At 40.3% G+C, this 72,089-nt stretch overlaps 1 protein-coding gene across 2 annotated transcripts; it reads right to left on the reverse strand.

The window, feature by feature from the left end:
• Window positions 1-10,959: 10,959 nt before the first annotated feature.
• On the reverse strand, window positions 10,960-56,261 carry EGFL6 (EGF like domain multiple 6). 2 transcript variants are annotated; one of them, XM_074860935.1, is made up of 12 exons: window positions 56,121-56,261; window positions 49,669-49,781; window positions 47,453-47,545; window positions 44,445-44,564; window positions 40,523-40,642; window positions 37,864-37,998; window positions 35,987-36,109; window positions 27,626-27,952; window positions 15,984-16,064; window positions 14,445-14,531; window positions 12,808-13,073; window positions 10,960-11,606 (listed from the first exon to the last, which is right to left on the reverse strand). In XM_074860935.1, exons 1-12 carry the CDS (start codon window positions 56,186-56,188, stop codon window positions 11,511-11,513), a joined length of 1,629 nt encoding a protein of 542 aa, XP_074717036.1. In that variant the 5' UTR covers window positions 56,189-56,261; the 3' UTR covers window positions 10,960-11,510. The 2 variants fall into 2 exon arrangements, with proteins under 2 accessions (XP_074717036.1, XP_074717037.1); XM_074860936.1 differs by lacking the exons at window positions 47,453-47,545; window positions 49,669-49,781; window positions 56,121-56,261 and adding an exon at window positions 53,797-53,821.
• Between the last annotated feature and the right edge of the window lie 15,828 nt (window positions 56,262-72,089).

Here is a 72,089-nt window from a genome sequence, read left to right on the forward strand (position 1 = left end):
AAAGGAATTCCAGCCACTCCAGCCAGTAAGTCAGCTTCACTTCCAACTTACTTTCCTCTGTGCAAACACAGGTAGCATGGGGAATACACAAGAGGAGTTAGAGACGTGCGCAGGCCTGCAGGGCTGTGATCTTCTTGGCACCACAGACACGTGGTGGGATGGCTCCTATGACTGGAGTGTTGGAATGGAAGGATACAGGCTCTTTAGGAAGGACAGGCAGGGAACACAAGGAGAGGGAGTTGCCCTCTATGTCAATGACCAGCTGGAGTGCATGGAGCTCCAACTGGGGATGGATGAGGAGCTGACCAAGAGCTTATGGGTCAGGATTAAAGGGAGGGCAGGGACAGGTGACCTTATAGTGATGGTCTGCTACAGGCCACCAACCAGGAAGACCAAGCGGATGAGGCCCTCTATAGATGGATAGGAGCAACCTCACATTCACAAGCCCTGGTCCTCATGGGTGACTTCAACTACCCCAATATCTGCTGGAGGGACAACACAGCAGGGCACAAGCAATCTATGAGGTTCTGGAATACATTGATGATAACTTCCCTCTCCAAGTGATAGGTGATCCATCGAGATGTGCTGTGCTGGACCTTGTTCTCACTAACAAGGAGGGCCTGGTGAGGAGTGTGAAGCTCAAGAGCAGCCTTGGCTATGGTGACCATGAAATGGTGGAGTTCAAGATCCTTAGGGTAGTGAGGAGGGTGCACAGCAAGCAAACTACCCTGGACTTCAGGAGAGCAGACTTTGGCCTCTTCAGGGATCTGCTTGGTAGAGTACCATGGGATAAAGCCCTGGAGGCAAGAGAGGCCCAAAAAAGCTGGGTAATATTCAAAGTTCACCTCCTCCAAACTCAGGAGTGATGCATCCCCACAAAGGGGAAGTCAGGTAAGACCACCAGGAGGCCTGCATGGATGAACAAGGAGGTCCTGGACAAACTCAAACACAGAAAGGAAGCCTACAGAGGATGGAAGCAAGGACAGATAGCCTGGGAGGAATACAGAGAAATTGTCTGAGCAGCCAGGGATCAGGTTAGGAAAGCTAAAGCCCTGATAGAATGAAATCTGGCCAGTGACGTCAAGGGCAACAAGAAAAGCTTCTATAGGTACATCGGTGATAAAAGGAAAACTAGGGAAAATGTGGGCCCTCTACAGAAGGAAATGGAAGACCCGGTTACCCAGAATATGGAGAAGGCTGAGGGACTCAATGATTTTTTTGCCTCAGTCTTCACCAGCAAGTGCTCCAGCTTCACTGCCCAAGGCAGGGACTGGGAGAATGAAGAACTCCCCACCATAAGACAAGATCAGGTTTGAGACCATCTGAGGAACCTGAAGGTGCACAAGTCCATGGGACCTGATGGGATGCATCCACAGGTGCTGAGGGAACTGGCAGGTGAAGTGGCTAAGCCACTACCCATCATCGTTGAGAAGTCATGACAGTCTGGTGAAGTTCCCACTGACTGGAAAAGGGGAAACATAACCCCCATTGTTGAAAAGGAAGACCCAGGGAACTACAGGCCAGTCAGTCTCACCTCTGTGCCTGACAAGATCATGAGGTGGATCCTCCTGGAAACTATGCTAGGACACATGGAAAACAGAGAGGTGATTGGTGACAGCCAACATGTCATTTCAAATCATGCCTGACAAATTTGGTGGCCTTCTATGATGGGGTCACAGCGTTGGTGGATAAAGGAAGAGCAACTGATGTCATCTACCTGGACTTGTGCAAAGCATTTGACACTGTCCTGTACAACATCCTTGTCTCTAAATTTGAGAGACATGAATTTGATGGGTGGACCAATCGGTGGATAAGGAATGGGCTCGATGTTCACACTCAAATTGTTGCGGTCAACAGCTCAATGTCCAAGTGGAGAGCAGTGACAAGTGGCGTTCCTCAGGGGTTGGTATTGTGACCATGTAAGGAACTGAAGGAAGTAATGCCTCAAACATTCATCAACACAGAAAACCTCAAGGACAAGCTGTGGCCTTTGGATTAGTCTAAGGAATGTCACCCAAGGAAGCAGGAGTGTATTGAAGGATGCATCCCCCACTCCCTTGCAGTTGCATTGACATACTGCTTAGATAAGCCTCAAAGGGGGAAACTGGACTGAGTGAAACCGAGTGTTTGCCATCAAGCACAAGTACCGCTAATCACTGGCGCTATTAAGGCAGACACCATGCATGCCTTGCTAATGACTTCGCATCTTTGCCATTGAAGAGGTGACAAGAACTGATAAGACTGATCATTTCTGCCCCAGGAGGAGGATGACTGCTCAAGAAGCATGAAGTCAGCAAAATTCTGGGAATTGAGAAAAAAAAAACAACAAAACAAATATGCTCATCAGCTGATAAGATGAACTTAAAAGGCAACCATAACGCTGGAGCCAGGAGTGGTGATCTGGATTTCTTTGACTCTCATTCTCTCCTTTATCTTTCCTTTCCTTTCCTTTCCTTTCCTTTCCTTTCCTTTCCTTTCCTTTCCTTTCCTTTCCTTTCCTTTCCTTTCCTTTCCTTTCCTTTCCTTTCCTTTCCTTTCCTTTCCTTTCCTTTCCTTTCCTTTCCTTTCCTTTCCTTCCCTTCCCTTCCCTTCCCTTCCCTTCCCTTCCCTTCCCTTCCCTTCCCTTCCCTTCCCTTCCCTTCCCTTCCCTTCCCTTCCCTTCCCTTCCCTTCCCTTCCCTTCCCTTCCCTTCCCTTCCCTTCCCTTCCCTTCCCTTCCCTTCCCTTCCCTTCCCTTCCCTTCCCTTCCCTTCCCTTCCCTTCCCTTCCCTTCCCTTCCCTTCCCTTCCCTTCCCTTCCCTTCCCTTCCCTTCCCTTCCCTTCCCTTCCCTTCCCTTCCCTTCCCTTCCCTTCCCTTCCCTTCCCTTCCCTTCCCTTCCCTTCCCTTCCCTTCCCTTCCCTTCCCTTCCCTTCCCTTCCCTTCCCTTCCCTTCCCTTCCCTTCCCTTCCCTTCCCTTCCCTTCCCTTCCCTTCCCTTCCCTTCCCTTCCCTTCTTACAGATTTATAAGAGATCACACTGCTTATTATCCTTTTCCAAGTTCAAATTGTTTTCTACTGCAAGTAAAACATTTTAACCAGTCATTTGGTGTCGTTTTCCTTAATTTAACCCAAGGGGTTCACAGAACTGTTGCGACTCTCTGGGCTTCCTATCCGGGTCATGACAGACCAGTGCTGTTTAACATCTTTGTTGGAGACATGGACAGTGGGATTGAGTGCACCCTCATCAAGTTCACTGACGACACGAAGCTGTGTGGTGCGGCTGACACGCTGGAGGGAAGAGATGGGCCATCCAGATGGACCTTGACAGATTTGAGAGGTGGGCCCATGCAAACCTCATGAAGTTCATCAAGGTCAAGTGCAAGGTGCTGCACGTGGGTCAAGGCAATCCCAAGCGCAAATACAGGCTGGGCGGTGAGTGGATTGAGAGCAGCCCTGCAGAGAGGGACTTGGGAGTGTTGGTTGACGAGAAGCTCAACATGACTTGACAATGTACGCTTGCAGTCCAGAAAGCCAACCATATCCTGGGCTGCATCAAGAGAATTGTGGCCAGCAGGTCGAGGGAGGTGACTCTCCCCCTCTGCTCTGTTCTTGTGAGACCCCACCTGGAGTTATTGCATCCAGCTCTGGGGCCCCCAGTATAAGAAGGACATGGACCTGCTCGATTGGGTCCAGAGGAGGGCCACAAAGATGATCAGAGGGCTGGAGCACCTATTCTAGAAGGACAGGCTGACAGAGTTGGGGTTGTTCAGCCTGGAGAAGAGAAGGCTCCAGAGAGACCTTATAGCGGCCTTCCAGTACCTAAAGGGGGCCTACAGGAAAGCTGGAGAGGTACTTTCTGCAAGGGCCTGTAGTGACAGGACAAGGAGTAATGGCTTTAAACTGAAAGAGGGTAGATTTAGATTAGATATAAGAAAGAAATTCTTGACTGTGTGGGTGGTGAGAACTGTAACATGTTGCCCAGAGAAGCTGTGGCTGCCCCCTCCCTGGAAGTGTTCAAGTGTTGGATGGGGCTTTGAGCAACCTGGTCTGGTAAAGGTGTCCCTGCCCATGGCAGGGGGGTTGGAACTAGATGATCTTTAAGGTGCCTTCCAACCCAAACCATTCTATGATTCTATGATTTTTATTATTGTGTTCCCTGACTAGGAAGAATTAGATCACATTATCATTGAAAATCTAGAAAGACAAGAATGAATAATGACAGCACTGATGGACTAAGGAGGATGACAGCCAGATGACCTAGTGTTCATGAAAGGATGTTCCTGGAGTAGTAGAGGAACAGCAACAAGCAGAGAGACCGGTAATGCAAATAGAAAACTGGTGAAATTGGAGGTGTGGGAAGCTACTAGGAAAATATCCTGCAGTAATATTGAAGACTTCTTTCCAACTGCTTGAATTCCTGTGGGAGCCCTGACTGGCCCATATTTTCATGTCTCAATCTGTCATTGGCAAGATATTTCATGTCTTTGCAATTGTATCTGTCTCCCAAATCCAACAGACACTAGCCAGATGAGGCATCTGTCTCCTGACAGGGGAATGTACATCAAAAAGAAGACTTTCAACTTAGCATGCAATTTGAGTGGAAGTGTACAATTATATCTATTCTAGCATAAAGCCCTCAAAATAATTTCCATCTTGTGTAGGAAGACAGCTGCAATAGCAGGAAAAGCGGAAGTACACAATACTTTCAAAGTGGTTTGTTTATGTAATAATGGAATTGATTGATCGAGATACCAAATCTTACAGTAAGAGGAAACATGAATATGGTCAGGGAGCAGTAAGAACCAGACACAAGAAAATATCCCTCACTGTATACTCGCATTTGAGGTTGGCTTTGAGATTTCTTCATGCTCCAATTAGTGACCCTTTTCCTGAGTTCCCTTTCCTGTTCTTGGGTTGCCTAATGTCAGCTTCCTCCAGTGTTTAGTTATGCAGTGGCCAGTTTGCTTCAGAGGCAGGATACCATAACAAGATTTATGCTCTCTTAAGAGAGGTGTTCAGATCTAGCAAATTTTAAAAGAAATAAAAAAGGGCCCACAGAAAGAGAGGCCTTCCGTATGGCAATCATTTAATTGTCCAGTGCTGTAGTTCTTTATGGAGAGCTTTCTTCAGTTTAAGGTTTCTTCAGTTTGAAGGTTGTCTTGTCAATAAGTCTTGAATTTATACTGGTTTTAGAGTTCCCAGAAAAAAGCCAAAATCTGTCTATGATCTAGACATATGATTCAGCTCACGAAAAGGCTCCCTAACATTCTGCAAGCAAGTAAAGAAAAAAATTACATAATGTAAGCACTATTAAGTGAATTATTATCATGAAATGAAATGGGGACCAAAGAATCACCTCTTCCTCAATCTTTAATGGTATGTGGAAGAGAATCCTACACAAATCTCATCCATAGACTGTTAAAATCCAAGAACTGAGCCATACATTGGGACTCTCACAGATTTCATTTTGTGAGAGTACTTCCCCTCACAGCATCTGAAGTGTGTTCATTCACAGAAAGACGTCTTGGGTGGCTGTTCATTTCAAGGGTTGCTTTCACAGTTTTAGGCTCTGGTCCAGTTTTGAGAGGGAGATGGATCAGGCCCTGGATTTCCTTAGGCTGTCTTTGACTACTGCTGCTTATGTGTGATCAGATAAAACCTTCAGAACCAGGTGGTGGATGAGCTTGGCACTAATGCTGCTCACCTATTGTGGCTGCTTAAGCTGTTTATTTCCATGTGCTCCAGCCACTGTGGGTTAAACTCATTCCAGTTTGTTCTTGGGCACTGGGAGGGAGCGCTCACACAACTGCCACCCACCAGCTAGTCTGTGACAGTGAGGGTAATGCCTTCATGTCTTTGTTCACTGTGAAGCCAAAGCCTCTCTCCTATCCTGTGTCTTGGCACACTGGATGCAGATTGCTGTAGTCATAGTAGTTACATCTTCTGTGCATTTCTGCTAGCGATGAAAATCAAGGATACCTTAGATGAGCTGCCTCCTGTTTGAGGGCCAGTTGGTAGGAGGCAGTCCTGAGATCCCTGTCCATTTTCTGTAATGCTGGAAGGTACTGTATTTAGAGAATGAGGATGATGCACATAAAGTTAACTGGATAGCGTTAATGAGATATTTCCCATGTGTTTCCTTGCTCTTCCTCCTGGCAGGAGTACCGAGTACCAGTACACGTTGGGGGTATCATACCACCAGGAGGACCCGAAACTGAATTACCAGGAGGATTTGTGAAGAAATTCTGCCAGTCAATGGAGTGTTATGAAGCCATCTAAGTAACTTGCCCAGTTAAGTACTGCGCAGAGTACTTAACTTGGGAGAAATTGAGATAAACAGTCATCTCTCTCCATCTCTCCTTTTCTGCTATACATCCACGGCGAACCAGTCTGATGTTGATTAGTCAAATATGAATTTACTGTGAGAGCCGTGGGGTTGTTTACATACACACAGTGTTCTTGAAATAGTAACTAGACATTAAAGTAGAGAGCTCCCAAGCTGTGATGATGACCAATAAGTCGATTGACTCTCCTCCTGAAGGAACCAGCAAGTAATTTAACTGCAAAGTGGTCCTGTGTTCCACCACTGCAAGACATGGTGGACAGCAATGTCAGTACAGGAAATACGGGAAAAATATGTGGGAATTGGGTCTGGACGTGGGGCATTTACATGCTTGATGTGCTTTTTTTGTCTTTTTCAGTGCAAGTGAGCATTTCAAAGGAAAATGCAGTCATTCTCATTTTCCTTAGAGGTAGTAGCTAATTTGGAGCCACTGACTATATAGATATAAAGGAGATTATTCCTAGTCCATTACTTTGCAGTCACCCACAACTAATTTTCCCATCCCATTTTCTTGCACAGTCACTCAGTATCACAAGATTCTTTGTAGTCAGCTTTCAGTTTGACTGTCTTGAACCATGAAGGCAAAATTTGTCACCTTGCTGTTCACACTTTCATTCACATTTTCAATAGCGCAGATAGTTGGGCCATTCTACAGGTGCCCCCTTGCCTCTAGAGAAGGTGACTATTTTAACATTTTGGCAGTCTCAAAGAAGACAAAGAAAATGAGGACTGCCATATGTTTACATCCTGGGCAGGAAGGCAGTGCTGATGAGTAATTCACTGTAAGGGAACATGTGGCTTTCTTGAGTACAGGATCTTCTTTAGCACTTTTTAAATCTGCTGTGAATGTTACTTAGAGGGAGTGCTTGGAGTTGGGCTTCGACAAAGCACTGTGGAGCTATTCAGTGCTCCAACACACCATCCAACTTGTTGGAGAAGCACCATCTTTGTATGGAAGTAGAAGAAAGTATATGAAGAAAAAAGAATAAAATGCTATTTTAAAGCAAGTCTAGGGAAATCCCATTTCCTTTAACTCAGGCCTTATTTCTATTGGTATCAAATATACTAATTGTTTATCATAAATTGTATTATTCTATATAGTATTAAGCTTTGAAATACTATTCTTTCATTTAAAAAAATTAATAAACCACTTAAATGTGGGATTAAAGTTAGCTTTAATCTGAGGACCTAAAAGGGTCACTATTAAAATTATTTCTCAAATTTGTCTAAGAAGAATATTCTTCTCAGGGGTGTATTTGAAATAGAAATTGGTATAATGCATTAAAAAAAATATTAAGAAATGAAGAGATTAGGCTATTTCCTAAAAAAAAAAAAAAAAAGGAAAGAACCTTCTAAAATATTCAGTCATGCTTTCATGCTTTACTGAATCACTGAAAACTAAATATTCCCCAAATAAAAAATTAACAATCAGTGTTCTCTCAACAGTTCTAGAATGTGCCCTTCCTGAAGAACTGGGGTTTGGAAGAGGGAGGATCAGAGAGACTGAATATCTAAATTTGTTGAAATCAAACTTTAAAGTCAGGTATTTTAGAGGTTAATAACTATCAGAATTAGAAATTATTTTCCATCAAAAACCTTTTGCTGTTATGAGGTTTTCTGTAACAGTACATATATGACCAAATAAATTATTATCCACACTTTCTTGTTATTTACCTTTTCATTAATCTATTGTCATGAATTTCAGTACGTCCAGTACATGCAGGTGTACGACTCTCTCTTAAAAATATAGCAATTATGAAGTAAATATGAGTGGCAATCAGTCATTGAAAGCATCTCTCCATTATCTTAATCTTTATCATCCTTAAAAATTGCAGTGGGGAATCCTTTTTTAAAGTATAAAAATAACATCTAATAGCTGGAAAATGTTTTAAGTTCCTTTCAATTACAGGTTACAAGATAATCATCTTGTGGAAACATGCCTCAGCATTTCCATGTATTCACGGCTGACAAAATTAAATGTCTCCTTTAATTCTTTTGGCAGTTGTAGAAAAGTGATTGAAATCTTTTGTTATACAAACTTCAAGATTAAGCCATCACATCTGTTGAGTAGTTTTTGAAGGATGTAGTATAGATTTGGGTAATTAGCTAGAAGCTCTTTTTTTTCCATTAACTTGTAGACAGAGTACTGTCTCCAAAGTTCATTATCAGACTTAAGAGTTGCAAATGATGTTATCAAAGTTCAAGGCACTTGATTATAGCATACTTGTAACATTTTCAAATACTCCCAGTGCAGTTTCCTTGCTATCTAAAATTATCAACCTATAATGAATTTCACATTTCACAGTAATGGAAAACTGTCAGGAACAGTTTGAGGCATTAGTGACTGTGGGCATAATATGCCCTTTAACTGTTTTCATCTGAAGGAGAAACATGTAGCTTTTGCCCCGAGCAGCTGCATCTTTTGAATGAATGTTGCAAACGATACTAGTTAATTTACTGATGCGCTGGTGTGGTTTATATGAATGGCTATACATAACAGATTTATTTTGTTGCTTCTGAAGAAGCTATCTTTGAATTTATTCATAACAAAAAAGATTTCAGTTTTGCTCTTCAGATCTTATTATGCTAGAATTATTTTTATGATTTGCTGTGATGCAAGCTATCTTGTATCTGACAATGCACTGCAAACAAATGAGAAACAACTTCTGCATCTACTACAGAAAACTCTATGGCAGCTATTGCAGTCTGTACTGATCTGTGCAAATGATTTTCTTACTTGTTCCATGAAATGCAAAATCTTTTCTTTTTATCTTGTCTTTTGGATGGAATGCTACTACTAAAGTAATTTTCACAGTCATGATTCATGGTGAGCTACAACAAATAAATATCATTGTATCTGGCTCCATATCAGACCATGTTCATTGTGTTTACTCTGTATTGTCTGTGTCTTGAGCAAATAGTCTTTAGATATTATGCCTTCCACAGGCAGTATTTATCTTTCCACACCAAATAACTGCACATGCAAGAAATGCCTAGCTGCACTTTTTTAGGTGGACTCAGTTTGCTCCACATATATATTTCAAATACATTATTTGCACTGTAATGATCAAGACTGTAACAATTCTTAAGCTTTTTAGGCTTCAAAGGCACTGTGTATGTGTAAATTATTGCTGTTTGAAGCTAGATACAGAATTTGATTTCAATCAAATTGATCTTTCATTTTCTTGGTATTCATAAGGGTAGTTCAACTTCAGAGCGTCAGACAAGGAGCAGTAAGTCCAGAAAAATACTTGTTTCACTTTTCTGCCTTATTGTGACCAGGGTCTTCAGGTATTCTGAGATCACAGTCAGCACCCAATCCACTGCTGAGGGAACTTTCCCCTTGCTTTGAAACTCCCAGAGTCTTTGCCCTGAGATTAAAGAGTTTGGTTTTCTCAAGTCCTTACTCTGTAATTTCCTCAGCATCTCCAAAGCTGAAGCCCATGTACAGTTCTCAGAGCACCTGTTTCATAACACAAACCAGTTCTAGCAAAGAACAAGCATTTCCTGATTATATAGCTACTGTAAACTTCCCAGATATTTCCAGTCTCGCTTACCCTTTCCTCAGCTGCGTGCAAAGTGCAGAATTACTGTGTTTCAACAAGAAATGTCTCAAGCATCCCTCACTTGCTTCATAGGTGCAATTCAAGGTGTTTGAACTTTTGTAGTTGTTTTTTGTCACAAAGCTTAGACTCTTATAGGCCGAATTATAGGCTGTCAGTGCTAGGTTAACGGTTGGACTAGATGATCTTCAAGGTCCCTTCCAACCTAGATGATTCTGTGATTCTGTGATTCTTCGAGGTTCTTTAGTGTTAACCTGTAAAATTCTGTTCCATTGTTTTGGATGTCCCCTTCTTCATACAAGAAATAAAATAAACAGCATCACTAGTAATAAACAGTGAGTAGTGAACCTAGAAGGGGATACACAGAGCTAATCAGGAGGAAGATGTATGCTCATATGTTTAACTGAACATTGCCTGAACCAGGGCTTCTCCATGGGCATCTCTGTCCTCTTGGGATTCAGACTGTTAGGTACTTTCAGAAGAGATCACAAGACAGAAGATGGTCATGTTCTCCACAGCACTGTCACTTGACTTCTTTTCAGAGAAGGTGGAACCTGGATTTTGGACCCTCCTCAAATGTGTATATGTATGTGTACGTGTGTGTGTGCATGGGTGAGCATGGTGGGGGGTGGCAGGGTGGCAGCTCCTAGTTTGTGGGAGAAGGTTCTGCTCACATTCCTCCTCCTGGGGATGGTGGATAGTCTCCATCGCTTTTGCTGAAGTTTGAAGGGACATGAAGGAACTTGTAACAGATAATTTTTTTTCAGTTGTGTTAGAAGGAGCCTTATGGAGTGGCCACAAGGCTATACTGTTTACTGGAAAATGAAAACCATTCTTTCACACCTTCGTGGGGTAAAGTAGGCCTGCAATCCAGAAGGAACCAATTTGCTCCTGAAGGTCAGTACATAATGTGAAGTTTCTTAAGTGCTAATAACAGGTCATTCTTTTTGTTCTTTTTTCAGTGTCAGTTGGTAACATAATCTGTTAATGATGAACATCAAATGCTTATAAAACTACAAAGGGATCATTTCTAAACAGAGATTTGTGTGACTCCAAGACACTGATGAAAAACAAGGTATTTTATGTACTTTATTAGTAATGAAAATATTCCTCAAAGACATGACTCCACTTACAACTTGCTTAGCTCCATCAAGAAGGAAATAAAGCTCCTCTCTTTCTTCTTACTTGTTGAATAGATTGACTATCTATGCACTAAGTAAGAAGTTAAAATTATGTCACCAGAAGTAGTAACATCCTCTGAAATACTGCTTTATGTTCTTGCGGAGTAGAAGAAATGAAATAGAAGACTTAAGAATAGCCTTGAAAATAACTTTAAGGAATAAAAGCATATAGAATTTGTAAAAAAGCTAGACAAATAATACTTTAGAAACCCTGACCTTGAATTATAAAATACAGTAGTGCTACACTCAAAGGATGTATTAGAATTAGAATAACTCATAAAGTGTACTCTGTGTCTTGCACAGGTCAGTTTTTCTGTTTGCATTGCTGCATTAAGTTCAAGGCACAGTTTTGGGTTTTTTTGTAAAGAAAAAGATACAAAAATACACTACTAGTAAGGCAAATATTAAAAATAGGATTAAATCCAGTATATTCAAATATCCATTATCACGCATCTTCTGGGCATAGACCAGAAATTAGTATAACATTGTCCACTCCAATTTCTCCAGTTTTGCCCTTCCCACGTTCTGATTCAAAAGTGACCTGTCATAAGAAACGAGATGTATTAACAGTGAAAATGTAGTTTATCCAAGCATTTAGCAGCTCTTAATGTTAATTAGTTATAATGCCATATCTGAGGAATGTTTTATCACAATACAGGACTTAATGACTTAAATCCTTGCAGCTTTTAGAGTTTCCGTGTATTATTTGAACTAGGCTTATAATCCTCTGCACAGATTTACAATATCAAATGGATTCCTTTAATAAGATCACTTATTTTTGTTGTACAAAGAACATGCAAATTGAGTGAAATCCTATTATAATAATGTAGTTTTATCACAGTATGTGATGTTAGTGCATTTTATTTCTTGAAGATATTACGAATGTTCATTTTCTATCTATATGGATCCTTAGGTTTTGAGTGTATATACTATATATGTATTTACACTCTCTCTGTATATAGTATGGGTATATATAATATGTGTACTGTATAGAGGGAGTAGGTTCATTTTTATGAATAGGATGCCTGGGTTTTTATTTTATAGCCTGATTCTCATTTATGTAAGGGCTTTTTTACATCATTTCAGCAGTGCAAAGAACCTTGAAAAGGGCTTGCATTTCTTTTATACTCATAGTATTCAATTATATAGTAGAAGCCTTTACACAGAACTGAAAATGTTCAGTCACATGAATGGAAAGCAGACTCTAGAATTTCAAGGAGAAACTTGCTGAAGTCCTGATTGAGGCCGTTTTCAGGCATAAATCAGCGCACTGTTCTCTGGTGGCTAGTATGTCCTGCTCCTAAGGTGATTGCCTACCCTTGATTATACATGATGTCTCCTTTTGCTCTAATGGTTTGGTTTAGTGTGGTTTGAGAGCATCCTCTTCTATGAAACAGAAATTTTTCATTTTTCCAGGCATGTATGTATGCTTCTGTTGCATGAGGTATTAAGGAGACATTTTGATTGTTTGTGTTAATTTATGATCTGATGCAGTTTTTTACAAAATGACAGGGTTACTGGCATCAGTGTCCTAACCAGCTGGGGTAATTCAGTTCTGAAATTACAACCAGATAATAACTTTTCTGCCTCCTAAAATGTGTGCTCCTGTTTCCCATTTCAGATAAGCCTTTCAATTGCCAGTAAGCAATGTCTATAAAACAGCTGGTGGAACACTTGAGGATTAGAAAATTAAGCTGTTGTGTTGCCTATGGTAGTTGGCTTATAAATTGTGTTATACTTACACTGTTGGTTGTTTCAGCCCCCTGAAATATCTCTATTTTTCCAGTTCTCCACCTTTCATCTTTTCCTTTGTTCTGCTCCCAGACAGGAGCAGTTTTTTTGTTTGTCAGGAACACTCGAAGTTTCCCCACTTGCTCTCCAGCAAGCCGGTAACTGAAAATCAAACAGTAGCTGCTCTTTGGTTTGAGGTCAGTGAGGAGAAGTTTTAGACGCCCCATATCCTTCTTGTGCCCCACAAAAGCTGGAACTGCCATGTAGTACCCATCGCCTTGTAACAAAAAAAAAAAAAAAGGAAAATGCATCTTTAATGTGTTATTTATTAGCAAAGTGAATACATATTTTCTAAGAAAATAAATGGAAACTGTATTGAATAATTTAAAATCAGACTGGAGAAAAGCAGCAGGGAGTGTACTTTTCAAGGAATAAGCTTCACTGTTGGAAGTCAGATCAGTTTACAGAGGAAGTGAGTTCATATTGCACTGGCAGTTACAATGATTGTTCCTTGCACTATCTTTCAAAGGCAAAACCATCTCAGTTTTTCAAATGCAACAGCCTGAAACATGCTGCTGTGCCTCTGTGGTCAGACCATTTCCAGTACTTGAGCTAGCTCAATACTCTCTCCACTGTCCTCTGCAGTGATGACAAACTCATAAAGGAACTGATAGCTTATTCCCCAAATCCTGGTGGACCAAAGAAATGACAGAGACACATAAAGAGATAAAGTGATAAAACATCTGGGCCCATAAATAAAGTCATAATCAGCAGATGTAAGTCTGGGGAGACAGGGTAAGGTCAGGGTAAGGTAAGGTCTTCCTGGAAGTGACAGCACAGAGAAGGGACTGGGGAAAAGGAAATATCTGGAGCAGGAGAGGAAGGATTAGTGAAGAAAGACTGGGATGGAAGGACTGTGAGAGAAGAGGGAGAGAATGTGTGTGTAGGGACTGGATCAAGTGGCCTTCAAGATCTGCAGGATCTGCCAGTCCCTACTGCAGCAACTTCTGCAACATTTCCCGTGTCACAGTGGAAGAGACATCCTTTCAAACAAGTTTCTTCAGTCACACTTTTATATACACCCACACAGCAGTCACACATTGCACTCGTGGAGCTCTTCCTCAGGTTTTAACCTGGTTGGTACCAGGTCAGGTATCGGTTGTTCTTGAATAGCCCCCTGTCCTTGGCTCATTCTGAGGAATGCCATCACTAGTTTGTCTTGCAGAGTTTGAGATTTCTGAGCAGTTAATCACAGAGCTGTCTAAGCCATGTAAGTGACTACATTGCCACATCCATCTAAATGGCAGATGTATAGTTAAATGCCCTACCAGTCTTGGAGAGACACAATGCGTAACTAATAAGGCTTCCATTGCCTTGTACCTTGCAGTTCTGAACAGTTATATTCTAATAATTTTTCTCATCTTTTTATTTGTTTGTGCTAAAATATGTTGCTGATTACCAGTTGCCACTGGATATTTCAAAGAAACAATTTCCACTCCCAGCATTCTCTGCCTCCTTTTTTCTTTTATAAAGATAACCCACTGATAGGAAAGCTAATTCTTGATTCTGTTTTCCCCTCCATCCCCCCTTTTTTGGAGGGGGTGAGACATCAAATCAAAGCATAGCTAAAGGACAGATATTTAAATACCTCTATCTCGATCAGCAGGATTCCAGTCAAAGTCATCATCAGCATCTTGTTTCCAGTCACAGACCCCTCGACTGAAGCTGCAATCAACTGAAAAAAAAATTGGCAATGGACATTTAGAGGTATGAGGAGCACTGTATCATAAGTACTGATAAAAAGAATTTGCTCTTTATTCACCCAGTTACTAATGTATAGGTCATTCTAAAATTATCTACAATCTGAGTTCAGATAGTGTTGACCTAGATTAAATTGCGAAAAAGCAAATCATTAGAATTTATGTAGTAATTCTTACTTTAACTCACAGGAAAACCTGTTGTGTCTTTTTACTACCTATCATCTGCCATCTGCACATGAGTTTCTATGCCATGACTTCTGTATACTGAGTGCCTGTTGATTGCCAGGTATAGTTGGAGGTGTCAGTTTTGAACTCTAGCATCATAAATGGTTTGGGATCTGCCAACTTTAGGGCTTTCCTCTCTCCATTTGTTACACTGGTGTAGCTGTAGTCAGCTGAGATGCTCAAGCTCCAGTTCTATCCGTTGAGAGAGAGAAGCTGGCCTCCCATGAGAGGAATCCTTTATGTCAGCACTTAATACTCATACTACATGGAGCTGGGAATAGCCCAAATCAGTTGACCTTTAAAGTACACAGAAAAAGGGTGTCACCCAGAGCACACCACAGCCTTTGTGACTGTGCAGATGAAAAGCATTTCATACACAAAGAAAGAAACACTGTGCAATGCAAGCATGACAGATCAGATTAAGAACAATATGTCAGCCATCTGAATTTCCTCAGAAAGAAGCATCCTTTTTGTTCTTTTCATGTATTTTATCATGAGACAGAGGAGTGCAGTACATGGCATTTAGAGAGCTCTACTGTATAAATACATTGTTTCTGAGACTACTGCATTCTGAACTGGAAAAAAACCAGTATCTTTACCTTTAAACAGCACATCTTTCTGTTTTGTTTTGTTTAAGATTTGGAAGCATTTGTGGATTGTTTTCAGGTGAAACCCACCTCATCCTAAAAATAATCTCAGCTACAGCCAATCCCAGCATTTCAGCCCCTGCCCACTTGGCTGGTGACTCCTCAGAAGGATGCTGCTGCCTTGTAAATGCATCAGCTCAACACGATCTCTCAGTCCCCTCTTTTGGATTCTGATTTTTTCCATGGCTCTCATAAGCAGATCCTTACAGTCAACTTCATGATTCTGTCCATCACAGGGAAACTGTTTCCCACCAGGAGAGAGGGGGAGAGTGCCCTCTGATCTGCCTTTATGCTCTGCTTTGACCAGAGCTACACTGCAGTCTGTTATAGTTCCCAACAGGCAGCAAAGTTTTCTGTTTGAAAGTGCGTGAAGAAGCTTCCTAAGGCATGGCAGAAGCTTAAGTTGTGTACATAAATTGACAGGTCTTGGACCTTGTATGCTCCCCTGACTGATTTTGCAACAATTTTTTAATGTGAGGAAGAACAAGTAATATAGGTTGTAATGAAAACACAAAATACACAGGAAAATAAATAATGTAGAATAAAAATATTTACCTTCTTGCTCTGGCCTCAATACTGGAACTTTCCTCTGTGCCAGGAGAGGGCCAAAGGCAGCTGCTTCTTTCACCTTGGGAACTAAGGGAAACAACTTGTCAAGTGCTGTGTTATCACAGGAACAGAAAATGGAACTTTATTCCTTTATACCAGTTGCCATCCTTTATTTAAATAACTCAATGTGTGTGTTTTCCACTCCACCACCAAACTCATATTCCTAACCTCAGTTAGATACTAACTTTGAATTTTAAAACTTTCTTTAAATTGCTGTTTTCCACAGCACTGTGCCTTCTAAGCTGTGGGCACTGGAGCTACAAGTTTCACAAGATCATAAAACATTGAACATGATCTTTCTTTGGCATGGTGATCTGCTTTCTTGCTACAAAACTTCAACTAATGATCGAAGTACCTGAACTCTACCAGACAGAGAAGACAATGACTCAACGGCGTGGCAGCACTTTACCATCAGCAGCCTCAAAAAATGGGTAGTGTCAGAGACTTTGTAAAAGCCATAAACATTGAGGGATCAAAGGTTCACAGCTCTGTATTCAGATAAGTGATAGCTGGTGCTGTTGTAACAGAAGCCCCACGTAATTATTTTTCTGAAGCTGTACTCTCTGCTGGGGTACATGTTCTCCTGCAAACCTGATCAGCTCTGCTCTCTGTTGGGAAGGAAGGGTGCAGCGACTGCCCTAGCTCTTCCTCTCCCTCCCTGCAACAGCTGGCAAGCCCAGCCTGATGTTTTGATAAGCAGTCCTGGTGGAACCCCGCAAACAAGTTATTTTGTAAAAATTGATTGATGTGTCTTGTGCCAAACTGGAAGAGTCGGTACAGCAGCACAGTAAATGAATGTTAGGTGCATTCTCTAAGATACTGGCCTAAAGGATATAGTTACTCAAGAAGCACTATTTTTCAGCAGCAGCCTCAGAGACCAAGGCAAAACCTTCTATCTGATGAGCTACAAAGATATAGAAGCTTGCAAACACTTATTTACTCTAAGTAATACTCTAAAATACTCTTAAGTATTTTTCAAGTTCTGTGACTAAGCTTCTTCGTACTATTTTAACTGCTTAACAGAGAGGTGCACTCGCTAAAAAAAAATTATAGTCTCAACTTCTTTGTGCAGAGCCTGTGTAAGTAACTAATCACACATGAGATAAGGGGATGATCTGCTTTCACTGGCAGAGCATTCTACCCTTTGCAAACGCATATGCAGATGGTACCTATGATATATGCATACATACCTATGAAAACAGGAGAGGCTTGAATGTGCCATTTTAGAAGAGGAGTGAGGGAGGATCCTTTGGATAACTACTTACAGAAGGTGTTAGTAGAAATCCTGACAGACTGAAGTTCACTTTTCAGACGCGCCATGTGGGCAGCAGTGCTAAGAAAAGCTCAGATTCCCTCAACAGTGCCAGATGATAGGAGCTACAGAAATGGAAATTACTTTTCCCTACTCAGCATTGTATCTCATACATGCTATAGAAAGTCGAAAATGCCAAACATTTAAAAAGTCACTACTTTCACATGCACACACATTTGTTCAGAGGGGAGTTTGTTCCTGTGAGTTCCACTGAACTAGGGCTTTCCATTGAAATACTCCAACATACTCACAGTCATAAACACATACTCAATTTTAAGAACATACTTACAACCCACTGCAATCCAGAGCCTCCTAGCATCATGAAGACTCTACTTAACCTTTCTTCTCAGTCAAAACTGTCAAAAATTGCTCTGCGTGTACACCAGCGAAAACATACACTGACAAAGAGGCCCTGGAGGCACTTCAAGAGGTGCTGAATTGAGCTGAGAAAGGAGACTCATGCAATCTTACGAGATTTCTGACGAATTGCCAGGCACGTGTCCTCTCTTGTTGCCCTTGCAGGCTTCCCCTCACCCAGACCATTGCTTAAATCACCTGGATAATATTCTTACTTAAGGCAAGGATTAATATATCTTTCTCCAAATTAATATGTGTCTACATATACAGATTTAGGAATAGGCACATAGAGATTAGGTGTTAAGTTTACTGTCATGCCATAAACTTGGCCTCGTACTTAGTGAAAGAGGCTCAGGCTGTGAAAACCCTTGCCAAAATGAAGAGAGCTATTAAAATAGGATCACTTCTGGAAAAAGTGGAGTGATTTAACAGAAGACAACAGCTGCCAGAATGATTTATTTATTGAGTTATTCAATTACACTTGAATTCACTTGAGGGATATACATGCAGGTGTAGCTGTGTGGTGCAGATGCTTCAAGTGAAGAACTGTCATGCACACAAAAAGAGCCAAATTATGTATCCAAATCTATTTTTGTTTTCAGTGTCAGGCATTACACTCAGGTTCTCCACTTACTGGAAGATATCACCTGCATATTATGAGAAACTAAGCTTCAGCTTACAGAAAGGTTTCCAAGAAACCTTACTTCTTGGAATGTGCCTACATTTCACATCAGACCATTGCTGGACATAGCCAGGATGCAAAGTTAACCCCCTTCTAAGTAACAGGCAGGAGTCAGGATTGCTCTTTTCAGCTCTTCTGCTGTCAAGTGGTGCTGGCAGAAAGGCAGGCCTTGTCTCATGTTCCCTAAGAACATACTCTGACCAACAAAAGCTCACACACATCCCACTTTAGGCACAGCAGAGTCTCTCCTTCTTTCTGTACTGCTGGTGCCCACCCATCTGTTTATCTGCAGCACTAGCTACTATATAATCTCTACATATAAAAACCTTCGTATCATGATGCCACACATTCTTAACTGTTGTTGTCATCATGATACTCTTATGAGGTGAGTTGATCTTATGAGCAGGAATTAAGTGTCAGAGATAACTAATGCCCAGGTCTTCAGACGTACCTATGTAACTAACTACCACCAATTTCCACAGGAGTTGTGTCTATGAATGTCTGTGATGAGCTGAGCATAAGTAAATTGGTGACATTCTAGTCCTGAGAACAGCCACCTTTTTGCTGACACAGGTTTTTGCATCTGCAAGAAATTCATTGTTGCTATCTGTGACCTATATCTGAGTATTGCCCCTGTTCTGAGGAGGGGGAATCTCTCTGAGCCATGCTAGATGCAGTTTGTCAATTGTATAATGTATCAAGAACTGCAGCAAAGGAAGAGACTTTCTGCAAAATAGAACAGCCCCAGCCAGCTCTATCTGGCTGAACATATTTCCTAAAAAATAATACGACTCACATAACAGAACTGAATCTACTGAGGATGTCTGCAATCATGGAAACGCTTCTTAGCAATAACCTCAGAACATGAGAAAGTAGTGCTGAAAAGAAGCACTGAAACATTGTTCTAGTAAAAACATGACTAAACAGAGTGCCATGAAGGGGATTTAGAACCAAATTTATACATGAAACTAGACTTCCACTTTAAAAACACCAGGCTTACAGGGAGCACTGCACATAATGAAATAGATGAGGTTTGAGAGCCACCTCCTAGCCATCTCCCTGTCCGGGGACCTTTAGACAGCTACGTAAAGAAAGATAATAGACAGCCACTAAAAGATATAGCAGAAGAGCTAGTCACATTCAATCATATCCTTTCATACAGCGCACAGCAGTGTTCTCCTAGAAGTGCAGGCAGAAGTGCAGGCATTTCACTCTGCGGGTCAAACAGGTTTGTTAGCGCTGGTCTGCCAGTTGAGCCAACTCTGACTACATGACTTCTTGTTTGGAGCTGGTTTGCACCTGGCTTGCTTGGAGCACAACTGGAGTGAGCTCAGGTCCGCCTGAAAAGTACCATGTAGACAGACCCTCAAGTCAGTCTGTAAGTCATATAAGGGCCAATGAGATCATGAAAGAAACAGGAAGCTTCAAGAGCACATCTGGAAAAGCACTGCTTGGACTAAGCTGCAATATTAAAAGGTTCAAAGTACAAAAAAAAAAAAAAAAAAAGAAGCCGAAACCCCAAACTCAACAAGCAGAAGCTCAGTAGAATAGGTCTATGGAGCACTGTTTTATAGGGACCCTTCAGAAACAGTACAAAAGCACTGGTAAGCGACTGGTAAGTGACTCTGTGGTACTAAAGGAGCTTACTGAAAAAAATGATAGATTTTCCTTTATGTGTACTTGGTTTCACCTCTCTGCTTTGCCAACTGCTCTATATAAAATTACTTATAGTGCATTTGGAAATGTCATTTTTGTATGAAAAAATATGGCGTGGTTTATAGCTTGGAAGTAATTTTCTATTTGTCTGTAGTAATGCATGTGCTATCCTTAAACCTTTAATTTTATTTTTTTTTTTTCTGTTAGTGGAACTGTATTTCTTATAAATCATCTGTGGCATCACATTGAGCTCTTGCTGCGGCAGCTATACTGGAAGAACAGGTATATATCAGAATATAAGCACCCATGTATTTAAGTGTGCTAGTTGTGGGCAATGTGATATATTTTATTTCTTGTTATTGATGTGTGATTTTTCTCTCCCCTGGAAAATGCCTATGCCTGGTTTTGCCTAGGTAGTCTAGTTAGTCTAAATGTAACAATAACACACAAAATTTGGGAAAAGTAACTCACTGTTGGTAATTCTAACATGTAGAATTCTAAAGTGCCTGAAACTACAGCAAATGGGAAGTCTCACAAAAATGGTACTTGTTGTCTTTCTAACACTGCTCTCTGATGTTCAAAGCCCATTAAAAATCCAGAAAACCAGAATGGGTACTGTAAAAAAAACCCAAGCAGCATATAAGAGGTAGCAAAAAGAAGACTAGTTTCCCATATGTACAGTATATCACTATGTCAGACACAAAGGAATATGCCACATCTTTGCTACCACATCCTCCTCTGAAAGAATTACATTTACCAGATGTCTGACATCTTTTGAGCCTTTTATCTATAGCTGTGGACTGAGCTGTAGTCTGAGCATTATTTGCTCACACAGTGGTCTAATTAGCAGAAAAGAATAAGATTAAGAGCAAACATCCTGATTAACTGAGAGTGTGCTCTTGTTCAGAATTAAGAGCCTAGAACCCCTAAGGGAAACAGTCCATTTTTAGTATTGCCAAATAAACCAGAAAACCAAAACCTCTTTATCATTCTTGGTGCTATCAAAGGAAGGAGCTCTGTAATTAACATAGCTGGCTACATGATACTATGGGAGTGTTTTAAGCACCATATGAGTTTCATCAGAGGGGAAGCAGATTGAGGTCAGCACAGTTGAAGAGGAGGTGGTCAGAGACCTGCTACACCACTTGGATGCACACAAGTCTGTGGGACCGGATGGGTTACACCCAAGGGTCCTGAAAGAGTTGGCAGATGTGCTCACCAAGCCGCTTTCCATGATTTACCTGAAATCATGGCTAACTGGGGAGGTCCCACTGGACTGGAGGGTGGCAAATGTAACACCCATCTACAAGAAAGGCAGAAAGGACGATCCAGGACACTATAGACCTGTCAGTCTGACCTCGGTGCCAGGGAAGGTCATGGAGCAGGTCATCTCGAGTGCCATTAAAAGTCATATAATGGACAACCAGGGGATCAGGCCTAGTCAGCATGGGTTTATGAAAGGCAGGTCCTGCTGACAAACCTGATCTCCTTCTATGACAAGATGACCCAACTATTGGACGAGGGAAAAGCTGTCAATATTATCTACCTGGATTTTCAAAAAGCATTCGACACAGTTCCCCATAGGATTCTCATAGAAAAACTGGCTGCCCATGGCCTGGATGAGCGAACGGTCTGCTGGGTCAAGCACTGGCTGGATGGACGGTCCCAGAGAGTGAGGGTCAATGGAGCTAAATCCAGCTGGCGGCCGGTCACAGGTGGTGTTCCTCCAGGCTGGGTGTTGGGACCATTTCTGTTCAACATCTTTATTGATGATCTTGATAAGGACATAGAGTGCGTTATCAGTAAATTCGCAGATGACACCAAGTTAAGCGGGAGCGTCGATCTGCATGAGGATAGGGAGGTACTACAGAGAGACTTGGATAGGTTGGATCAGTGGGCCAACGTTAACGGGATGAGCTTCAACAAGGACAAGTGCCAGGTCCTGCACTTGGGCCACAACAACCCCATGCATCGCTACAGGCTTGGGGAGGTGTGGCTGGAGCTGTGTGGAAGAGAAGGACCTGGGGGTTCTAATTGACAAGTAGCTGAACATGAGCCAGCAGTGTGCCCAGGTGGCCAAGAAAGCCAACAGCATCCTGGCTTGTATTAGAAATAGTGTGACCAGCAGAAGTAGGGAGGTGATAGTCCCCCTGTACTCGGCACTGGTGAGGCCACACCTGGAGTATTGTGTCCAGGTTTGGGCACCTCAATACGAGAGGGATATTGAGGTGCTGGAGCGAGTGCAGAGGAGGGCAACAAAGCTGTATTATGAATGATACATGAAAAGCACTGGAATGTGACAGAATTAAGCACATGGAAAGTGACAGAATTAAGGTTGTGCAATGTAAATTCACCTCTAGCTTGAGTGTAGCATCTGTACAGTTATTGCTCATATAACCAAGCACTTTTGTCCACCTCTTTGTGTCTTCTTCCATGTACAGAAAGGACATTTCCTATACATAAGGAGCTTTCCAATACTTTGGTTTAGTCTCGTTTTCCATACATCTGCAATTTTTGCAATCTATAGGGCAGAGTTCTATTTATTAAACTGCACCTTTCACAGCAGGACGCACACATCCCTTCACACTGAACAAGGTAAGGATCCCATGGAAAATAGTAATTTAAAGTCATTACAGACTGTATCATAAGGTATAAAAATATAAGAAGAAAAATTTAAGTTTTCACAGGTGACCTTAATTTTGACATTTCTTAAATGTTGGGGGTTTCACTTTGCTATCTTTAGCTATTGTGTTTTTAAAAAAACCCTGTGTGTAGTAGTTTTCACAAAGGTCCTGTATTTTGATAGTTGGCCTATTTTAATAATTTCAATCTCCAGTTAATAATTCCTTTTTTCCCTACAGTATTTTTCTGTGGCTTCCTATATATTTATTATGTAGTAAAACTACTATGATAAAATAATACATAAACTTAAAAATAATAATTAGGATCTCTGAAAAATGAGACCTATCCATTTTTCCTAATTAACTACTCTTCCTGGAAGACAAACAGTACCAATATTAATAATACAAAAGGCAGATGCTATGTGAATACTTGAGGGGATTATATCGAGGAACTTAATGTGGTACTAAAGGAATCACTGCTGAATAGACATCTGCAGAGGAGGAAAAAACCTGATGTGTAAATTTACGAGCTGTAAATTTGAGCTAATCATGTACTCCAAAGGATCATTTAATATCATTAAAAATGAAAGTGTTTTTAAAGCCAAATGTTCAAGCAATTGAGTGCCTAATTCATGACTGAATTTTTATAATAACAATGATCAAGTATAGCATATGCTAATTTAAAAGGAAAGGAAACAGTTAACATATGCAAGCCATCCTGAAAGAAAAATGCAAATGGCACAATGCCTTAAGTCCTGTAAATAGTTGGTATCAAAAAAGAAAGCCATAAATAATATAGCGCTCACAGACTTAATGAAAATACATCTTGGGCATATTAGTATCCCTGTATCAAGAAGCACACCAACCTTCTGCCAGTATTCCCTGGCAAAATAAAATCTCTCTAGCATGTTCAGAATATAAATCCCTTATATTAATAATGGAAAATTCCAGCCAAATGTGACTGGAACAAAGACAGTCTATGCAAAAATACAGATAAAACACAGTGCTTTAATACTTTCAAGCAATACTATTCATTGTAATTGCTGTCAGTTGCAGTGGCAATTTTGTAGAGACCACTAGTCTCTGCCTAGCCCAGGTATATGGTGTTCAAATGTCCTGGTTTGTTTGAGAAAGTCCTTGAAAAATAATCTTACCAAACATCATGACAAACACCTCTTGTATATTATTTGGCTTTTCCTAATGACACAGGATTTTCCCTGTGTGCTCTCATGCAAACTGAAATCTGGGAAATGAATGCATTCCAAATAGTGTAGCACTAAGTACTCAATAGGAAGGTTACACGATCTACCCTTTGCAATTGCATCAGGTCATGTAGCCCAGTACAGGAGAGCATGTCCCCCTTGTATCACCAGGCAGAGAGAGCAGAGCCCTATGTTCTTTTAACAAAAAAAGAGGGTGATCCTACCCTAGGGGCACTATTTCTGGCAATCCTTCCTGACCTGTCCAAGCAGGTTACAGAAGAAACCTTTTGAAATATCTGAGCTACCTCCCTCAATCCATCCATCCATCCATCCATCCATCCATCCATCCATCCATCCATCCATCCATCCATCCATCCATCCACCCAGCCAGCCAGCCAGCCAGCCAGCCAGCCAGCCAGTCTGCCATCCCAGAAAGGCAAAAAGGGATAGGAGGACTGACTTGGATTATTTTTTTTTCTAATGGGCTGTCTTCCCTCACAATTGAGGAAGCAGAAAAGCTCACAGTCCTTTATGGCACTATAATTAATAACAGCATTACTTTTATTTATTATTTACAATAACTATTAACAGAACTTATTAGTCCTATGCCCCTAAAAGTGCTAGACTAGCAATATTCTTGCAATTCTGTTTGGAAAGAAAATCTTTTGTCCCTACAAAAATCACAACTACGGAGAAGCACACTCTTGCTGAGGGTAAATATACCTTCAGGTTCCACTAGCATTTTGCAGTTAATTAATCAATCATTTTGAGTCCTTCCCAGTCTAACCAAATCTAGCTGAACATATCTGGTACTACCAGAGCTGGTCAATTCACACCATTCTCTTGGCACATGCAAGCTCCCTGTCAACTTACCTTCATGAAGAAGCTTGAGTACCTGAGAACCTAGTCTTAACAAAAGTTGACATATATATTGCAACTGTCTTCTGCTCACTTTCTCCATACTTCCTGCAAAATTATGGCCAGCTTTGGATTAATTATCATGACTGGGAAGAGTTATGTCCTTCTTTAGGATAGTATTTCAGTGGAAATGTGTGTGAAACAGAATTCTCTAATTGTAAAAGTATGAGATTGGCTGTCAAAAGACCTGGGCTTTATTGCTTCTTGTGAGAGAACAGAGGCAAGTCACTTAATCCTTTGGCCTGAGACTCTCAAATGCATTTGGCAGTACCAGCATGGTAAGGCTGAACCCCAAGGACAGCTTGCCATCCAGTGAAAACTTCAACCCCAATTTGGCTTCAGCTCCTGCACCTGCTACCTCTTTTAGGGAAGTGATTTATGAAGGGATCCTTAGAAGATGGATAGGAAGCAGCATAAGCTTGTCAGAAGTGAAAGGCTGAGTAAAGCGATAGGCTGAGGCTTGCAAAATGAATCTGGTGTGGCTGGCCAGAGGGAGAGTGGCATCCTGAGCACAGCATCCTCAACTTTGGAGGCATGACACTGTTAGCCAGAAACTTTTCACCATTTGGTCTGGTTAAAAACTGACATGCATAAGTGTATTTTTGCATGTGGCCAAGTGACACCTGTTCTGATATTTTAGAAATATCACTGATTCCTGACTTGTGAGCTTATGTGCTTACATTACCAGAGAGGCATCTAAGTGTCTTCCAGGATGCAGGTCTACACACACTGGATACCACTATTTTCTAAACTGCTTTGAAATGCTCAGCTGAAAGTATAGAATGAATCATAGAATTATGTAGGTTGGAAGGGACATCTGTAGGTCACCTAGTCACCTCCTGATCAGGAGGTTGCTCAAGGCCCAGCTCAGTTGTGTTAGGAGTATCATCTCCAAGGATGGATACGTCACAACCTCTCTGCATACCTGTACCAATTTTTGTCCACCTTCATGGTAAAATATTCTTTTTGTTATATCTAATCAGAATTTTTTTTGTTCCCATTTGTATTTATTACTTCTTGTTCTATTGCTGTATATTTTCAAGAAGAGTCTGGCTGTGCTTTCTCTATAACCTTCCATTAGATAGTTGAAGACAGCTAAGGGGAAGATCTCCCCTTAACCTTCTCCTCTTAAGGCTGAAAAAAAGAGTTACTCTCAGCCTCTCCTCATTTACCATTTACCACCACCTGACCTTGGTGGAGCACTGCTATACTCATGCCAGTATGTCCTCATCTGTCTTGTAACGAAGAGACCAAAACTGGATGCAGCACCTCAGATGTGGTCTCACAAGTGCCAAATAGAGGGGAAGAACCACTTCCCTTTTTCTGCAAAGCTTCTTCCTAAGCAGTCATCCCATGTCTGTAATGTTGCACAAGGCTTTTCTTGCCCTTTGCATCTGCTTTTGTTGAACTTCATAATGTTCCTGTCAGCCCATCTCCATGGCCTGGCCAGGTCCCTCTTAATAGCAGCACTGCCCTTTAGCGTATGGGTCACACTCCCCCATTTGGTATTGTCAGAAAACTTGAAATATGTCATAAGCACCCGCTGTTAATATTTGCAGGAAGGGAGGAGGTTGGTGAACAAAGACCTGACTTCACTCTGTTTAGCAGCTCGCTAGCATAATTTGGGGAAGAAATATTAGTCTATATCCTTAGCCTGACCTGAAATGGGCCAATTACCACTGAAAACCTAAAAAAGGCAATTTTAGGAGAAATGTGCCTTTGGCAAAGAAGCCTGTATTCTCAAATGCATTTAGGTGAATAATCACCTTTTTTTTTTTTGCCTTTTTACAGTAGCAAGATTACAGACCATTTTTTCTAGAGGACTTTAAAATGATCTTTCCTTTAAAAAAATTATGTGTCTTTTCAAATCAAATAGCAACAATTTGAATGCTATATTAAACTTCATTTGTGTTCATTTTTATCATTGTGAAATATGGTGCATAATTTTAATTACTGTGGGATAGTATTTATTATTTTTCTATATTTTGGAAAAGAGAAAGTATCACAAATAAACTATTAGCAGGGTGTATTTTTATATTACATGTTTTTGCCACTACCTTGAAGAATGTTTGAGCCAGATGTACTAAAACCCAATTAAAATGCATTTGAAAACTTTAAAGAACACAGCAAGAAATTGCCTAGCATACAAGATAATAGTTGTAAGGAAACACCTGAAAGCAGACTGAGGAAACCTATGTCAATCTTTCTGATAAATGACTAATGTCAGAAATTAAGCAAGACTCCTGGTCAAATACCATCAACTGTTTTAAATTTGAGATTGTCCATTCAGATAAACTCTCACATTTAAACAAAAGAGATAAAAACTCCCCTCTGTGATTACATAGTTATTTTTCTGCTGGGAATGACATAAGCAACAGTGGTGCCTATTATATGGTCTATATTATTTGAAACACAAGGACACCAAAGCCTGTTTTTCCTCTGAACAATGCACACTACTTAAGATGATGACTGTGACTATCATGAAACAAATGTAATTATTGTCTTTCTCGTAATGAAGCAGCACACTATCTTGTTTTGCAGGGGCTTTTGTGAAGAAAATGGGGAGAAGCTATGTGCTATGTCTAAGCTGCTCTGAAAGCACAGCCTGCAGAGTGCCTGTCAGGATGGTGCACTCCCTCTCTGCTCACCTTGACTGCAGACAGATTCCCCTAAAAGGGAGATTTGGTACCTTTAGTGTCACCAGTAGGTATGTTAGGTTGCTTTTCGTTTTCTACAAGTAAATTCTGATAAAATGGCTGTAATGTTTAATGATGATTTTGTTAGTGTTTATATATATTTTTACATTGAAACCAGATTTTTAAAATAATGAAGACACTTACAAAAAACATCTCCTCTAAGGCTTTGCTCATGGTCAATTTGATTCTCATAATCTTCCTTCTCCTCTTTGTCTGCCTCTTCTGCCTCTTCTGCAGTAGCTTCAGTTTCTTTCTCTTCCTCACTGTAGCTTCCATGAATATCAATACCATCTTCATAGTCCAATAACTGCAAGTGGGTCTTAGAAGATGGTGTCACAGCTGCTTCTGGGATCGCATTCTTGATTGTTTCATGCTTTTTCACACTTTTTTTATGTGCAAGAAGTTTCTTAATTCTGTCCTTAGCTGTTCCAGGGATTCTTGCAATTTCCTTCACTGACTTTTCAGGGATAACTAGAACCAAGAAGAAAATTTATTTGTCTAAGGAACCATTCAGCAGTGACAACATTTATAAATGGCATCATAGTGTCCTTTACAATGTCCATAGACCCATACAGCCAAATTCTCTACTATGAGATGTAAGTTCAGCTCTCCACAGAACTGAATACACATGCACGTGTTTAGCTCTGTTGTACAGACAACCTTCTGTTTTGAGTTACACTGAAAAGACCAAAGCTACCCTCTGTCATAACCTCATTTGGACTCATGTATAACACAGACCATAGAGCACCTTACATTAATTATTTTTACACTGGAGCTTGGGTAAAAAAAAAGAATTATCCTTCTTCAACTTGTGAACTGCTAAAAAATTGTCCATGGAGGTGTGATTTCCTGCATAACAAATGTCAGCCTACTAGCAATAAGCATTTTTCTTAGCTTTTTTTTTTGTGAACTTCTCTGGCCTAACTTTCCTTGCATGACAGGTAGAAAGCCACTGAAATGGAGTGTATTTTGAGAGAAGAGACATCAAGCTGCTCCATCACAGTTCATTTAGCTCTAGGGGATATTTAGTTCTAAGGGGTAAACCCCAAAAATTCAGAGAAGCATCCAAGAATACCAAATTATTATCTTCTTGCAATTCCAAGGTGACTAGAACATAAGTGTAAAATTTCCTAGATTTTTACTATTTTATGATTCCTCTTGGGTACAAAATACTGAAAGGATAGCCAGCCTTGTGTTGTCTTGCAACTTTGGATTCTGCTCTGAAACACAAAGGCTGCCAGAAGTGAAAAACTTAAGAGTGGGGTAAAAGTCAATCGAGATTGTTTAAATTTGTAAAACAAAAGAAAAATATCAGAATTTGGGGTTTTCCCTATTATGAAGTATAAGGAAGTCAATTATATTCTATATCCAGGCAAAAACTCAAAAACATTCATTGGTAAGAGGAAATTTTTACATTTACATGGCAGCCCTGATTTTCAAATCATGCTTTCCTTGTCAATGTATTGAGTTTCAAGACACAAGCCTTTTATTTCTTTCAAAATTCATTTTCCTCTCTCTATAATCATCAAATTATGTTTGGATGCTTGAATGAGGGACATTTTTTATAGGAACACATTTGAGGATGCATTTGTAGGGATGTGGGGAGGCAGCATCGATTTTCCACCAGTGGTGGGACTCAGTAGCAGCACAAAGGGCTCCTTTGAGACAGTATGTTGGCCAGCTGTTCTCCATGTTCTCTTAAGATAGGAAAATTATCAGTTTACGTGAAATGAGGATAGATTTTAGTTACATATTATGAAAAACTTGCTTACTATCCTTGCTATAGGATAGTAAAACATAGGAGCAAGCCACTTAGACAATTTGAGCTGTATCACTAGAAGTTTTAAAAAATTGTTAGGCTACCATATGTCATTAATATGCAGGATATGATCTGCCTCAGAGCAAAAGAACAGAGTAACTGATCTCTTTTAGTCCCTTACAGATGTACTCTTCTATCATCTGACAAAGACTGATGGCTCTTTGTGCTGATGGCCAAATCATAACTGAGGGTCAAAGCCAGGACTACTTCAGATCAGTTTGTTCAAGGTATGTGTACAGTACAAAGCAAATTCAAAGGAGAAATTATGGCAGTACTGCAGGTGTTGCTTTTTATCAGCAACATCAGTTGCTGCTCGACATTAGTCAAGGATTACCATTGTGCCAGAACTAGGTCTGGAAGGGTTTGTGTGACAAATATGCAAGTTTTAGAGAAGACATAAATCTGAGGAGTTCTAGTTTACGAGATGATCCCATCCCACCATAAGGATTCCACTAGAGTTAACCAAGTCCCTACCTGTCATAGTGCCAGAGCTACTGAGGAAGAGAGCATCCTTGGGGTTTAAAGTCCATGGCAATGGACCTTGAGGCTTGAGACAATGAGGATTTTGAATCAACTCAGGATGTCATGACTGCTATGACATGACCAGTCAGTATGCAATTATCCCTCTAGTGCTGGCCACAGCCTGAATCTGTGTGGGTGAGGAAGAAAGACTGGTAAGGAGGATAGCACACCCATGTCATAAGATATTGATAGCCTTCTGCAATTTAAGTCTTTTGTGTGAAGTACCTAGGAAATAATGAGAGCCGAGCAGTTCCAGTGCACTGTACAAAAGCTCTTCCATAGGTGGAGACTATTTCTACCAAAGGATCAGAATAGTCTTATATACTGTTTCCCATCTTTGATTCTCAATCAGTATTGATGCTGCAGTGCCTACAGTCTTATTGGATCACAAATGGTGGGGGAAGTCTACTATTTTTATTTCCCTCTGCTTTTTCTGTCTAGTGATTGCATTATCGGGACAAGAATATGTTCCTATTTTGCTCCTCACTTTGTAGTAACAAAAACTTTATAACCTTGGGTAGTACTTTTTTCTCTGTGTTCCTTTTCGTAGAAACATAGCAGAAGAAAAAACACCAGTTAATAAAATAGAACCGTAGTCTAGCAGGAAAAGGGGAAAGTTCTCTGAATTTATATTTGCTCCTAGAAAATACAATTCTATCACTCTGAATTTATCACATTTTATTTATGGCAAATGCAACTGCATGCTATTTAGTATCCCAGAAACAGAATCAGACTCTCTTGGCGTGCTCACTGGAGCATTCAGGTGTTCTGAGGCTGCAATTGGAAGTATAAAGTAAGTGGATGCCAATTAAAAAAAAAAAAAAGTTGAGGATTTTGTTTTTCTTTTCCTTTGGATACAACTGGTAGCCTTGCTTGTCAGATACTTGCCAGTAAACTCTTTACTAATACTCCACTAAGTGAGCCTTTACTCTGGAGGATGATGTCATGAAGGATGTAAGGCCTAAACTCAGAATGCAGTAATAAAAATTAACAGGAAAACTTCATTCCAAACAAATTTCCTCTTGACAGTCAGTAACAAGAAAATTCAGGCTGTTAATAAAGAGGCTATGGAGATTTTCAAGCCAGGACTAACTGCTCAGCAAATCTGAACATCTGTTTTTAGTTTCTGCTTTGAAGTCTTCCTAATGAAATGAAGACTTTTTACAGCTCAACAAAATAACCTCCTCTGTGGTGTTAGAAAACCAATCTCCTTGTATGTGCAAAACTAAGCAGTGCAGAAAATCAGCTGACAGAAGTGACAAAAATAGGGGGATGAAAGTGTATAAATCCCCATGTGCTTGCAGACTCCAGTTTGGTGCTGCAATATGAAAATCTGCATGCTCATGGGGACAAAGAAGGACTAGACACCAAGCATATTTTAGGATATATCACTAGTATCCTTTTAACCTGCATTCAGCATTAGAGTAGCCAGAGGTGTCAATTTAAGGCTTTTTATGTCTACCTATAAATTGCAGGAGGAATAATCCAGTGTAAGGATAGATGACCTTAAACTCCTGTGTTGAAATCCACTGCCTGTGGACTTGCCTGAATGAACAGCTCACCTTCTCTGACAATCTGGGGTGCTACAGCTGAGGTAGTGATTTTTCAGGACCCTCTGTCCCAAGACATGTATATAAATGCACAGGTGTTGCTCACAAACTTTTGTGCATTTATCCATCCACATGACTGCATGGAGAATTTTGGAAAGTGAAAAGAAATGTAGTGCATTTCATCCCAGCTCTTCTTTATGCACCTGCTATGAGGAAGCATGTAGATTAATGCCTCCTGCTCTTATACAGTTTGTGTTTATTGCCCTAACATGAAAAGATTTCAGCTTTCAAAGGGATTTTGTTTCTTTGAATTAGAGAGAATTAAAGCAAGAGGTGGAAAACCAAAGGCAAATGGTGGCTGAGGGCTAAAAATAAAACTTTTCTGTCATCAGTTGCTGTACAATATTGTAAGACCACAGAAACAGCTTGGTGTACGATGTCTAATGATCAAGTTGTGAAAGTTGAGTTGGAAAAATTAAAGAGAGCAGATGCCAATCCCCCATCTCTGTGCTGCATTGTGTAAAGAGAAATACTCAGGGGATGATTCAGGAGAGGGACAGACAGTGATCCGTTTTCATCCCACACACCTGTGACCACAGCCAGCACTTGCTGGGGCGCTGAACATAAGGGGCCTGCAATAGGAGACAGCTTGGTCTGCACTCCAGCAGGCCCCGCACTGCTTCCACCTTCACACCCAGCAATATATTTAAAAATCTGGTGAGAGACAAGTCTAGGTGACTGTCTTACAAATCCTTTTGTAACTCCCTTTGTAGCTTCTGTATATAAAAGTTGGAGAGCGGATGAGGGATACAGACAACCATTTACCACATTTAGGTGGAGTCTGTAGATGTGAGTAAAGATTAGATCAGCAGGACATAGTTTCAGAAACCATTCTGAAAGTTCTCAACCTCTTTTAGATAGTCTTAAGAGAGCCTGAAAACTTTCATAGATAGGTTAAAACACAGATTCTAGACTGTTATTCTCTTTTAAGGACCATGGAATATCATCTAACAATAGATATTCCCAGCCTATTTAATTTCTAAAATTCTTACCATCTTATTTAGGGAAGGATGCTTTGGGAAATCAGGGCAAGTTCATCACACTGGACTCTGCTTAATACATGACTATGCCAGCCATCAATGCTTCCAGTAGGAAATGTGGGATGACAAAAGCCTAAGTGTTATTTATTAAAGGATGACAGCAGTATTTGGCTCCATACTGAATTGAACTGTAAGAATCTCACCAATGATACAACAGAATCACTTTTTAAGCTTTGAAATTTCATTATGTCAAACCCACCTTTTCTCAGGAATGGCAAGTTAATAAGAAAGCAAAATCATATATGGGGTTTAGAGGTTACCCTATGAGCAAATAGGAACATGACTAATACAAGAGGCACAGAGAGAGTTGGCATGACTTTGTATTGCCATTTAAATACGCAGTAAAGCATAAGGAAGAATAGTAACCTCTGCCCCCAGTCAGGCAATAACAAGAGTGTCATTGTTGAGCTCCTTAGAGTGATGCCTGAAGGTTGTAGGCTTTAAGTTAGTACTGCTTTTTCCTGTTATTTTGTAGTGATTTTGTACTGGTTTCTGTACCAAAAAAAGTGAATCAAAAATAGGTTCATTTTCCCCCTAGGAATCTTAATTGCTTATGGAAGCTTGTGAGACTCTATTCCTAAATAAAAGCTGAAATACACATAGAAGCATGTGGTGAGGGAAATGTGGTTTTTCAATGCACAATAGGAAATCAGGAAACACATGAACCTGAGAACAGCAACAGATTGCAGCAAGATAGAGGCCAGATGTGGAAATGGCCAGGACTCTTTTAGGGAGCATTTGAAATGTTACATCTCTATGGATTCTCAAATGAAATGTATACTAGAGAGAGTTCAGAAACAGCCTCCAACATTTCATGCATATAGGAGTGTTGAATGGCAAAATGGTGCCTGAACAAGCACAGGTCATATCCATGCAAGCACCACTGTTTTCAGCCTGATGTTTCAGCAGCTTTCTCCTAAGTTAGTATATTGACACACAAATTAAATGAAAGAATATCCCCAACTTCTGTGCAAAGGTGAATTTTACATTACCTGATTTATTAGGTTATTTTGTAGCATGAGGAGATGTAGCCATAGAAGTTTCATTATAAACAATGTGCTTAGTTACTGTCATTTCATAGTCTGAAAATTAAGATATATATTGAAATGTTTTTCATTTTTTATAAAAAGCTAATACTGCTGCCATGGTAGCCAGTTTATTATATATTAGAGTCAATTGCTGTAAAGAATTAACGCTTCCCTGTGAAAATGGGACCCTGTGGGAATAGTTATGCAGAGTACTGAAGACATATTTAAGAAGCCTTTCATTTAGCTTTAGCATAACCCCAGGCCCATCTGTTGGGTGATGGGATGGGCTGCAGGAGCTGCAGCAACTGCCACCAAAAGAAATGTGAAGCCACAGCCTCCAGCTCCCAAATTCCCAGGACGGTGTTCTCATCCTATTAAATCCAGTAGCAAAACTTCCTTTGGCTTCAGTAAAGCCAAGGTTTTTCCATAATCGACGTATGACATGGAGAACATCTAGCATTTCAGTGTAGACTGGTACATCTAATTGGTGTTTGTGTCACTGAAAAAACATTTTCTCCAATAGCAAAATGCATGTCCTGCCCCCATTAGTTACACTGATCAGATTTTTTTGAGGATTGAAGTAAAAATAAACTATTGAAACATTAAGGTTAAAAGAAGCTCCTCCTCTTCTCTTTAAAAAAAAGGTGTATGTGTGGGAATTACCACCAGAGAAACCAGTCTTTTCTTAGCACCACTGCTCTTCTGGTTTTACCTACCACTGACTCTGGTTTTTTTCCCTTCTATTGCTGTATACGTCTTTCTAGCTAGACCCTTGCCTTTTGACCTTCTGCCTATGGCTCTGATTTCTCTCATTATTGTGTGTTATTTCTCTATCCTCTCTGTATTAAATCTCTTTTCCATTTATTGTGTTCTACTAAGTTTATGAATGCATGGCTCCTTCCTCTTCTAAACAACTAATGGTCTTCAGTAATTGGAAATATGACATGAGAAAGTATGCAGAGAGAGAGCAAACAATTTAACAGAAAGACCAGTGAGAAGACAGAAATCATCTGTCTTCAGCACTGATTTTTTTACAGGGCTAGACATTAAAAAATGTGTCATAGCCTCTCAACAAGCTAAAATATTTCTTTTGTACATAATACGAGAAGCATTCCTGTTGAATTGTTTCTGCTTGAGGAAAGAATATTTTATACGTAGACTTGGTCAAAAGGAGATTTTCCTTTGAAATTTTCAGCTTCTCATTAAAAAAAAAAAAAAAAAAACCAAAAAACCAAAACCAAACCCAGACTTTTTTGCTCAGAGATGTATTTGTTTAACATTTCATCTGTGGTACATTTTGTTTTAACAGAACCATATCAAGATGCGTCATGTCAGTTTCCTTTGATATTCAGTCAGGTCTCAAGCCCCATTGCATGCTTCCATTGCAGTAAGCTGCAGTGACGTATCACAAGGGATGTGGTCTAGCAAGGAAACTGGCTCATAACATTGAATTTGAGCATGAAGAACCTAAACAGCTCTTCTGTGGCAGTCTGTGTCCAAATCAAACCTTTCAGCACCAGTCAGGTTTTTGTGTGTTTAGTTTTTCTCATTAAAAGTCAACATTTTTTACCGGAAGTAGAAACTTAACAAAAGTTTAACTTATCGATGCAATATTGGAGGTTTCAATTACTATTATAATGGGAGTAGGAACATCAATAGAGAAACTCACAGAACATCCATGACCATGAAGTATAATCATAATACATACCTGATCAAGGATTAGTTGAAAAAGACATGGGAAAAAAGGTATATATATTCTGTAGATTTCATCTGCTATAGATAAGAACTTTTAAAATGTTTTCACAATGTCTTTTATTAAAAAAATTTGAGCAGGCCTCAGATGTCCTCCTGAGGAAAATATCTCTAACGACCTTGCAGGAGAAACCTCTGCCAGGTTTAATAAAGGTTAAATTAAAAGGTTCATTTTAAATGTAAAGACAAGAACAGCCTGTCCTTCTTTCTTCTTGGAAGGTCATATTCAGTTAGAACCAGGCAATGACATCCTTATAGGAGGTCTTCAATATTCAATAGACAAACAAAGGCAAAATTATAAGTGAAAATAGTTTAGCACACAAGTCATGGCTTTCTTCCCTTCTATCACATTTTCCTAAGTTAGCTTGAAACTCTTCTGAAAGGGACTGCACAGCCCTTCAAGGGGCTAGCCATGGGAGTTCAAGGAAAATACACAGTAGAGTTTTTAAAGCTATTTTCTGTGTTTTTTCAGGACAAATTCTCTTCTCTGTTGTACTTGCAATTCCTAGTGATACTATGAGACTTGGGGACTCATAGGCAAAATTAATGTGAAAAATAATACTTGTATTAACTATACCATGACCCTTACAATTAATATATTATTTTGTGGAGAGGTCTTGCTTGGTTGGTATTGCAGCACTGTTCAGCATGACATTTCCTAGAAAATGCCTTATAACCATCAATTATTGGAGAAAAACAATATAGCCCTATTCCTGACATCCAGTGGTACTCACCAGCACAATCAAATCCACTTCCTCGGTAGCCCTGTTTACATTTACACTTGAAGGATCCTTCGGTGTTGAGGCACTCTGCATGAAGGTTACACCTGTGTGTATTTGTCACACATTCATTTACATCTAGGGAAAGATAGAAATGCTTCAGTGAACATTGTGTTGAAACCTAAGCTTCATGACAGCCTGTTTATGCCAGCCATCTGTTTCCAGATATTGGAAGCAGTAGTGTTAGACCAAGACAGTCCAGAGAACATTGAAGGCAGAAGAATTCACACTAGGAGAGAATGCTTAGCATCAGCTCCAACTGCACAACTACTGGCATATGCATCCATGGAGAATGTGGAGCATCACAGTAAAGACAAAGTGAATGTAGTGATTTTCTGACAGAACGGGATTCAAACTGTAGGCTGTACACACTCTTCTATTAACAAAATGCAAAAGGCACCAAGAGAATGTGACATCAATTAAAAAACAATTCACCAAATCTTTCTAATTCTTTCATTCACTGTAGAAGAAATGCAATGGAAAGTAACCCTGAGCATGCCAAGATGATCTTCTATCTATCTATCTATCTATCTATCTATCTATCTATCTATCTATCTATCTATCTATCTCTAACCTTCCAGCATACATATGACACTGTATGAAAAAAGTATAATCAGGAAAAAATCAGTAGAAAATACTACATTCAACTGACAGCAAAATGTACAGGCATCAAGAGTAATTGATTTTGTTCTCCTTTTTGCTTATTTTACTACATCACAAAGATGGTTCTTAATTCTCCCACAAGGGAGCCAAGTTGGTGCACAAATTTTTGCACCACTTGCATTTTATCCAGATTGCTTCATTTTTAGCAGCTGACAGGTCCTCTCATAATGTAAGTCAGCTAGGAGACAAGTAGCAGGAAGACTGACTCAAAAATATGGTACATCTGAAAGCGAGATTCAGGTTTTCAGGTAAAATCCTGACTACTGAGATCTCTCCAGTTTTTCCCCCATGCACACATATTGTATGAAAAAGTATTTTTTCCACTTTAAGGCTCTCAGGGTTTGCATACAACAGGAAATGCAAACTTGAGTCTCCAAATCCTTCCTTATGATCTCCCTCCCACTCCTAACTCCCAATACCAAGCAAATATAAACAAAACCTATGAATTCTCTTTTGTATGCACTTCCTGTAGTAGTTCCAACCCTTCCAGGCCCTGTGTAGTCAACTGCTTGAACAATACTGCTGCAGTAACATATTTTGCTGTTCTTCTACCATTCAGCTAATGGATTGAAACAGGAGTTCGAACATTTATTTTAACACCTGAGCATGTCAAGATAACTTTTTGCCTCTATTTATTTTTGTTTGGGAGAAACTTAGGCATGCAAGAGAGACTGGAAAAGTAATTAAAACCTACTATTGTCATACTTTTTCTAAAAAAAAAAGTCCCAAACTGTTTTTACAGTCATGAAGGCACCTGATACACATTCCTCATTAACAAGACAAAAAAAAAAGCAAAACAAGATTGTGGGACTGCTTGCTCATCACAGGTTGAAAGCCAAGAGGACAAAAAAAAAATGGCTTTTCAACTAAACCCGTACTAGAAATAGCACTTCTTTGTAGTCAGCTGTTGCTAACTTGCACATCTTGACTTGGTACAATGAGGCAATTGAATTTGAAAGCTCCAGTGATTAGGTTTTTCATTAGGCCACAGAGAAAACCCAGAGAAAAATTCAAAGTGCCACCAAGAATATTCTCAGCGTGACATCTTTTATCCATTTCTGAGGCAGTACCCCTGGACTAGGCCAACATGCTTCAGGCAACGACAGGAAGGATGCACAGTGTGGGAATGAAAAAGAATTAATAAGGAAAGTCCATGGGCTAAATCTTACCTACACAGTCATAATGGCTGCTGACGTATTTCAGTTCATAACCAAGCTGGCACTTGCAGTAGAAGCTTCCAAATGTGTTGATGCATCTGCGGTTGTAAGAGCAGACAGCTTTGCCAGTGGAGCATTCATCAATGTCTAAAGCAGGAGAAGAGATGCTGGTCAGATCCATGAGAAGGTAAAATGGTAAAGCAAGAACTAGTTGGGATTTGAACAGGAATGGTTTGGTCTTGGCTATCACAAGTTGTTTAATAAACAAGTCGTATAATTTCACACTTTTGGATAGCTTTTGCATGCGCTCATATGAATGAAGGAGCAAAATGTGAACTAACTTTATGGAAGATTTTTGGACTTGGCATGGTAAAAGCTAGGGTAACTGGCAGTGGGGATTCTCCCCAGTAGGTCGGGAGGAACTCCACAAATTCCATTATTTCCATGAGAAGGGAAATGTCAGAGAATAGTTTAAGAGAAAGCCCCAGAAACAGGAAATGGAGAGCAGCAGCAACTCTTCTACCGAATCTTTGCAGCTCCCCTTGCTGGGCTAAGTCAAGACATAGTAGGGAGAGAGTTTCCAGACTGCAAGTGGCCTGCCCAGCAAGGTAGATAACAGGAACAGATGTTTTGGAAAGAGGAGGAGGAAGCTTGGTATAGGAGGAGCCTATGAATATTATTCAACAACCACTGTAATTAGATGTTATTAATTTGGCTTGGTTTGTTGTAACGTCAAATTTAAAATAGTGCCAATGATGATATTTGGCATTTGTCCTTCCTCCTCTATCACATTTTAGCACATAGCAGCGACTTTGCACATAATACACTGTACCACACTACTGCCCTTTACAGCTTGACTAATAGCCAGGGATCTTCAAATGCTTATCTGTTTATAGTGTTTCTGTGACTAATACCAGAGCATTAGAGCATCTTATAATATATTAAGCATCTATTATGCTATACAACAAGAAGATGCCATCTTAGAACTGATGACATTCCACAAGTCATGCAGAAAGAAGGGATCTGATATTTCCAACCACTGGACATACCTTTTTTTCTATTTTAACTTCTATTGTATGTATCAGCATTCTCCAAAATCCATTTGAGCAGGCAAGGTAAATACAAATAAAATCAATACAAAAGAATAAAAATAATTGCCTGAATAATTCAATAAGAGATATAAGAGAATCACTCATCTTGTCTAGCGTATTTAAATATGTATGTCTACAATGTTCGCCTTCACATAGCTCTTAAATAATTCAAACAAATGTTAACAGTGACTGGTGGTGGTCCAAGAGCCTTGCTAATTACTCAAAGCAGGACAGTTCCAATTACAAACTCATTTCATTTGAAAGAAAGAAATACCATTCTCATGTTGGAGTCTTTGTTTGGAAGCTGAGCCAAGTATCCATATGGGTTTATTTGATAGCTCCTAAAAGTGATAAAGTAGTCCCAGGCCATACAACCTTCATATGTGACTTGAAATTACAGTTGTGTGTTAAAGAGAACGATTCATATAGTAACTGTCCTTTTATACAGCAGTGATTCTTGGTTAATGCATTTATTTAATCTTTTGTTTGAAATGTTAAGTGTAATATTGTTTTGGCCAATGGAGCTAAAATTAATATTTTGTATTTGAATGTTAAACCTCTCAACATCTATAATATTCTTTAAGCTGTAGAGATCGTTCAACCAGTATGTATTGATAAGCAGCATCTGAAATGGATTAGCTACTGTTATTCTTCTTTGCCTGTAACATATCATGTCCAAGCTGTCCTTTATGATCTGAAAGACCTGCACCATTGTGACAGAAAGACTGTAAAACCAATGTAAAATGTAAAATCATCAGTATTATTAGGTATGTTGCTAAAGACATTTTAGTAAATAGCACTTGTTGCAAAAAAGTTTTTTCACAGAATGGTTGAGGATGGATGGAAGGGACCTCTGGAGGTCATCTGGTCCAACCGTGCTGCTCAAGCAGGGCCACCTAGAGATGGTTACCCTGCTCCTGCTACTCCCTGACATGTACTTCACTGCCCCTTCTTCTCTAGTAGTTGGAGTGGTCTGCTTTGGAGGTTTTGTTTCATACCTATCAGGTTTTGAAAGGAGCTCATTTAGCTTCAATATTAAAATGGGTACAATTTCAACATTGAATTACAATGCTATAGCACTGCTTTGTCAGATGAGTATCACAGAACAGTACCAAGTGTTATAACCAATGCTTTCTTCATCACTTGGTAAAGTGATACTGAGGCTTCTGCAGAAAAATTCAGAAGTTTGTATTATGGGTCATCACAATAAAAGAAAACCCCATCCAAACACAACGCCCAAATCCTATAAGGCATTATGTCAGTAGGACAACTTCCTGCAGGCAAAGCATTGTATTTAATGGCCTCATAGCAATAGGGAGAAACTGAATCTGTTAATGACTCCAAATCATGTCAAAACTTTCAATTATTTATTGGGGATGGGACTTGCCCAAAGAATTACATGGCCAATATTACAAGAACAGTTAGTAAAAAAGCATGCAAGCTTCACATCACACAGTGAGTAACAAGAAGCATTATTCAAGCCAGTGAGGAGGGCTAACTACTTCTTAACCTTTCCCCAGAATCTTCAGGTTTTTGGGATCCTATAAAAAAGAAGCTGAGAGTGAGCTCTCTAACCATACCGATGCATGTCCTTCTGTTTGGTCCCAACTGAAGACCACCTGATGGACAAAGACACTGCACCTCCCCTTTGACTTCTTCACATCCATATTGGCAATTCACCATGGCACATGTCCTAGAACCTGAAAAGAGTATTTAAAATAACAAAAAGAGCAAAATTCTAGGCTGGGATCACCCACTTAAAATTAAGTTAGATCTGGGTGAATGCAGAAAATTAATCAGAACAACAAAATTCCATTCATCATAAATCAAGCTGTTTATACACTAACACATTAACAATTCAGGAGTCCATGGGATATATCTTAACGTCCCCCCTCACTTTGTTCTTTCCTTATCTGCCCTTATTCCTCCTTTTTATTCTGATCCCAGTTCTGTGACTTCTTACCTTTTAAATTCAGAGATTGAACTGCTAAAAGTAGGAAAAAAGTGGGTTTTACATTTTCCATTGAAACAGTTTCACCTTACAGAAAACTGCTACTCAGTAGTGAAATGTTTTAGTTGCTTACCAGTAAATATGTTTCTAGTACCTAACTTGATTTTAAAACCTATTTAGCCTGATGGACTTAGAAACTGTCCTTTATTTTGACCCTTTATGGAACAGATATCTGAATCTAATGAGGCACTAGCCAGAAGAGAAATCTTGGTTGCCACAGGTTGGTTAGGAGGCTGAATTATTGGAGATGATTTTGCTCAGCATCTAAATAGAAATGTAGGGGCCTAGATACTGTCTGAGAGACCTATGCGACCCATTTCTCCTACCAGGAGAGTAAGAGAAATGTATTAAGTATGTATGTAGACATTTCTAAAATCCTGAAGATACGCAGAAAGCATCAGTGTTATGATGCCAGGGAGAGAAGTAGCATTTGGAAGTGTTTACTGGAACAGATGGAGGTGTGTGCAAAGAAAGTATTTCCAGCTAGTTCACTCTGGCTGTGTTCAGAGAAACAGAACTGTATATAGGTTCTTTGTAAGTTGAAAGCCTGGAACAGTTGTCAGTTTAGTTGAGACAGAAACCAACTGCAACAACTTGAAACTGGCTCACCGCTTAGGTAGAATAAGATATGAAACTTATTTTAAAATGCAACATGTTTATTGTCAGAGGTACTAGCACTTTCAGAACAGTGCATAATAGTGTATAGAAAAGACAGTGATGTGTGCAGGTGCATATATAGCTACAGTCATATTATTTGTGATTGGAGTATAAAATATAATGTATATTAGTTCTGTGTGCTATTAAAATTAATCTGTTTAATCTGTGATAAACTTATTTTTCTTAGGCTGGTTTGTTTAGAATCTGTGGCTAAGTGATGAATATTCAAGGCCAAGAATTTACTGTATCTGCAAAAGCATTTTACTTCTGTATGAATGAGAACAAACAGGCAGTAACAATTAAAAAATGGACTGTAAATCATAATACTTTGGCACATTATGTACTTTCTAAGTGGGAATAAAGAAATTTATTAAGAAGTATTCTTCTCTAACTGGTAATTGTCTGTTTTTTCTTTTGTTTGAAGTTCCTATTCCTGGCTTTGGTTAGACATAATACTGGCTTAGATGAACTGCTAATCTGATCTAGTATCTCCCTGCAGAATTTGGGTGATGTTGTGTTAGATACTAACCTTCTAACCTCTGTGGTTATGTACTGACCACAGAGAACCATTTTAAGCAATGGTTCTCTGTGGCCCAAAGCCATATACTTCTGATATCCTTCTTCCAGCTCCACGGTCCCTTGGCGTGGTTGCAGATAAGCCTGACTGCTCGGACTAGGTTCATCTTGCTAAGGAGACTTACATCATAGTGAATTTGATTCAAAAGGAGCAACAATATGCTCAAAATGTTTGCCTGAATAAAATGATGAGAATTATACAGTTGGTTAAATAACCCAGTATTTCATCCAAGCACAAGCTTAAGTTAGCATTAAGTGAAATAGGAGGCTGCTAAACTTAACCAAGAATAATTTCTGCTTGAGCAAATAATTTACTACTTCATTTTAAAATCAGAGTTTCTGCTTAAGAAAATAAAGGCTCTTTGGAACTGGAAGGTGGCAGACGGGTTGGGTTAATGAAGCACAAGCTGGATGAACATGTTTTGCCTCCTTAACTAGAGCTGTGAAGAATGAAGACTTCCCTTCTACAGGAAACCTGGTTTTCCCCCTGAAATTTGGTTTCATTCTGTGTCAGTGTTTGTCAGGGTTTCATTGAGAAATAATGTTTCTATGTGCTGAAGGGAAACACTTCAGGGCTCACAGCTGCTCAGGTAATTTTTTCATATATACTTGACACTGGCTACCACTGCTGCTGAGAAATTCAGCTTTTTGTGCTGGCTTAAGCAAGTGATGGTGCAACTGCACATTTGGTACAAATTTGGTACAAATGCAGCGTTTCTTAAATCAGGAAACAAGTCCTGAACTAAGACTGGCTTAAAACGAATGCAGCAGAAATAGTAAGTTATGGCCTGGATCTAGTTTTCTGATGGTTCAGAAGTGTGGCTGCAGCAAGTGTTTGTGCTCAGAGGAGCAGGAGTGAGGGATGGACAGGACAAAACTGCTGCTGGGCTCAAAAGATCGTTTCTTTTGACTGTAGTTCTGGCTTCTGCCGACTTCAGCTGTCCCTAAGACAGTGGTCTTACTGAAAACTGCTCAGCGTATGATGTCAGCAGATACACAAATTATCTTGGATGAAATGGAAGGAGTATATCTCCATTTCTCAGGGATCTCAGGGTCCTGCAGCTGTTGTCTGCCGGTGATACACACCATGCTTAGTAATGCGGAGGCACAACCCTGAGCTGTGATGCAGGGAAGGGAAACCCTCCAAAAGCTCTGGCCCCAGGCCTCTTTCATGGCAACTTCAGTCTCCCTGCCATAAGAGAGAGAGAGTAGGAGCTCTGGCTTTCCCATCTGCCCCAGAGCTGCAGACCCTGCACTCCTGCAAGTGTTTGCCAAGGCTGGGTATTTTTCCAATTACCCCAAGACTGACAGCAAACTCACCAGATGGACACCCTGCTTGGTGAATGGCTGTCTCTGAGGTTTGGAGATCAAAGCCTTTCAGAGTTTATGGTTTTCTGTCATATCCATGGGAAAGATTGTGCTGGACCCCATACAGCTACATCCCATTGGTTTAGGACAGACCTCTCAAGCAGATTGTTCCACTGCTGAGACCGGCTAGCTTCCTTGTCTAACTGATGCATCCTCTAGTCCAGTGGACTCCATGAAGGGCCATCACCATGTTACCAAGGGTTTTGTGAAATTCAAAGCTAAAATACCTGTATGGAACAGCTCAGGTAAAGAAAAAAAGTATTTTCTACAAACAAAACAGTGTCATTGAAAAATAAGAAGCTTCCTCAGGTCTGAAAAATCAGGTTGGCTAAGAAAGCAGAATGCTTTCCACTACGTTCTGGCTTAAAGGCAAAGAAAATAGGTAGAAAAACAGTTTAGATAAGCCTTAGCTCAATGAACAAATGTTTGCAACTATGGAAAGCATATCAACACACAGACAAAATAAATTAGTCAGGGAGCACAGAAAAGTAAAACAAGAAACAATGGTATAAAATTCAGCACAGTAAAAAGTAGTCTATGTTGATGCTTTTCTTGGATAGATTAATTCATCCTTAGTCAACAGATGAAATGGCAGTATTATGCACCAAGGTTATACTAGCTGTCCTTCATCTGAAGTAACCCTATCAGAGATTTTTACTTCTAGCAGGACAAAAATTCCCCTGAACACCAAAATACAAGTATGACCTAGTTTACTTTATCCAGGTACTGCCAAATAGAAAGCCTCTTTCAGCTGCTGACAGTAACAGAGAGCTGAGGCAAAGACCCTATCCTGAATAAGCTAAATCCATTCAACTCAGGAAGAAAGTCTGCTGGGATCAAATGAGATTAGATGATTTTGGTGTGCTTGTCCTATCAGCTCTATTACTTACTTGCACATGTGCCATCTGGCATAAGCATGTACCCATTGAGACAATAGCACTTGTAGCTGCCGTGTGTATTCATACATCTGTGTTCACAGGGCCGTGGTTTCAGTCCACATTCGTTCAGATCTGCAGAAGTCATTGGAATGAAGTGAGTGCTAGGTTTGTATACATATATTCATACATATAGTGGATAATATTGCCTAATGCCTTGAATTCCCCACAGTAAAATCGCCTGGATTGAAAATGAGCCAGCCCCTTGCAAGACGAGAGTTAGCAGACCATCTGGCTGAAAGACTGCTAGCAAAACTAACATACACAGACTTCTACACCTGAAAAACTAATGCAAACTCTGGCCACATCTGGCAGCTTGTTAGGAAGAGGTGGAGGGGTGGGGAGAGAATTCCAGTTAGTCTCTTTTCTGGGAGTTATTTTCCTGGATTTCTCTGATTCTAGCTGGAGATTTTAGCCCTCCAGTTGACCTCTGTACTAGAAAGGAAAACCACGAGACTAAGAGACGAAGCAAATCAGCTTGAGATAAAGTGAAACAATGATTTTATTTTTTTTTTCCTGAGCTACACATTGGCACCAAGGTTATCAGTAGCAGAAATGAAATACAATATATGATAAGAATTACGTGACTAAAAGGACAAATCTCAAAAATCTCAAAATCCTGAGAATAAAAGGATCCTAAATCCTTCTCAAAATCCAGGATTTAAATGGCTTTGCAGAAACTAAATTAATTTCAAATTCCCCATAGCTATCCTTCACAGGGTGAAAACTAGAATCCTAAAAAGTTTAATTTGGGTGGTATAGACAGAGCAGTGCTGACAACAGTATTGGTCTTATCACAAGGGGACAACATCTGTACTTGTGAATTCTGTGAACTGACACCTCTACCTCTTGTATTTTGAAACCTGATTAGTAAACAGACAGAATTCATTGGCAGAATGCACCAACATACACAGCCGGTTCAATATGTGTTTAATAGCACATATGACCAATAATATAATTTCAATAAAGGTGCAACTCTCCAAGCAAGCACTGAGCTTATGCAGCTCCACTTCTAATGGGAGAAGCATCTGTTCTCACGTCTATGCCCCCTGCAGACTACAGAAAAAACTCCAGATCACTCAAAGCAAAACTTTGTGGGGGTTATACATGTGCAGAAGTGTTTGTTACAGCTCAGTCCAGGGAATAAAAAGAGAATTGCATTCTATTATTTAAATGTAGGGTATGTTTGACAAAGAACAACCTACGAGCTTGCAAAACACATTGGATTTTTGTGCTACTGTGGCTCCACTAAATAACCAAGACTCTCTTAACAAAGAAACTAGAGTGCAAACTTGGGAACAACAAAAGTTATTCCTCTTAGACCATACATTTTCAAAAGTGCTTAGCTGCACCTGCCTTGGACAATGCACAGTAATGCACAGATAGCATACACAGCTCTAAAAGAGAACCTATAGAGATAAGGCTAATTTAGCTCAGACTTGGTGGCAGACTAATACAGTCCCCTTATCTCTGTTATTTTAGTTAGCTCATGTTGAGCTTGCTCAGCAGGGCATTCTGCTGTAAGACCAAGGCTACATCTGCCAGTAAATTAAAAGTGACTCTGAGCATTCCTGGCTGCTGGAACATGGCCACCTATGTGGCTATACTATCGCAATACCTCTGGGACATTCCTGGCCTGTGCCAGCCACCACTTCACTAAAAAATTCCTGGCCGTGCTTCAGAAGGTAGAACAGCCCAAGGAGCTAAGAGACAATTTGCACATGTAGGTCTGTGAGGTGCTTCCACCAAGCCTCAGACTCTGAATCTACCGCAAGTGCACAGAACTGATCTGGTTGCCTGCAGAGGGCATATCAAATGCAGCTTGAGTTACTGCACAGAAAACTCCTAAAAGCTGGGGGGTTTTCTGTTACCTTCTGGTAACATTTAAACTGCCAAATTTTTTTGAGGTTAAACTTCTGGGTTTAGAGGCTGAAGTTGTAAGCGATACCTACATATCTATGACACACAACCACGGCTGCTGTTTCACTTTCCTCTCTAGTGGTACTGAGGAATTTACTTCTTTCCCTGTGAGCAGCATAAAAAGTGCAAAAGATGGAGTTTTCCAAAATTCTTAGCCATATAGCTTTATAGTATATTGTTCGAAAGATATTGTGTAATAAACAGGTTGTTTTGACTCTGAAAAATGTGTGTTTAGTATGTCAATGCAATGTTTTCAAGCAAAGGCTGCAGGTGCTTAGGAAGGTAGCAAGTATAGACTCATCCATTTGTGTGGCCTTTATGTCATGCTTGCCTCACAGCACCTGCAGTTCACTCATCTGCACTGCAGTAGGTTGCCTCTCTCCATGCACACTGACCTGCTCCTTTCATCTCGTCCAACAGAGGGGCCTGATATATTGCCACAGGAAAAAAAAGTTGAGTTCTCACCAATGTGTTAGCTGAAATATTTCCATGTCTAATTGAAAGTTTATGGAGGGAAAGTGGTGCGTTCAAAGTTTCTGAATATGCAATTCTAAAGGCTCCCAATTCTGGTTCTCAGAAATACCAATCAGCATATGTGAACAGATGGCATTGGCCCAGGCACCTTGAGAAATTACACATCTAGCATATAATTGCATGTCCTTCTGATGAGAAGGTTAGTTAGGAAAGTCACATGGGTTGCTAGTTAAGAAAATAACATGGGTTCTGGATTTGACTTCTGTCTCTTCTAATAATTTCCTACATAATCTCTCCATGCCTTAATTTTCTGACTATAAATATGACAGTTTCCCGGTCACCAGCCCACAGGAGATACATGATATAGCTTCAAACTTCTGTGTGCTGAAGGAGGCTTAGAGCTTGCCTGGGATGCTGGAGATGCCAGAGCCTTAAACTCTAAGCTCTTCTATGTAAACAAGAAAATATCTTGTTTTACTGTTTTGGAAGATAACACAATCCATAGTACAAGATAAGAGACAGAACATCAACAGTCTACTTTCTGGAGTAATATCCCCATGTGCACAAACCTTGATTACAGGTTTTCCCTGTAAATCCAGGGAAACATTTGCATTTGTTTGGTCCTATGCACTCGCCATACTTGCAGCCATGTCCACAGATAGCTGGCAGAGTCAGGCAGAAAAAGAGAGAGAAAAAGAAAAAGTTAGAAATACTCTATTTGAGAACTTTTGCCCTGCTTAGTTGCCTATAAACCTGTTGCACAAGTTCAACACCCACCATACCTCTCCCTCTAGTTTGGGCATGGTAGCTGCTAATCAGCACTTTATTACCGCTTGAGAAAAGTGACACTAGCACAGATTACACGAGTGTGTGCTTTTCCAGGTTTGTAAAGACCTGGAAAAGAAGGAACTCCTTTTAGCTCTCTCCCTCATGCTTTTTCTGCCATGTTTATTATTCACATTTAGTTTTGTACTCTTGCCTTTTTTCTGTTTTTAAGAAGCTTATGTGAGAAGCAGCTAACCAGCTGCTTGACTTGCTGTGCTTGGCATCTGGAGTAGGAAAGAGGCAACAGCACTCTCCTGCAGCCAAAGGAGACATAGTACCCTACAGCAATTTTCCACTCTTGGATCTCCCCAGTTACAACTGAGGAACGTGCCCATCCCATGGTAGAACATCCAGAGCACATCTGTCAAATGATCAGGCAACTGTCCCTACCACACATCCCAATAAGTATAATTGCATCAGGTTTACAATGATTTGAGAGGGTTATGCTTAGCCTGGATTCATTAAAAAGAAAAAATTTTCTAGCTCTCAGCCCTCTGGATGATTAATCAGAAATTAAATGTTGACTTTTACAAGGCTTAAGGCTCCTAAACTCAATGTGATTGTCAACATGAGGGTTATTCAGGAAAAACAAACCAAACATGCATTTAAATCAGGACTAGCTCTGGAAAAACAGCGAAAGAGTATGCACCAGAATGCACGTCTCCCTACCTTGTGTAATTAAGCAAACTGTAGGAAATAGGAAAGTCACAGTGTTAGTTACTATATAGTAAAATTAATAATTAAAATTCATACTTTTGAATTCAAGTATCTTCCCTACATTTAAAGATTCATTCAGATGTACTGATCCACTAATTCAGCAGATTAAGGCATTTTTCAACACTACCTCTGTCCCTGAATGCATACTGCAAGACCAGCTGAGTATTAGCACTGAAGCAGAGAACACTACTGCATCTGGATTTGCAGTGCAGAATTACATTATAGCTGGCTTAAAGTAATCTGCCACAGAATAATCTTAGAAGTTTATGAGAAGTGTATTTTAGTACAAAAGCAATGTACTCCACTGGCTGATCAAAGTTACATTTGCCAGTTGTCCCTCCAGATATTCATTTGCATCAAACCCAAGGTGCTATTAAGAAATGCAGAAATATTAATACAGGTATTAATCACTTTTTTCCTTTTTTAAACTGACATGTTATATATACAGAGCAGAGACATTTTGGCATCTTTCCCTTTTAGATACCAGTATGTTTATTTTCAGCAGTGAATAACCCTAACATGACAAGCCTCTATTCAAATTCACCAGATATACAATGCCAAACTCTCTGGGACAACAGGTGCAACATCTGAAAAAGATTCTTAAAACATGTCTTTTACGATTTTGTTGTGTTTTGCCCAAGTACAGCTAGAGAGAGATTCCACATCACCTTCTCCTTGGGATCTGCAGACCTTTTACAAATCGGAAATGTCTTAAGAGCCACTGACTCTTCATTAAGCCAATGATCCACAGACCAGAACGCTATCTGGCTACCCAAGCTGAAGTCAGGTGCACTTATTGCTGGGGTTTTATTTATATTTTTAGAAAGGTAAAACCTCCTGGTTCTTAGAGGCTGTGTACTTTGAAGATAAAGGATACCAATTAATAGAAAACCATTGTAGGGGTCCGTATGTAGCATTAGAAAACACTGCATTTTTGGCACTTACTTGATAGCTGTAGCAGTATAGGCTGACCAGAGCTGTGCAGGAGGTTAGAACAGATGGTCCCTTCTGGCCCTAAGAATTTTTGAATATGTATTTTATGGTTTGGTGTTATTTATGCAAAGCTCTGCATTTTTGAGGAGATGTCTCTCAAACACAATTTATTCACTCTCTCACAGAGTTAAGAGATTTCACTCCTGAGAAGGTTTCTTTCTGTAACTTCTGGCAGACATATATGAAATCTCTTTATTAATACCGAGTACACAGCTGTGGAGAGGAAACAAGCATAAAGTGTTAATGTTACCTTCGCAGTGGCCCTTGTTGTTCTTTTTCCAGCCATAACAGCAATCCAGCCTAGAACCATAGCGACACACTCCAGGCTGGCTCACAGCCACCAGCTGCCCACGAGCTTTCGAGCTGCATAAGGAAGGATAAACACTAGCTCCAGCAGGCAAATGCACTTTAATCCATTGCTCTGTATACTTCTTTCTAAATTTCCCTTACATTTTATCCACCATCAGGCATTTTCATTTCACCCAACCTAGGGCAGTGTTCCTAGACAGGAATGCAAAGTTGCATTTGGTTGGAGAAACAGGGCAGATGGGAATGTTTCATCTGCAATAAATTAACTGTGCAACATAAATCCTTTCTAATGAGAAACATGGCAAAGGCAAAAAGTACAGCCAGGTCCTCTGCTAAAATAAGTAATTTTTAATACCAGTGAAGCCAATGGGGCTGCTCCAGCTTGCATCATGTGAAGAATCTGCATCAAATATATGATGCCATACCTGACAGTACTATTGCTTTGGATGATTCTACAGAAAAGTGGCTTTCTGAACATGTCAGCCCCATAAAAGCCAGTGACTTGCAGGCTTATAGCCACTGCATATGAGCCAATTGATTGCATAAGTGCAGACAGTCCTGTGCATTCTGGTTGTACTGGACTTCCTGACCATACAAATTACTGTTAATTTAATCTGCCAATACACCCAGGGGGTTCAAAGTCACTGTGCAGATCAACAGCTGCAAGAGCTGGAAAACCTGAAATGTTAGTTGCCAAAATTATAAATCTGATGAAAATCCACAACTGTGTAAATCTTCTAGATCTACTCTATGCGGCAACGGGTGCTGTGACTCCAGTTCTCTTCTCCCTCTGCTTGCTGTTACTTCAGTTCTCCATTACCACATGACTGTCCCCTTTATGGAATTCTCTTCCTTACCCCAAATCCTCTGTCCCCACTGCTTTTTTCCAGGCCATAAATTTAAATGCACTTTCTTCAAAGAGTCTGGTGTTGTTTCTGACAGAAAATATCTGCGAGAGCTTTGTAGTAAGTGATTTGGGGCATTGAGGGGGGCAATACACAACAACAAACATCCCCATGGTGGGGAAAAAAAAAAATGGGAAAAAAGTTAACAGGCCAGGAACGTTTGCATTCTTTAGTCTGATGCACAACAAAGGCATTGCTTTATCACCTTACAGCAGTGCTTTGCACACATCCTCCTGTGCTTATCTATAAGGGTTACACTCGTATTGGAACAGTTACTGCAAACATCACTAAGGCAAATAGTAAAATAAATATAAGCATACACTTCAAAGATACAAGATATTACTTCAGAGTTTTCTTTAGCAGCAGAACCATTGGAAAGAGAAGGGAGTTCAGAGGAAATGCATAAGCTCATGTATCTGAGATACCCTGAATGAAGAGATGGTTCTCATGTCACCTGGCAAGTAAAAAGACTTCAGTGTTGGAATAAGTTGTTCTAAGCCATCAGTCCAGTGATGCAGTTTACAAGAGTACATATACTTCATATTCAGACAAGAGAAAAAGCATATTGAACAGCTACAACTCCTGTATTTGTGTCTATTAGAAATCAGTACCCTGCCTCTGGATTTATAAAGTAACCTTTTTCCATTTTGTTCATCCAAATGCTGATGGGTTACGTCACTTGCAAGTATACAAGTTAAAGAACATGTGTTCTTCTTGCATGCTAGAAAGTGCCCTTGAACACACCCGGATAGTAAATATATATTCTGCATACATCCCAGAAAATCCTCTTGAATGCAGCTGGATAGTGCTATGACTCTCCTGGAAGGTTAAAATGCCTAAAGCTTAGAGGAAGCAGGATCTCATTACTTTCCAAAAGGTGCTCATTTTCACAGGAAGACAAACTAATTCAGCAACATTTTATTTAATAAGTCACTTCAAATACTGTAAGTGTCTTTACAAAGTATACAATGTCTCACAAGATTTCAGTACAAACTTGTCTTAAAACTGGGAAATGTTCCGTAAAACTGCAATAAAATGAACATAGTTGAATTTCATAGATACTACCCTGGACAAGGTCTTTCACTTCTTCTGACTTCCACAACAAGCACCAAGTTAAAGCCTACCTTTGGCAGTGGGAAAGGTCAAATCGATCACTGAGAGTTCACCCAGATCCCAAAATCTGGGAGGAAAACCAGTTTTGCCAGGTTAGTCCCTCCATCCTATGAAGAACCACTAGCCATCAGCTCAGCTATTGCTGTCAGGAGTTCAGCATTTTGTGCAAAAGAAAGAAATTTAGAAAGAGGAGATCCTTTCAGGCAGGCAGATCCTTTCCAGGAGAATGTTCCATGGACCCTCCTGGCTGTTGGGGGAGAAGTAACGCAGACTGGAGACACAGGACGCCTCTGATCCCTCCCTGTATGACATTCATGTAGGATTTCACAGGGAGTACCTAGAGGCCTGAGTGAGATTGATGTGCTTGTCACTGTCTGCTCAGTGTGCAAAAAATGCCTGGCCTTGGAGAACCTGCAGCCTAAATACTTGCCTGAAGAAGAAAGGCAAGAGAAGGTAGACTCTGCAGGTCGGATCGTTGTGCAGGTCAGTGGCAAGAGTGGTCTCTGCATTTCTAGTGATAAATTCTGTCCTCTGGAAGTCAGTAGCTTACAGCACTGGTGATAAAGGCAACAAGTGGCAGACTGAGCCATCCAGGGTGCCCAGGCAGGAGATAAGTAACCTATTTTATGTGGCTGTGACATTGCTGACACCAATAGGATAGCTTTTAGCAAATAACATCGAAGATGAACAACAAGAATTTCTACAGTAAGCCAAGGTCATCTTAGTTGAGGTGACAGAAAGAAAGAGCTGGCTGTATTAGCTGTCACAGGACCACTGTGAGCCACTAGCTCCATTATAAAGTAAGTGGGACCCTTGGGTGTTTCAGTTAAAATTCCAGGAAAGTTTTATGGCTGCTGTATCAGGTTATATTGTGTACAGTTCTTAACATCCATGGTGAAGATATATGAATTATCTATGGTATATATGATGATAAAAGCTATGAAGAATGACCTATTTTACAGAGGATGAGAACTTGGCTTCAGTTGAATAAAACAAAAGCTGAGAGGGGATCTGATTGCTTCCTGCTATATAGCAGGCAGCTCCAAGAGATAAAAGAGCTTGTTAAGAGAAAGGCCAATTTATATCCATTTGCTCTTGTGCTACTGCCCATTAATACTCTGAGGGGGATACAGGCATATGAACACAGCCACAAGAGGGATGAGAGTCTCGAAGAGCATTGAAGAACCAGAACAACTCCTACCTAATTTTAAGATACACAGCCTCTTTCACAAACTGAGAAAGATCTAATGTTGCCTGTAATGATACAAACCCAGGCATGAATGATGTCCCATTTATTCAGCTGCTGCTGAAAAAAAATCATTCCTCTTGAGTAATATGAAGATTATGAATTCTATCCCAAAAGAAGTCAGACCAATTCAGAGCAAAGCATTCAGATACTGGCCAGGACCAGGTAGGTATGTAACTCTATACCTACAGTGGTGTGAGCAGCAGACAAAATAAACCAGGTGTGATGGGAGGACAGACTTTAAACTACCACACAGTATCTCTGACTTCTTGCAGTGATTTGCTCAATCTGATATTAAAAAAAGAAAACATGTGTTTACAATAAAACATATTCAGAAAGTTCACCTGCTCCACTGATCAGTTGGCTAGGTAGGTCTCTCAGTGGAGCAAGGTTGATTGATATCCCCAATAGCTTAAATACATGAACAACTGCAAAGGAAAATATTACAAGTACAATAATGGGTGAAAGAAGGGGAATAAAGCGCACCTGAGTGTTGGAACTCGGTTGTCCAACGGACCCTACCTGCCACTCCCTACTCCCCTTTTTTGTTGTTTCATTCTATAAAATAAGAAAACAGTTTTCCATTGCATCATTTTCTCAACATTAGTTTATGACCTAGGCCAAATCCAAGCTACTAAAAATGTCTGTATACCAATGGACACTCAAAAATTTCAAATGTAATAACTGAACTGATGGCTGTGCTGGACTATAATCTTCATTAGCAGCCATTTTACCAGTAATGGCTAAAATAAAAAGAAGTAAAAATCCCAACAGTGAAAAAAGTTACTTGTCATATTCCTCTGACCTGTGATCATGAGCGGTGTTAAGCCATGCCTGAATGGAGTTATGTGACAGTAGCAGCCACAGAGGATGAGCAAGCAAGTCTTCAAAAGCCTGATTTAACCAGGTAGGTAGATAACGAAGTCAGGTACAGTTTGAGTTAATACAGTTGTTTGTTTTCTGCTCCTATTAATATTCTGTCTTTTACTAAAGTTTTCTCTGGGAAAGCACATTTATGAACTTTTACCTATTATTTTTTCTTCAAGGCACAGCTGCTGAATAGATTTAGTACGCTGTTTCCGTAAGATCTCCAAAGGACACTTCTGGTCAGCTCTTGCACACACAATAGCTGCCTGCTGGTAGGAGGGGTGGGTGGGGAGTAAGTCTCAATTATATTATTGGCAGTTTCCAGTTAACTTCAAAGACAGGATATTATCCCTTTCTTCAATTTTCCTCTAAAAAAATTTCTGGACATTGTTGCTAGCAAAAAACAACTAGCACCAACCCTAAAATTTTGATCAACTGGTATATTCAGAAGGACAAAAAGATGGTATCTCACAACTTAGCAATTTGAAGGAAATTCCTAAAAAAGTCCATTATGAGTGTATGTCATGCAGAGATACATTTGAACACTTTACCAAATGAAGGCATAGGGTTTTTTTGTCATGTTAGCTGGGTTTTTTTGCTTTTGTTTGTTTGTTTTTACACAAGTTTATTTGAAGGGTGACTTCCTTCTAGAATAAAGTTCACCTATAGTCATATTAAATAAAATGTAAAAAGTGTCACCTATTATCTTTTAAAAACTGTGTCTTAGATATCCCTTCAGCCAGTTTCAGGCACTCAACATGACAACAGTCCTGCTTCATTGAGAGTTGCTCCCAAAACACAAAATGAAGTTTAGCTTGGGCTTGCAGAAGTTCCTTCTTTAAGGCTTCATGTGCCCAGCAAACTCCTTAAAGGAAGTGATCAGAGCAGAAAAGTTAAAAGTTCAGGTATGAAAGCTACACTTCTAAGAGACAAAAATAATCATAATTAATTCAGTCTTTCAAAACTGATTCTAATTTTTACTATTTCCTTTTCCTTCTTCCTAGCTATTCAGAGGAGATAGGATTTCTTTGTCCTCTTAAATTAGAGCCCCCTGTCATCCAAGACTTCCATCAAGATGTTTCAAAATCTCTTCTGTCCCCTTCCCAGTGGGAAAGGCAGAGCGACAATCTCGGTAAAAAAGAGAGATGCCACCACCATAACCCAACATCAACTTGGACAAGCCAGGCTGTAGAGCAGTCAGTCTTAGGTAGGTTGTAGGTCTCCCACAGATTTCCCGACTTACTGTGAAATAACATCACTTTTACTGAACACATCATTCTTGGCTTCAGCTAACTCCAGGCCATACTTTCTTCTGGAAGGCGATAATGCTCTTATTTTGTGGTTTTCCACCTTTCAAAGTGTTTGAAATGCAAATACACAACATCAAGATATAACTAACACGAGCATTTAAACAGAGCTCTGCTTTGAGAGCAAATGTGTTGTCTGGAGTTCATAAACTTCCAGTTCCTGTGGAGCTGACCACTTGACAGCCCTGCCTGTGCTGGAACAGCACACTGCCACTTGTTGATCACAAACATTCCTATTCACAAATCTGATACTTCACAAATAAACCACACAACAACTTGAAGCCTTCATCTCCAGTTCGTGTGATTTCTCCTTTTACTGTAGCACTTGTGGCCTTTTATTTGCTTCTGGAGAACTGGAAGGAGGAACACTGGAAGGGCTTGATCTGGAGTAAATGGTTTTACTTATTCTCTCTCAACGTCTCATTCTGTTTGTGGAGAGTACCTGCCTCTGCAGAAGGTAAAAGTGGTCACGGCAGGCTGATGTTAAAGCGTCTGTTCGTACAAGCAAACCGAAGACCAGAGCAGCCCACACCTTTCTATACGTGGTGCAGCTGTTCTCATCGCTTGGATCTCCACCGGTGCCCCGAAGTTACCATTTTTCCCAGAGTAAGAGAGTCCCGCAGCTTTGGGGTGGGAGTTTCACGGGACGCGGCCCCCCCGCCGCTCCCAAGCCCTGACCCCGGCGCGCTCGGCGTTCAGCACCACGGAGCCGGGGCACGGCGCTGCGGGGAGCGGCCTGGGCACGCAGCGCGGCCCCGGGGCGAGCCCCACGGACACGGGTAGGGGAGAGACTCTCTTACACCCGCACCAGCGGGCGCGGCAGCCCACGGCACGGCCGCCCCGACGAGCCGCCGGCCGAGCACCCGGCCCCGGCCCCGGCCCGCCCGGACCCCACACGGGAGCAGGGCCCCGGGCCCCCTCCCGGCCCCCTCCCCGCCCCGCCGAACCCGCTCACCTGCCCGCGGCGGCCAGCCCGGCGGCGAGGAGGGCGGCGAGCAGGGCGCCCCCGGGCGCCGGCACCATCGCCCGGCCGCGGGGAGGTGTCCCTGGCCCCGCGGCGGTGAGGAGGCGGCGGCTGGCCCGCGGCGGAGGGCGGCAGCAGGGGAGCGCGGGCAGGCGGGCGGCGGCGGGCCGGGGCTGTATAACCTGGCGGGGCGGGGCGGGCCCGCCTCCGGCCGCCCTCGCCTCACGCGTCCCACACGCCCCCGGCGGGCTGCGGCCACCGGCGGGGCGAGCGGCTCCGTCGGGCGGGAAGGGGAGGAGGGGAGGAGGAAGGGCAGAAGGGGCTGCGGGCCGCCCCAGGCAGGAGGAGGGCGGGCTGGAGCCCGGGAGACGCTGCCCCGCGGGTACGGTGGGTGTCCGTCGCAGGGAGGCAACATTCGCACTGAACGATTTGCCGGTTTTGCCTCAGTTGCAGGAGCTCCCGCGGCCAAACGCTGGTCAAGCTGCTGAGGCAACTGCCTGCCCCTCTGCGCTCGGATTTTATTTAAGCTGCTAATGCTAGTTGGGTACATGATTTCGTCCTTCGGCTTTGGTGTTGCTGCCACGGCACGGGAACTGCCGCACGCCCTTGTGTATCCTCCTAGGATAATGCTTGCACTTCGGGGGCGCTGGGTTTCCCAATAGGGTTTCTTTCTTCAAGAGTAATTACGAGCTCTATCTTTTTGCAGTGATGGAGAAACTTGGTTGAGGTGTGACTGATCTTTGCCCCCAACAGGAGAAGGATATGCCTTTTTTTTTTTTTTTTTTTTTTTTTTTTAATGCCAGTGCTCACACTAACCTACTTGCTAAACAGTTTTTGGCAATAAAGGATATTGTGTCAAAAAGCATCAACTCTGTTCCTAATTTTCAGATCCTACTGTGAACAATTTTCCCAATCCCAAGCTCTGGAGAGTTGCCCTGTTGAAAGCGACTCTGCTGTATTGAGCACATGGAGAGGGCAGCCAGAATCAGCAGAGATAGCACAGCACCTGTGCAAAGCAGAGGCTATTTAGTCAGATTTAGTGTTCTTACCAAAAGTATCTGGATTCTGAGCCCATCTGTAGTTGGGCACTTCCAGAATTACACCAGGGAGTGTAAAGAGCAGCTGTTACAAAGCACAGCTTGATGGAAGTTACAACCTAAGTAATCACAAGGAAGTAGTAACTCATCCTTAAAAATGCCAAGTGCTGACAATACATATGCAATATAATATTCACAACCACTTTGATTCAGAAAGGAGAAATATTTATAAAAGTACTGTTGAAACAAATTTGAATGTTTGAGAGAATTCTGACCTACAATGATAATTCTGGAGTAAAGGTACCCACCAGTACCGCCAACCAACATTGGTTGATGAGCAAATTTCTTATGAAATGCCTACAATAGCTCTGATTGCAGTGATAAGTTACCTAACACAAAATAAAATAGGGAAAGCTTTTATCACTTGTGACTGTTTGCATTTTAATCACACCACCCGCTTCGTCATCTCATAGACTCTTGTGAGCCTGAGGTCAGTCCTGGAACATTGCTAGGAGTTTGAAGGGACTAGTTTTAATTTTTTGACAGAAGGGAAAGCTGAGGAATAACTGATTTATTTGGGATCACCCAGGGAGTCTGTGGTAAAGACAAAAAAAGAAAACAGATCCTCTCACAAAGGTCACTTGCCGTGGGTCACCCCACCCAGCCCTGCGGGTGTCAACAAGCATGCCTCAGCAGATTAGAGGGATGGTTGACAGTCAGCATCGATAGCTGTCTGCGGTCCCCAGGGATTGCCAGGAATGCTGCAGGAGAGCGTTTGTATGCTGGCATATTAAATTCGGTGTTTTAAGCCCTCGGCCAGCTTTTTCTTCTGTCACCTTTGCTATGGGAATGGGAATGTCCTGGAAACCTGGGATGGCAACTGTTTTAGTCACTCCAGCTTAACCCTCTGCTGCACAATATCAACACCTACACTCAGGTATTTGAAGCAGTGGTGCCTGTTCGGGTGAGTCTAAAATCTCTGCAAAAAGGTTTTCCAGGAGTTTCCACAATGCTTGTATCAAAACATTTTGAATAAGCTATCTTTTCCAATGGTCCTAAAACAATCAGATACTTCCCTGTGTTGCCCATCTACTCTTGGTTTTGAGCCTGTGCCAGGCTGTCATCTGCTGCTGATTTTTTCAGACTCTTGAAACTACAAGTATCCCCTCAAAATAAGTTTAAGTCACCTTAGAGAGTGGAGCAGTACAAAGTTAGAGCTACCAAAAGATGGCAAATTTGGTCCCAGGATTCAAATGACATCTAATGTAAAAAAAAATATGTGCGATGCTGCTTATGTGCTGTACAGGATTTTTTTCTTCCTGGTTGCTGGACACAAAAGCCATTGCTGGTTTGCAGCTGCTCAGCTGTCCTTCTGAAATGCAGTAGTACCTTGCGACTCTCCAACTCTCTTCATTAGACTTGTCTGCCTGTATGGGAGGGGTACTCTTTTGATTTTAGTTAAACCAGTGCTGTGTAGAAAGCATTCCAATTACTTAAGTCTGTATTCAGAGACACATGGTTTTCATTAGGCACATTCATTCCAACAAATAGATATGAATGTATCATTTGATGATAGGCTTGACATTAAAATACTGATTGGTTTTATCAGTCAGAGAGAATTCAGTTCTGAATTGTAGCACGTACAGTCTGTTATAAGCTATAATTATTTCATCAAAATCTTTTTTATAAAGAGTGACTTGTGGATCGATAATAAAATGATTACCTGAAACTCTGTCCTTCATTTAGAACAATAATTAGAGAAACAAGAGCAGTGGATTTCATAGAGCACAATTACGTTTGCTAGGATATTAATACTTGCACGGTTTAGCCTTTCTAGGCTGCAAGATACGAAGCTTTCCTGAGATCCCCTGCCACACAGTGTTTTCCCGTATGATTCCCAAGGGGAGAAATTCTCAAGTCTCGGGTCATGATCTATCCTTGAAAAGGTGGGACAGAGTGAAACAGGACACAGATATTATTCACACTTACAATTTTAATTTGGTTTTGCTTTAACCATCCAAAAAGTTACATGTGTAACTTTGCCACAGAAGAGGTCAAGGCTCCAACTATAATTTTATTACCTATGATTTTTGGAAAATCATGGAATTACACTTGCCTGACCTGGTTATAACAGGAATGCAAATGTTTTAATCAGCTGTTACAACCAACCTGAGCCACTGTGTGTAAAACATGATTTCCATCAGAGTTTAAGCATGCTGATTTGCCAGTAGGAAATGCAGATTTATTGGGACACTAGAGAACTTTTAGTCTGGCACCTGATACCCTCTCCTCTTCATTCACAGTGGCCAGTGTGGCACATGCTGCCGTGTCCCACCGTGCTGTCCTCTACCCAAGGGCCACATCTGCAGCTGGCTTGAGAGCCGACCAGCTTCTGCTCAGCTCATGGGCTGGAGCCCGTCCGCTTGCTAGCTGTAGAAGCCACCTCGCTGTTGCCTTGCAGTGGAAGACAAACTCACGTTTGCCCACTGTAAATGTTTACTCAGCTGCCAAAGGATCACTTGTGCTTGTCCACAATGTGGACAGTCTATTCAGAGGACAAGGGGAAAAAATCCAAGAGGTCCTTTCAGTATGACTTCTGCCTTCTCTTTGTTCTTTTTTCCATTCAAACACACTAACATTAAAGTTCAGACAAGTGCATAGTAGGACTTATTGTTTGATGTTTGTTTGTTTGTTTGTTTGTTTTAATTTGGGTAGTCAGAGGAATGTGAATTTGGGAATGCCTTCTGCAAAGCTTTTCGGTGCCAGTGGAAACGGTGACACAGCAGTACAAGACAGAAGAGTTGAGAAGAGTCTTCCTTTATCCCTTATTTGGGATAATTTTAGATAGAAAAGTAATTTTTTTTTAGTGAAAAAAACAGATGAGAGAACAGCATGTGTGTTGCAGACCATTTCTGGATGTGCTTGTGGATGTCAGGACATTTTACTTTCCCCTGGCGTGCAACATTAACCCACCAGAGCAGAGCACTTGTTAAACCCAAGAAGCAGCATATTTTAGTGCATTTATGATTTCTCACTCCACTTTATCCCCAGCTACTATTGCCAGTGTTGACCTTCTACACTGCTAATCTCTACATGCTTTTAATCTCTGTTGTGTAGGAACAGAGAAAAGAAGTGAGGTGATAAAAAGGCTCCACCTAGACTTTCAATTTTTTTTTCAGTTACAGACAAAACACACAGACTTGATCTAAATTCCTAATGAGACAGATTTATATATATAGAATATATATATAATCTATATTCCTCCAAGTATGAAAAGTACTGCTCTGGCAGAAAGTGAAGAAGAAGAAACAGTAATGCTGAGAGATTGCAGCAAACATCTAGGCTGCACTGAGTAAATGATACAGAAAATACCCAACCTATGCTTCACACATATCAGTTTTTACCTGGCTCATGGCCAGGAAGCATTTGATGGGTTAATAGGTTAAAGGGAAGTTTAACCTATTAACCCTAGCTAAATTCTAGCTAAAGAATGAGCTATAGGGAGTCTGTTATTCCAACGTACATTCATAAGGCTATGCAAAATTTTAACAAATTTATTACAAAAATGAAATTATTTTGACATTTGTTTAGAAAATGTGTGATTTAAGCATGTATATTTCTAAATGCATTTCAAAATACATATATTTTTTTCCTAAGAGGCAGTGATGAAGAAGAAATGTTCTTTTGCAATAGATGTGTAAATGGCAGCACATAATCACTAGCACAGCTGCAGAGCCCTGATATCACAACACCTTGTTTCCAGGGAGCAACAACACAAGAAAAATGTAGCAGAAAAAAACACTAGAAAATAATTTTGGAAAGAAAAGGGAAGATGTGAAAGAACTTTATCACTTAAAAGAATGGTATCTGAAAAGGAAACTTTTGAGAGATTTTTTTTTCTATCAGAGGACTCCCTGCCTGACAAAGATTTTAGTTCTTTTCATGCATTAGGAGACCCAGTCTACTGATGAATGTCAGTATAAAATCATAGACACGAGTAATACTCTGTTATAATGTCTTTGTTCTGCTTTAAAAACTAATTCCAAAATAATGATTGGATGCATACATACATATAGCAAATATGTACATTTTTGGTGTCACTCTTACCATTTCAGCCAGAAGAGGCATAAGTCCTCTGGAAATGCACTACCTAGTACAAACACACTTCTGTATATTCCTTGGCCATCTGTAGAACAGGTTTTTATATTTGTCAGTACTGCCATTTTGTACCAGTGAATCTGTATTTATTTTATAGTAGCAAATTTCAGTGGAATAACCCCTCATTCACACCTGTATAAATGAAAGGAAAGATCCTGTGGCAGGGCTCAGGGCAATACGCTGCCTTTCTGGGCTGCTCCCAAAGGTCAGCATGATCTTCTCCATGGTCTGTCAGCCCTGGTGGTCCCTGTATTTCACAGCAATGCCTGCTGGAATGGGACTGGCCCTGGGTCTCAGACCCCCATTCCCTGTGATTTATTAGGGAGATGTTTATTGAGGCTGTAGTCATGACTGTCTCCTGAGTGAAAGCTAATGGGCAGTTTTTGGACCATCCTCCCAGTCTTGCCCTGAGTGCTCACATAAAAGAAAAACTTACTTTCATTTGGTATACAGGTGATAAAAAATGCAATTATTTACAATAAAAATGCTAAACTAAATGATATATATTTTGCCCTCAAAATTAAAAAGATGTTTTAAGGCAATTTTAGTATATAGACATTCCATTTTAGCTTAATCTTACTCTGTTTTATTAGTTTATTTTTTTCAGACAGAAAAAAACCAGTGATTTTAAAGTTTGTTCAGTAATACTACATTTAAGAAGATGAAAAGCTCATGTAATGTGTACCTTTAATTTGTTAATAAGTGTTAAATGTTGTTAATAAGTGTTAAGTGTTATTTGACTGTCCTGTAATTCAGTGCTTTGGAGCTTTAAACTTTTAAAATTTGTCCTTTTTATTTGAATCATCAAAATGTAACAGTTCAGCATGTGACAAAAGAATGAAAAAAAGCTAGGATTAAACTAGATAGGGCCGGACTGAATTTATCATGGGTCCATAGCTGCTCTTCAGCTTTTGCTACTTTGCTGCTGCCCTCTGAGATTACTGTATGGAGAATGGCAGTAGATTTCTTTTAAAATGGATCCTCAAGATACATCCTCATTTGTTCCCCTTGAGCATCTCAGTCTGGTATGCTCAGTGACAATGCAGAAATCCTATCTTAGTGGGGGAGCACTGGCTGTCCCCCATGTAATATTTGTGACTTTATAGAACTGATAGAGGAAGGAGACTGTAACAATCTGAAATGCATAGCTCTGACATTTTATCTAATTTTTAGAAACTCCAAACACTTTAATTAAATTAAACAATTTTAAGGATTTCCTTGAAAATCTATAGTGATACAACTCTGTTAGGTTTGTTATTACTTTTTCTGGAATGACTGTTATCATTTAACATTTCAGTTGCAGTATTGCTTAAGAACCACAGCCATCCAAAACAAAAGATGTTTTACAAACTCTATCATAGGAAGTACTCTTTACCGTAATCATACCAATTCAAAAATTTAAATTACAAGACAGACTTAAGATCAGTAATGAATTTTTTTTTTTTTCTTTTAGGGTTTTTAGAATGAAACCTTCTCTTCAGATAAGAGGTATGGAAAACTCTTTTTAAAATTACAGCTACATCTTTTCATAATCACCTGACATTTTAGGGAAACTGTCAGTGGTCATGAGGCACCCAGGATGACATGAGTGAGAAGAACGGCGCAGCTGGGCTCTGCATTTACAAGAGGAAGCCAAGGGTCTAAAGACTCTTCTCTGCCTGTATTTTTCTAAATGACCGTATCTAGCTTGAGAGCAGTTATACTTTTGTGAGTCAGGATGCAGAGCTGCTTTTCAGAATTCATCAAACCCCCTCTGCATGTTAAAGTACTCAGTTCCTAGAGCAGATATTTTCTCATGTTGCAGCTGAAGTTATTTGTAGACTGAATGAAAGTTTATATCTGTCAAAACAGTGAAATCCCTTTAATCCACTGAGATAATTAAGTTATGTGTAAAGATCATCTGCTATGTGTATGGCCATCTAAATAGCTTTGGACAGAAAGCCCTCTCTATAGCAGGGTAAGTCCAGTTTGAGAGTGGCCAGAGACTGATTTCCCCATGCAAAGGTGTATTGTTGTTTTTGAGGACCTTCACGGTTTCACATCATAAAGGCATTTGGTCCTGTATTCTCATCTGACAGGCTGTTGTAGTTACAATGCTAACTGCCAAGACTACACTTCTGTTAAGACGCAAGTTGCAGGTTCTCTCTGTGCCTTATCATTGGGAGTAGGTGCTGGTCTAAGATTCTAATTTTTCTCATGCTGGAAAATCAATTATCTAATCTCTAATTAGGAGTCACTAAGGACCAATGAAGTGGAAACAGAAATACTTTAGCTAAGACATTTACACTAAGCTTTGGATAGAGTGAAAATAGCTCAGTTAGAGCATTGAGGACTGAAATATTGCTATAATAGCAATCCTGACTATGTCCCTTTTTTTAGGTAAGAGAAGTTTCCATTTGTATTGCCAAATAGTTTCAGATCAAGTAATTTTACAGAGTTTTCATGCAGTAAACAGAGGAAAAAAAGCAAGCCATTTGTTTCTTGTTCCCATGAATCATTCTATCAGCTTTAACAGACCATTTTGAAACACTAAAAATTCATGAATGGAACTTCTGAATTGGGTTAGAATCATGATTATAAAATGAATTGTGCTTATTTTTTGTTTGGGCTGGTTGAGTCTTGGAAATCATTCATTTAGTATTGCTTCAGGCTATCTTGAGAAACAACATTAAGTTGAAAGTTGAAATTCTTGCATTTATTTAACTATGATCTGAGGCTTTAGGAAAACTATCAAATATCCAGAGATTTATGAGACCTGGTAATATTGCTTCACTGAGACTATGTGCATGAGTAAAAGTTGGCAGAATAGATTGTTAAAGGTAGAGCACCAGTATTAACAAATCCCTGACACTAAGAAAATTTAATTGAAACCTCAACCTTCCTTTCTAGCTGAAATTATAAAATACTCTCTAAAGTGGGCTGTTTTCATCTCTCTGATATTTGATAACATTTTCAGATTGCTACTATGGTTAAACTCAACCGTGTATTCCATAAGGCAACACTTGCTGTTTGCACAGCAGAGGGTATGAATCCATTGACACGATCACCATGCATCCCAGATACCCCTAAGAAGGGGTTAGTACATCTAACCAGACTCTGGTTTCTATGAGGGGATCCTTATCTCTGGCCAAAATAATGTCAAGTATAAAAGCTTAGTGTTTAGGAAATGCTTTGTATATTATTATATTTAAATAACTAAAAATCATGCATTCAAGATGGTGGGTGGCCTAACACAACATTAACAAGAGCCTGTTAAAATTATACCATCAGGCAGTAGTTCACTTTTCTAAACATATAAGTAAGAGGTTTCACATGTTAGGTTTATATTCCACGGTCTGGATTTCCAAGTGTGGTTATAAAGTTATTTGGCAGTAGTGACTGAACTGCAGGATATATATGCATATTTGCTGACTGTTCAGGAGAACATGAAGAACTCCATGAAAGCTGACAAAGTTTATTTTGTCAGCTAAGACAAAGATTGTTAAATGGAAGGAAGACAATATGGAACTAATGAAAAATCTGAGGGTATCATGGATAAAAATACACATGGAAATGTCTAGTCAAGGTTTTATTTTCTGTAGTCTCATTCTCTGGCATGGACGTTCATTACTGGTTCAGCTGCATCAGATATGGTTTTGGAGTACATCTTAAGGTTTCAGGTAAAATCTGTGAAAGTCCATTTCATGAGGTCTGTGTGAACCTAAGCATGCTAAACAGAGTCAATAATGAGATTTACTTACAAAGTGCAATTCTAATTTGGGCTAAAATGCAGATGTAAACACACCATCTGTTTCTTTATTATGGACAGTACTAGTATTATAATAAATAAATACTTGCTTTTTGGAAAAAAACCTTTCCAAAGGGACTCCTTCAAACCCTCAGGTTTCTTATCTGGTTGTCTACCCTTGTCTTTATGTGACTCCTTTCATAAGCTCTTTCCTCTTCCCTAGGCCTTAATTTTCAATGCTTAAAAATGTGGCTATATTATTTTTCTGAAAATAATCCCCTTCTTGATCTCTGCTCCTAAAAGAACCATCTTGTCACATACATGTGATACTCTCCAGGTGAATATTTTGGTGTCTGTTTTCGCTTTGTCACAAAACAGAGAGTACACAGGGCCTTCCTCTGGATGACAAATGACTTCTTGCTTTGGTTGCTTTGGCCACAACAACCCCCAGCAGCGCTACAGGCTTGGGGAGGAGTGGCTGCAGATCTGCCAGTCAGAGAGGGACCTGGGGGTGTTGATTGACAGCCGGCTGAACATGAGCCAGCAGTGTGCCCAGGTGGCCAAGAAGGCCAATGTTATCCTGGCTTGCATCAGAAATAGCGTGGCCAGCAGGGACAGGGAAGTGATCTTACCCCTGTACTCAGCACTGGTGAGGCCGCACCTCGATGACTGTGTTCAGTTTTGGGCCCCTCACTACAAAAAGGACATTGAATTACTCGAGCATGTCCAAAGAAGGGCAACGAAGCTGGTGAAGGGTCTGGAGCACATGTCGTACGAGGAGTGGCTGAGGGAACTGGGGTTGTTTAGTCTGGAGAAGAGGAGGCTGAGGGGAGACCTCATCGCCCTCTACAACTACCTGAAAGAGAGAGAACTGGGGATGAGTCTCTTTAACGAAGTAATAAGCGATAGGACAAGAGGGAATGGCCTCAAGTTGCGCCAGGGAAGGTTTAGACTGGATATTAGGAAGCATTTCTTTACAGAACGGGTTGTTAAGTGTTGGAATGGGCTGTCCAGGGTGCTGGTGGAGTCCCCATCCCTGGAGGTGTTTAAGAGTAGGGTCGACATAGCGCCGAGGGATATGGTGTAGTTGGGAACTGTCAGTGTTAGGTTAATGGTTGGACTGGATGATCTTCAAGGTCTTTTCCAACCTAGACGATTCTGTGATTCTGTGATTCTTGTTGTCGACATAATCTTGATACCGCTTTTATTGTTAGTGATCAATCTGCTCTTAAGCGTAAACTGACATTCCAGTAGTGTATCCTACTTGGAATGATATTGTGTATCCTTTACGTTTCTGATCATTTTATATGTCTATAACCTCCTCTAGAATGGGATGTTTAATTCTTTCTGGTTTTTGTTTTGTTTTGTTTTGTTTTCTGGGATATTTAGTTTCTAGCCCTTTGCTTTGAAGTCACCCACTGACACTACTGTGCTACCCACTGACACTACCGTTTCACCCACTGACTCTCTGTTCTTCAAACCCACTGATGCACCTCTAGAAACTACATTTGTGATATTAATCTTTCACTTCTGCAGTCAGATTCTTGTAAATCGTGCCTGGTTATTTGATGATATTACGGGGGTCATCCCAAACATCAGGCCAGAACAAGAAGTGTCTGTCTGTGAGACGATTTTAGTGCATTGCTCTGGTGGATGCTCAGTTCTTTATTTGTATTTATTGTGGGCAGAACAGAAACCATTGATTAATATTTTGCATGCTTTCTCCTTCTGATTTGGCTCAGAAGTATTTTTAAAAAAAGTTGGGGAGGGGGGTGGGGAGAGCGAGGCAACAGAAATTATATCTCCTAAGTTTCTGGGCTCCTAGGAACTCCTGCAAAAATGTCTCTCAACCCCTGTGTACACAATGACTTTCTAGTACAACATACTTTGTGATCCTTCTTGTGGCATCTTCTTATGCTTATAAAGCTGACTATAAACTACTCAGACATTTGTGCACCATCTATAAATTGTGAGATAGAAAAAGCAAAAAGCATGCAAACATTTTCTGATTAAAATTTTACTTGGAAAGGAAGAGACTTACAAAGATGTTTTTGCTTTAGTGATCTAGCCACTGCCTAGCAGCCATGCAGGAATCATTCAGGAGTCTGGAGTCTGGTAGAGTAAGATACTGAAATGTCAAATGAGAGTTTTGGAGGAGATGTTCTTACTCTTCAGCTGAACTTTCTGAATTCCTTCAACATTTGATCAGTGTTCTTTACCTCCTTTTCTCATAAATGTTATGACTACTCCTGCCCTCATACAAATCTTTATAGAATCCAGAAAAATCCAACAAAAATAGAGGTGATGCAGAATTAAGTCAAAAGAAAAAATGTCTAAAAATGCAATATTTTATAAAACTTCCATTTGTTTTACAGTAATGACTGTTCACATAAACGTTTAGTTGATATAGTTTCATATTTATAAGTGCACACATTTCATTCTTTGTTGTGTCAGTGCTTTTGAAACTGTTATCACTGGCTTTGGTCCCAGTCTCAGCTCTAGGTATAAGGTCTCTGAGTTGTGTTTCCTGTAGAATCAGGACTATCCTCTTGAAGCTGATCTGCTGCTTTGCTCCCAGGGCTAGAAATCTTTGCAGGCTTTTGGAGTTCAAATCTATTAATTTCCTTAGATAATACAGACATCTTTCACCATTCAGCACTTTTGTACCATGTCTCCCTTTGTTCCAGAGTGGCACTTAAAGTGCATTTGCATTGCTGAGTGGACATCCATCTCTTTGGTCTTAACCACTCTGTCTTGAAACTTTTTCCTCTCCTTTAAATTTTGCATGTGAAACAGTTATTTCTTAAGCCTACATGAGCAATGTATTTTTATGGGTATTTTTACAACAAACATCTGTTTAACATCTATCTGTTGCTCATATGCACAATGTAAAGCTAAGTGTATGCCCTAGATCCCTCCTGGAAAATATTTTTGCTGCATTTTTTTTCATTTCTCAGCTGTGTTCGTATTGTAAATAAATTTGTACTCTGAAGCCATAGTGTTTATGTCCAACTGCCTTTCTTCCTCATCCATCCCTGCTCTCCTTTCCTTAAAGGTGGCCATTCAGAAACATCTGCTTTCTATTACTCTCTGTGTCAGAAAACAACCACAGTCCTCATTAAGAAGTTTCCATGTTTAACCTTTGCATGACAACTTTCAGAGAAAGAGGACGGACCTCCCAGCTTTTTTCTTGAAGAGCTTTGTTATTTTCTCACCATAAACTCTCAAGAAGGCTTTCGGCAGCTCTTCCATGATGCTTGGTTGCTTGCCTGGAAGCTCGACCTCCTGAAATATTCCATTCTTATACTCTTCAGTCTTCAAGTCACATTGGGTGGTGTGCTTACCACAGTAACTGGAAAATGACTGCTGTTAAAATAATAGCTGTTGTTTTAAGAATTATGCAATATTTCAGAACCTCCCTGTTCACGCCACTAACAAGCAGTTTGTTCCCATGAATGCATAGCATGGTTCTAAATTAACCCAGCCAGCTGATGAAAGCCTGAAAGCAATCAGTGTTTCAGCCTGCTTGGTAGGTGTTCTTTCATTTAATCTACAGTTACTTGTGGTCTGGGTTGAGGAAGATGGAAAAGCTCTGCTCTCTCCCATTGTCCAAAAAGCATTGAGGAATGTGTGTTATAGGAAAAAGTCCTTAATGGAAAAGGAAGTTAATAACATTATATAGATGAATATTAATCCCTAGATGACTTTATTGTCTGGTATAAAGACTTTTGAACTCTTTTAATACAGGACAGGTCACCCTTGTGGACCTGGCTGTACAGTGTTAGTACAGATGCTTGTATAGGGAAACTTGTTGGTAAGTGATGTAGCAAAACAGATCAGATCTAAGAGGAAGGGGAAGGTGAAAGTTATTTGCAAAAGCTCTGAGTAAGTTGATTTTACTCATGCTCATGCTCTCGCTGATTGTCTTCATTTATGGTCTTACTTCCACTTAGTCACAAGCACCAAGTGTGTCTGTGTGGTCTGGCACTGTGTGTGACACAAAGGACAAGGGACACTGGCTACTGAGTCCTTGTCATAGCTCTGGGGTTCTTCATGATTGACAGTGATGAACTAGTTTTTGTACAAATCTTTCATGTCCATTTAGGAACAGTGTTTTGCTGTTATTCTCCTGTTGTGATAACATATATGATGTTCTGCAGCCTTGTTGCCATCCATTCTCCTGTTCTCAGAGTGTCTTCCATTAATCAGTAATTTCTGCTGTGGTCTTATCACACTGCACGTTGTCTGGGTTTGACACATTCCTCAGTGTGATTGACTGGGGAACTGCCTTCTTCATTATGTTATATTTTTAACTCTTGTTCTGCTGTTTCTTCTGGTCCTTTCTCTCTCTCACACACATTTCCATTCATATTTAATTCTTACCAACCTCAATACTTCTGTTACAAGTCTCTACACCCTGATTGCAGTTCTAGGAAAAACTTGGAGTTGCAGCTGTGTGTGACTTAGGCATTATGAATAACTGCTGCTCTCCCCATATCATGAAAAGACATGTGATGTATGTGGTTCATTATGAGAATGATGTTTATAGGAAAGTAGAATATAACCAAAACCCACACCAGCTCCTACTTATAGCCACATATGAAAAAAAAAAAAAAGTACCAGCATGAATGCAATATTAGACAAGGAGAGGCCATCTCTCTGTCGCATCCAAATACTACCAGGTCATGTGTGATAATGCTAAGACTGAGAAGGCTTTTAACCTCCAGCTTGAGGATTATATTTCTTTTGAGGAGAAAAAGGATGATATCATTATCCCTTGAGTATAATGATTATTTTTTTTTTGACATTTTCAGTGCTGGCCTGTTTCAGAATTCTTATTATGTAAAAATAAAGTTTGATGTGCTTCCTCTGTGGCCTCATTTATATCCCCTTGAAATAAACTGAGATTTTGATGCCATTGTGATTGAGGAAACAGAGACTTCATAACAAAGACTTGAATAAAATAGACATTGTAGTCTAACAGTGGGAGGCAATACTGACTGATGGTAGGATTGAGTAGACAGCTGTATACTTGCTGATTTTGTTTTGTAATGTTGTATCCCACTGATATCTGCTGTGCTTAAAAACATGTAAGAGTGTTCAGTTTTTCTGTTCCTATTGTGGACTGGATTCCCTGCTTTCTCTAGATGGGAGTTGTTCCGTTTTGAAATCTAAAGTACTTCTCCATTGCACAGCGTTTAATATTAACTCCTGTAATTCAGTGCAGATGGATTTATATGCTGTCTGGCTTTTTTTTTTTTCCATTGCTGATTTGTCTAAGCAGACAGGTGGAGGTGGATAAGTATACATGCAGGCTGAATGGATGCCAGATATAGAAATGATCTGTGTGATGTAATCTGCAGAGCTCAACAGTGCTAGTAACAAAACCAGACTCATAACCCTCATATCAGGAGTTACAACAATTGCCCCACTGTGATGTTACTAGGCACCATGTGTTTTGTGTATCATCATTCTTGACCATGCATAGTAATTTCAGATCATTTATAAGACTGAGTAATTGATAATCCTGCTCTGCTAAAGAGAAATCCAATTTAGGTTGGGTGGACTTTACAGGCTCTTTGTCACTGCTCTGTAATTTCATTTGACTGTCATATTGTCCTGTACTGTGTAATCACAGTTCTCCTGGAAATGGCTGCCATGTGGGATTTTACACTAGGATGTTCCTTAGCAAACAGATGCATACAAACATCTTAGATCCATGCAGGTGAAATACTAGTGTAGGATCAGTCTCATTGTAACAAGTGTTTTCTAATGCCACCTCCCACATGACGATAACGCAAAGTTTCTAAGCAGATAAAGTGCACACATTTCAGAAGCTTTCAAGATGAAACTGAGGACTGAAAATGGTTACTGACTTCAGCTCTCTGTGCTTCTTACAGTATCAATTCTCCTTTTCCACTAAGGGTCTGTAAGTATGTGAAGGGGAAATCTGAAGTTTTTTTATGCATTTCTAGGTAATTCAGCCTTTTTATGACAGTGGTTCCCAACTTTTCTGCCCCTTAACCCCACCTGAGAGGAGTGAGTGTTCTGCATCTCGTGGTGCACTAAGCAACATGCACAGGAGAGCAAAGTCTGTTAATTTGGCTGTCTTGTCATGTGCCATCTATAGGGTGCTTCATTAGCACCTCACCATTGCAACCCCACTCTTCAGCTGGGAACTGCTGCACAGAGACCTGATCCAGATTGCATAGATTATACCTGCAATCCCATTAGCACCTTGTTCAGTCGTTCCCTTAATCCCCTCCCTTAGCAGCTTGGTGGTGTACATTAATTACCAAAACTGGATCACTACAGGAAAAGTACTTTAGTCTTCTGTACAAACAGCGTATTTGCTTTTCTGAGGCAGAAATGCAAGAGATCTTTCCAAAGGCTTCATTTATTTCAACATCTTTAGAGCTAGCTGTTGATGCTTTTCGAATGATGCTTGGTCATCTACAGTAAGAAGCAGTGCTATAGCAAAGCACAGATGGAGAACTGGTTATTGTCCGAGTCCTATCCTTTTGAAAGAGACCTGTCTTTTTCAAGGCCAACTCTGCCTATCTTTTCTTGCTGCATTTCACTTTTTAAGCCATATAATCACCATATTCTGGAAAAAATCCCAAAAGCAGGAGATGATTCTTTGTCCATTGTTCATATCTTGACAAAAGTGTTCTGATAGGACATGGAAAAGGCAAACTGCTTGTTTCAAGAAAGCTGTATCAATCATCTAGCTTGCTCAATAACTTGGAATTTAATTTCTTTGTCATTAATTTCAATCAGCACATTGAAGAAATTGAGTATCTTCTTGCTAGAAGCAGCAAAAACTGGTATGCCATGGTTGGGAATTGCACTAGCAGCTAGTGAATCCTTCTGTGTCTGTATGATTCTGAGGCCAGCAGGAAGCTGTCTAACATTCTGCAGCAGTCTTCCATTTTCAATACCAGTATCAATAAAACAGACGTGTATTAAATATAAATCATACGATATGCAGTTTGTTAAAAAGGAGAGTCTGGCCTATGGGAGGCATCCAGTGTGTTA

This window comes from Strix uralensis, chromosome 2 (genome assembly GCF_047716275.1).
Source record: "Strix uralensis isolate ZFMK-TIS-50842 chromosome 2, bStrUra1, whole genome shotgun sequence".
In the NCBI taxonomy this organism is placed as follows: domain Eukaryota; kingdom Metazoa; phylum Chordata; class Aves; order Strigiformes; family Strigidae; genus Strix; species Strix uralensis.

Bases quoted from the DNA above. Each gene is read 5' to 3' on its own strand.
- EGFL6 (XM_074860935.1), bottom strand. From the start codon at position 56,188: ATGGTGCCGGCGCCCGGGGGCGCCCTGCTCGCCGCCCTCCTCGCCGCC. The intron at 49,782-56,120 runs GTGAGCGGGTTC...TTCCTTATGCAG, and splicing joins GGGCTGGCCGCCGCGGGCAG to CTCGAAAGCTCGTGGGCAGC. The intron at 47,546-49,668 runs GTAACATTAACA...TGACTCTGCCAG, and splicing joins CAACAAGGGCCACTGCGAAG to CTATCTGTGGACATGGCTGC.